This window comes from Gastrolobium bilobum, unplaced genomic scaffold (genome assembly GCF_033153095.1).
Source record: "Gastrolobium bilobum isolate Gb01-03AN ecotype WA unplaced genomic scaffold, APGP_CSIRO_Gbil_v1 utg6714, whole genome shotgun sequence".
Taxonomy (NCBI): Eukaryota; Viridiplantae; Streptophyta; class Magnoliopsida; order Fabales; family Fabaceae; genus Gastrolobium; species Gastrolobium bilobum.
In genome coordinates this window covers 11895-83983 of record NW_026899435.1, presented here as the reverse complement: position 1 = coordinate 83983, position 72089 = coordinate 11895, and the positions used below count along the sequence as shown (strand labels likewise).

General features: G+C 38.0%; 4 protein-coding genes across 5 annotated transcripts in view; 2 read left to right on the top strand and 2 right to left on the bottom strand.

The window, feature by feature from the left end:
• Positions 1 to 1161, top strand: part of LOC133290439 (disease resistance protein At4g27190-like) — a 6395-nt gene extending 5234 nt beyond the window's left edge. The window contains exons 5-7 of the mRNA XM_061488516.1: positions 123 to 737; positions 872 to 878; positions 1088 to 1161. Coding sequence (XP_061344500.1) covers positions 123 to 737; positions 872 to 878; positions 1088 to 1161 — 696 coding nt within the window. The remainder of the gene's footprint in view (positions 1 to 122; positions 738 to 871; positions 879 to 1087) is intronic.
• Positions 1162 to 18714: 17553 nt separating this feature from the next.
• On the bottom strand, positions 18715 to 21923 carry LOC133290437 (uncharacterized). The gene is made up of 2 exons (XM_061488515.1): positions 21275 to 21923; positions 18715 to 20321 (listed from the first exon to the last, which is right to left on the bottom strand). Exons 1-2 carry the CDS (start codon positions 21921 to 21923, stop codon positions 18715 to 18717), a joined length of 2256 nt encoding a protein of 751 aa, XP_061344499.1.
• Positions 21924 to 48815: 26892 nt separating this feature from the next.
• LOC133290436 (uncharacterized) lies at positions 48816 to 49634 on the bottom strand. Its single transcript, XM_061488514.1, has one exon. It carries the CDS (start codon positions 49632 to 49634, stop codon positions 48816 to 48818), a length of 819 nt encoding a protein of 272 aa, XP_061344498.1.
• Positions 49635 to 53077: 3443 nt separating this feature from the next.
• On the top strand, positions 53078 to 58563 carry LOC133290435 (uncharacterized). 2 transcript variants are annotated; one of them, XM_061488512.1, is made up of 9 exons: positions 53078 to 53567; positions 53947 to 54010; positions 54212 to 54290; positions 54422 to 54467; positions 54557 to 54655; positions 55804 to 55872; positions 55970 to 56300; positions 56446 to 56591; positions 56683 to 58563. In XM_061488512.1, the coding sequence occupies exons 1-9, from the start codon at positions 53187 to 53189 to the stop codon at positions 58066 to 58068; spliced, it is 2601 nt and encodes an 866-aa protein (XP_061344496.1). In that variant the 5' UTR covers positions 53078 to 53186; the 3' UTR covers positions 58069 to 58563. The 2 variants fall into 2 exon arrangements, with proteins under 2 accessions (XP_061344496.1, XP_061344497.1); XM_061488513.1 differs by lacking the exons at positions 53947 to 54010; positions 54212 to 54290 and having other exon boundaries at positions 53281 to 53567.
• Positions 58564 to 72089: the final 13526 nt, after the last annotated feature.

Here is a 72089-nt window from a genome sequence, read left to right as displayed (position 1 = left end):
AACACAATTAACTATCACTAATACAATTTGATAGGTATTATAGTTCATGTTATACTTCCTACTTAGTTAGTTGTATAGCCATCTAGCTTGCATCCATTGAACTTACCTTTCGTTCCATGCAGTTGTCATTGGACAAATTGAAGGTACTTCATGTGATAAATCAGGTTGATGTTGAGAATCTCTGGCACTGTAGTTGTCCTTCCAATTCATTCTGTAATTTGGAAAACCTGACTTTGAGTGACAACAATAAATTATTGAAGGTCATATCCTCAAGCATGATCATAAGATACAACAACCTGAAATTGCTGACTGTGAACAGATGTGAATTACTGAAGGAGATTTTTAACCTTAAAGATGACAAACTAGATCATGATATCACAGAAATGCTTCCTCAGCTAAGGGAATTAGCATTGAGTAACCTAAGCGGTTTGACACGTGTCTGGAACAAGGAACCCCAAGTTCCATTCTTCCTAAACTTGGTATCACTTCACATTGTCCATTGTGGTAACCTTAAAAGTCTATTCTCACTCTCTGCTGCTAAAAATCTTGTGCAACTCAAATTACTCAAGTTGTATAATTGTGAGAAAATAGATGAGGTAATATCTGCCGATGAAGATGAAAGAGTGTCGGTCATTTTTCCTGAAGTAGAATGCCTCATACTCAAGGATCTTCCAAACTTAGCAAGTTTTTGTCTGCGTAATGGAACTATTCACTGGCCTAAATTACATACAGTGAGAGTAAGTAATATACCATGTATGGGGACATTTTATGGAGGTCTTATCAACACACCATTGCTGAGAACAATTTATATAACATTTATTAAGAAATGTTGGCATGGAAGTTTGAATGAGACCATATCATACTTGTACAGAATGCAGGTATGCAAACTTTAATTTTTTTATAAAGAAATTGAAAACTTATGATAGTTAGTGATACAACATATCTATTGAACATATATTCTGAATTTAAATTATTAGATGACGCAATAGTTTTCTTTTGACATTATATTAACATTTTTAAATTTAAAAAAATAAAAGTCCTGCTTAATCTTTAGAATTTAGTACTATTCTTTTTGTTCACTTTCTAGCCTTTTGGGATTATGAAAAGTTTTTCATGTCATTGACTGTTGTGAAGGACATTAAAATCAAGTTAAAATTATAAAATTGACGGAATAATAAAGAGCAAAAATTCAAAATGGTTCACCCATGCGTTGGTGCTACTTGTGTAAGCAAAAACAAAATTACAATAAACGCATGGAAGTATTGTTGATTGAATGTTCTGTTCTTTAGGTGCTTTTGTTTGTAAATCTTGTACCAAAATTTTCTTATATATTGCAATGTTTTTCTGTATGTATTGATTAAAAATCAAATGAAAAGCATCAAGTCAAGGAAGAAGGGACTCTGCCATCTTACCTGACGGAAAAAGACAGAGAATGACCAATGAACAAAATCTTATCCAGCTACTGTTATGAGGTGTTTGTTCAAGGTAGCCTCAAGTCTCTAACTTTCCAACATACAAGGGTATTTTTATTTTGCTTAATACTTTAGACATTATTTGTACTAGAAATATGCATCTTAAGCAAGAAGAATTTTTTTTAATCGCACAGTCATATGACAACCATGCTTTATGATACTGAATGTTGGATGATAAAAAGTCAACCAAAGCATAATTGTTACATTGATAAGAGTGATGTGCTAAATGAGTGGCTATACAATAAAAAGTTAAGATTATGAATGAATCTAATTAGTCAAAAAAAATAAAAAAAATTAAGTGGTTTGTATTATTGACGAAAATATGATAGATTCATGTCAAAGATGATTTGGACATGTAAGAAAAAGATTAATAGAAACCTTCGTCAGAAAAATTGATTAGATAACAAATGAATAGAATGTTAAGGAGATGATTTTACAAAAATTGTGGATAACAAACGATGATATCTTTATGCTTTTACAAATGATATGTGTGTATATTATGGTTTGTGTTTTTGAAATTGGTTCACAGCGTCAAACTTATTAATTATTTATAGCAAGGGAGTTTGACATTGTTATTATTTATATTTTCAGGTGGGGAGCTTGACACTATGGTCACACTATATTTATAAGCGGGGAACTTAAGAATGACATGTTATAATTCTATTTAAGTATGCGCCACTTTAATACTTATATTATTTGTTAAAGTTTGGATATTTGAACTATATAGGTTAACTTCAGTTGCGGAGCTGGACTCAAATTTAAGCCCGGGCCAAAAAATCATACGTATATTTTCTTTTTAATTTTAGTTAGTTCACATCATAATATATTTAAATTGGGGAATAATCCGTTTACAAATTTTTTTTATAATTTTTTTGCAAATTATACTATATATTTCGGGAAGTACATAATGTATTTCCAAGAGTACATAGGGTAGTTTGTAAATTAAAAATTTATAAATATAACTCTCTCAATTTAAATTATATTAAATACATAGTACTTGAGCAGTCAGTACCAAGAAGAATTATAATTTTACTAAAAATATTTTTTGTTTTTATACAAGTGGAAATCGAATACATAACCTAATACAACTTATCCAAATCTCTTACCAAAAATATTTTAAGTTTTAGATAGGGCCAAATTACAAATTGTAACTCGGGCCAAATTATAATTTTAACCAGGGCCAAATTATAACTAATTATATAATTATATGTAATAAGAATAATTTGTTAAAATTTAGCCCGGATCAAGGTCACACCTAGTATGTACATGGCTCCGCCACTAGTTAACTTGTTTGAATTGAAAGATTATTTTACGGTTGTGTAGTTTGATTTAAGGGAAAAGTATTTCTTCGGTCATCAGAGATAAAGTTATCTCCAGTGAGCTCAAAACGATATTGTTTTGGAGTTATAAGATTAAAAAAATTATAATGATAAAGACTAATATAACCCTGCAATATATTATAATTATAAAAATACCTTAATTTTCGTCACAAAATGATGTTATTTTAGGCTCACCGGAGATAACTTATTATTTTAATCAACATATTATTTTACTATTATATTTATTTTTTACATATATAAAATGATTTGGGATTTGAGGAGTTCTTACCTTTTGTTGAGATATATATATCATTGAACTCTTGAGATATATAGTGTTCAAGACCTTATAAACTCCACATTAGTTGCACATACAACTAATGTGGGACTATATATCTCAACACATTTATTGTTTGAATTAAATATTAATTGTATATGTTATCAAGTCTCGCTTGTTACAACTTTTATTATTCGCTCACAGTTAATTGCAACTCACCCAAGATTACCAAAGAAAAAAAAAACTGCAATTGACTTCAATCATGATTATATTTTTTTAAAGGTAAAGTCAAAGAATTTGTTTCCACTCCTTCTGTGTGATTAGAGTTGACAAAATGAATTGAACTCAACAAGTCAAGCCGCTGCCCGTCATAATTTGACAGGTTGGTCAACTCGTTAACCTAATACAACCAACGCTACACGTATGGAGTTAAAAAGGATAAGGGTCGAGCTGAATCCGATCAAGCAGCGTATCACCTTTTTATAATAAAAAAAAAAAGAGTTAAATTGTAGATTATTGTTTGCTTCTCTGTTGGTGAATATTAAAAAGTTATACCATTGAAAAGAGAGTTCATTTCGTTGGAGCAATGAAATAAAAATGTAGGGTACAAGGACATTTGTTAAATTTATAGCTCAACGCCATTAGAGGCACACATTATAATATACATCAGAGATTACCTTGATCTGATTATAACTTTTGCTCCCTTTATATTTCATTTGGCTTTCAATTATGTACGACTTCAATAATTTTGCATCCAATAATTATTGAGGAAAATTATAATGAATAAAACTTATAAAAGGACGTTACCCAATCATATATATATATTTTATTTAATTTCTGATTTTCTTCATACTCCGCGGATTGCAACAGTCTTTGGTCATTATCAGGTTGGTATTTTGTTATTTTACTATGGAACAACAACAAATATTAAAATCTTATCTTTTTGTTAGCAATCTATTCTGTTTTACTATTTTATTATTTAACACTATTTTTAATTATTTTGATTATTATTTAAACTCTTTTTAACCATAAAAACATAGTGTCTTGGAAACTTCTCAAATCATTCATAGATTTACTCATTGTTGTCCTCAACAATGAATTGAATTAAAAACATGGAATAATGTAAGCATGCTTAATATAAGACTAGGCAATATATCAATTTATGAATGATCAGACTTAGGTTCAAAATAATAGGATTTTTAGGAACAAATAATTAACTAAGCAGCTTTGAAAGTAAGCAAGTTATAAAATCAAAGTATGAGTTCAGTCAATCAAGCATAAAAATTGAGTTTTAACACATCCCTCACTAGATATATCAAGTCACTCGTCACTTATCTGTCTAAGGGTAAGTGTTTCACTCAAATTTTCACTGTATCAATATTTTCATAAGCTTGATAGTATTCTCACTTTTCACAGTTAATTTACATGCACCAAAGATCAAGAGGTCTTTATTCAGATTGTAATGGGGCTGGGCTGAAGGTAAGATAAATAAGGAAAAACTAGTTAAAACAATGAAATAAAAAAAGATCATGATAAAGTGTAAACACTCAAACAATAATTCTTTTTCTCCTTTCTTTCCTCCTTTTTCTTTTTCAACACTTTTATTTCTTTTTTCGTATTCTTCTTTTTCAACCTCCAATACTTTTCTTTTTTTCATTTTCATTTTCTTTCAACATTTTTATTTACATAGAAACAATAAATATTTTTATTTTTCACCATTTTCCAACCTTTGCTTTTGCTTCATTCACCTAACCTCCTTTTTCACCACTTTGAATTACATGATAAAGTACTCATGTTTACACCTTACCATGAAATTTTTATATTTTTCTTATTTAAGGTAGATGTGTACATGGAGTGGCTAATTAAAATAACAGGTATTAAGAACAGAAAAGGCTTAGGCTCAAAGGGCTAAACAAAGGATATCATAATGGTTGGCTTTTTGGCTAACTAGCTAAAACAATAAAATTCCTCAATCATTTCAAACATGCATGCAAACAACCATTTTAAGGAGGAACAAAGCAAGTTCTGGTAATATTTTCAACAGTGAAATGCACACTGAAAAGAAATTTCTGTTTAGGCTCAAACCTCACGGTTATATGTGTGCAATTCAGTAATATATGCTCTTTCTCAATCACTCATACTGTAATTTTATTATTCTTACTGACTCTTAGACTAACTCAATCAATGCTTATTTCTAAAATAAAACATATTATAAGTCATCACATCATAAATTAATTTTTACTGACTAATTCTTACTTAACATGATTCAATAATTCAGACAGAGAAAAGAAATAAAATAAAATAAAGAGGAATAAGGAAAAGAGTTTTCCCTGTTTTTCTAAAAAAAATTGTGGTTCTACTCATCACAGGGATCATAGTTGTACCAACTGCTACTACTGCTACTATATATATGGTGCGGTGCATCCCTATTCCCAGATTTAGGAATTTGTTGTCCTCAGCAATTAATAAATCAAAAAGAAAGAACTGCACACATCAACTCAACAAAAATATCATCAGATATAGTCAGTAGTAGCAATCATGCTCACAACAGAGTGAGAAAAATAAAATATGTACATCACCAGAGTCATCACTAATCAAAACAGATAAACAAAAGAAAAATAAAACTAAAATGGTCCTAAAAAGAAAATCTGCTGGCATCATAAAATAAATTAAAATAACTAATTTAAAAGCGATAAATTCTTAGGTTTCCTCCTAAGAGCGCTTGTTTAACGTTATTAGCTTGACGTTACATCTTCATTAGTCATGGCGGCTTGTAGCCGAAATTCAAAGATGATGCCATTCCTTTTATTTTAAATATTGCTTTGTCGTAATAGTACTCTCGTGCATATGGGCGAGAAGGTTTGGCCTCAAGAACTCTAATTATAACACCTCGTATTTCTAAAACGTATATTTATATATTAAATGTGGATTAAAGGGGCAGGATTAGTGAAAATCTTGAAATTAAGGTCAAAATACAAAGGAAGGGTAAAACGATAATTAGCCAAACACGTAACCCTAGGAAAATAAAATTGAGTAGGAGGTCTTAGATGATAAAAAAAACTTTGGAAATGGATTCAGAATGAAAAATTGAGTGGTTAGGCAAGTTTCTGAAAATTCGGTGAATAGTATTTTTATCGGATAAAAATATCGCGGTACAGTTGCACTGTAAAGCGTGTCGATTGAATTTTGAGCTCTAGGTTTGAATATAAGTTATAAATGGTACATAGGACTAGGAATATGATTTCTGATGAAAAAAGATGGAAATTAGTGAGTTCGGGGAAGCGTGCCCACGACTCGCATAATAGCTTAAAACTGCGATTTCTCCGAACGATCGAAAAGCTCTGGATTCATCTGATCAAGGGAAATTAAAGTACAATGGTTAATGTTAAAAATTAGAGTTTCTAAATAGTTTATGAAATTGTGAACGTTTAGCGGAATAGGAGAAAAATTCGAATTAGTTTGAAATCGCGTGAGGTGGCGGTGGGACCCACCTCACTTAAGTGGACTTGCCACCTTGGAAAACACAAAATTCTGGTCATTCTCTCTCCTCCCTCCCACACAACCCACGGCCTCCATGAATGGAGAAGGAAGCTTTGCTTCAAATTTTGTTTCACTCATAACTCCCTCTATACTCACTCAAATCAAGTAAAGTTTGTGAGCAAAGTTGTTGGAAATCATCATCCGAACACATCCCACCGATTAGTTTTCCTTGAAACCCTCTCATTTGAGAGAAAATTGCCAAAACCAGCCACGAAAATTGGAGGAAAATGAAGGTTTTTGGAGTTGTTTGTTCAAGTCATTGCTTGGGGATCACTTGGAGGGGTCTTAGGCCAAGCTTGTGAGTATATTTCAACACTTTTTATGGCTTGATTCATGAATCTATATTTTGAAAACCTAGAGCTAAATTGTGTGATTGATGTAGTTAGAGAGCTCAAATGGAAATTGTGTATTAGATAATTGTGACTTAGAATGATGTTTTAGAGTGATAAATGTCATAAAAATTATTGATGAAATTGGGATTTTAACTTAGTAATTTTTTGTTAAGGTTTCATGACTTTGTGATTTTGATTGGTTGAATGATTGTGTAATCGAGTTGTGAAATGGTTGTATGAGTTAATAATAGGATTGTATGATGTGTGAGAATGTTGAATTGGATTGAATAACCCTTGGTGTAAGGCTATGAGCATTTCGGCCATGTAGGGTAATAGGGAAGTTGATGTTGTAAAATTATGTGGTTGATGTGTTGTGTGGTTAAATGGTATTTGGATGGGTTGTATGTTGAGTGAATGCATTGGAAGTTAATGAAAAATAATTGGATTGTGTGTGATGTGCATTTGGACCTAGAGTGAAATAATTGGGGAAAATGATGTTATGATGGTGTAGGATGGAAAATGAGACCTAAAATGGTGTTGTGCTAGCCTTAGGATGCTAAATAAAAATAAAAAGAAAATTTAGGAAAATATTTTGGGATTTAAGCCTATGTTGGCCGAACTTACCATGTGTAGGGGAGGATTTTTGATGTTTTGTAATCTTGGTGGATTTCACCTTGTATTGATGATCCTTGTGTGATCATTGTAGGTTGCCTCCCCGGAATTGAACTCAGAACCGTGAGCTTGGTGGGTTTCCTTTGGTCCCAGACCAAAGGGAATTTGGCATTTCTGTTTGTACCAAGCTCGGGAACGTGTTAAATTGGAGCTGTAAGAAGGAGATTATTCATGTAATCCCTTGGTACTGGAGTTTGATACCTGTGTGTGCTCCACCATGTCCATTGAGGGTAGTGGTTGGAGGTGTATGTGGATAATGTAGTATAACATGTTCATGCATTTTTGTATGTTAGTGGTACATTGGATGTACCGAGTTTCTGGCCAGTAGACAGTTTCCTTCGGGCGTTACGGACTTCCACTGGATAGGTCTCCATAGCGAGTTCCAGTTGACCTGGGGTCGTGGTGTGTCATCCGTAGAGGAGCACACTAGGAAGTCTCGGGTGTATATGGATGGAGGGTGCCTTGGTTGATGTTCTGGGAACACTCCTTGGTTTGAAACCCGTAGGCTATGTGCCGAGGCCACTAGGCTGGACGTTGCGTGGTATTGGCATTGACCATTCCAGCTTCGTCATATTTTGTTTCCCTATGCTGCCCTACTTCACTAAATCCCTTGCTTTATCCCGTTTTAAATGTTATATTATGTTGTTGATATACATCGAAGTGAGCCATTGGACGGAGTATTCTCCAAAACCTCTGGATTACTGAGATATATCCGTATATCTCATCCCGCTTTGGGGACTTTATTTCAGGTAGTGCCAGTGGTGTCGGAGCGGCGGACAAGAGGCCCGTGGGATGAGCTCGTGGATTTATGTTGGATTTTGCATTTTGAGGTCATTGGGCATAGGCTAGACTTAGGACATGAACATCGTATTGAGTTAGAGTTATGCATTGTATCATTGATGTTCATGCCATGTTTTGTCTAAGTTTAGCTTATGTTTACCACGTTTTATTTTGGAGGATTTATGTTGTAATATTTGTAATTAAAGTTGTAATTTGTAATATGTCCATTGGAAATGATGTAATTTGTATCATGGAGACTTGATGTAACATGGAAGTATATGTATATGATGAAAGGGAAATAGGCCTATTCTAGGATTGATTTATGTTTTATGTACAAGATGCATGCAAATGAATATGGTGATTGAAATTAGTTTAACTTGGAGAAAGTAAGCATGGATTATGATTATGGATCAAAGTTGATATAAATTGTGAAGGGTTATAAGAGCACTAAGGCATTGCTGGTCCTTGTGTGCCACCCATGATTATTAGGTACACAATTGAGGTTAGATAACACACCTTCAAAGGTGGGATTTATTGGAAAAACAAAAGAAACTCTGGCGAAAATTTTAGAAATTGGCAGAATTTGGGTGAACTTTGGGAGAGCATATCTCCCTCCACAGAAGTCCAATGGGGACGTTCCATACGCCGTTTTAAATCTTGAGATGTCCTCTACCTTGTGCTAAAATTTGATAATTTTCTGGGTTGCAAGATGCCCTGTTGAGGTCATAGAAACTGGACTGAACAAAACGCCCCTGTACAGGGGGCTGTTTCTGGTTGTTTTTGGAAATTTTATTCCCGCTTCATTTCTTGGTCAAAAGAGGTGCATGATATGTCAAATTGAAGCTTGAGGTATCTAGTTTACTGTATAAACATTTGAGAGGAATTGGTTAATTGGAGTTTTCATAATCACTGAGAGAGTAAGGACTGTTCGGAGCCCTGTTTGGGGTTGGCTGGCAGATTTGCTTGTCCAACTTCAAACGGTGATATCCGGAGCAAACGAGAACTTTATGACTCGTGTGATAGCTTGTTAGAAAGATAATTAAGTCTAGAATAACATAATAAAATATGAGTAGCGCGCGGCATGCGGTTTATCCGCAGTGATTAAATTACCGAATCATGTTCGGATAGGTAGAAAACGTAAAAGTGAGATTTTAGCTAAGTGGATTTATGGGAACCCCTTAGTGACTTGAGAGGAGTAGTATATGATATTTAGACAGTTTAAATAATTATTCCGCAAGGATTTTACAGTTACGGTCACAAATTTTATTTATTACACTTTATTATTGTTTTAATGCTCGCGTAATAAAAAGAAAAAAAGTTTACTCGCATTTTTATAAATGAACTGCTGTGATTGTAACTGCGCTTAATAACATAATCAATGTTAACAATACCGGTGTACAACGGGATGTTATGCTAAACTTAGTCTTGATGTGCTTTCCCTTGCTCTTAGGCTTTGCCATCTTCACCTCCGGCTTGCAACTCTCATCTGGCTTATGATCTTTCTTTTCTTCCTCTTTAGCCTTCTTTTCCTCAATAAAGAAACAAAAATAAAATAAAAACTAAAATAAAATAAAATACGCAAAATAAAAATAAGAGAAACAAAAATAAAAATAAAAATAAAGAAACTAAAAACTAACAAAAATAAAACTAAAAACAAAACGAAATAAAAAAATTGATCCAATCTATACTTTTATAGATATAATTTTAATGTTGATTAAATCAGTCCCCGGCAACAGCGTCAAAAACTTGTTCCGAACTCGGCAAATGCACCGGTCGTACAAGTAATAAAGTGATAAGAAAAGTTGTCGACCCCACGAGGACTAATGACCAAGCAATAATTTGTCTATTCAACTAAAGTTGGATCAATCGTAAAGGATTTCTTGAGAAAGTTGTGATTAAATTAAAAGCAGAGTTTGTAAACTATTTTTAGTTTTTTTATATTCTAGAAAATAATTTCAGAATTTATAAACTAGAAATTTGGTTTAAGTTTTAATAAAAAAGCGTAGCTAGGATTCAACTTCCCAATAGTTTCTTAACAGAGTTTACCTGTTCTTACGATTATATTCAGGATCAAGTTATTAACAGCTCTTTCTATGATTGATTAAATCTTAATCCTTTGGTAATCCAATCATTTATTCTAATCCAAAGCCTAATCCCTTAGTACTTTTTCATAGAATAAGCATTAACGCAAGAACCTACGGTTATAGAATTCATAAGTCTATCTCTAGATCATACAAATTCCAGCAATCAACCAATCGGAATCGATACACCAACATCCCTATTGTCATACACGACTCTAATGCTCATTCAAGACTGGCCAGATCATAAATAAGACTAAGAATAAATTGCAGATTGATTGCATAACTTAAATCAAGAATATAAATCATAATAAAAGCAAAAAGCGTTCAAGAACCCGTTGGTTCCGTCTCGCCCTAACTACTAACAGGAATTTAGCTATGCATAATTATAAAAACAGAATTAAAAGATACTAGAAAAGAAATAGGGTTCATGATAAAACTTGATTAATGGTGAATATCAGTGATGCAGATTTGATTTCTTCCTCCTCCTCTGCACCCCTCCAGTGTTACTCGTGCTTTCCTTCGTCTCTGAGTTCCCTTATTTTCTCTGCGTTCCAGAATTTTCTCTCTCGGCTTCACTCGCGTTGTATTTAAAGAGTAAAATTTGGGCTTCTGATTTATGGACTCGCTTGCTGAGGAGCTCGCTGAAGCGAGCTACTCAGCGAGCATTTTCTTGCTTGTCGCTTACTCACTCGCTTGATCGAGGAGTATAGCGAGCCATATAGTTTTGCTCACTCACTTGCTCGCTTCAGCAAGCAGTGAAGCGAGCGTTACCCAATTATATATATATTTTTTATTTAATTTCTGATTTTCTTCATACTCCGTAGATTGCAACAGTCTTTGGTCATTATCAGGTTGGTATTTTGTTATTTTAGTATGGAACAACCTGAAACAACAACAAATATTAGAATCTTATCTTTTTGTTGGCAATCTATTCTGTTTTACTATAAATTTTATTATTTAACTGATAGGCCCAAGCACAGGAGGTTAGCTGGAGCACCTTCCTGGGCCAAGGACTTCATCAGTAGTTAGTGGGCTGGAGTATCCTGTTGAGCCCAAGCTGTAGTTAGTTAGCTGGGGAGGGAAGTGGGACAGATTACGTGGCTTACATTTAGTTTGTTATTAGGTTGATGTGGCAATGATCCACTGATATAAAGGCAACTATTGCATGAAATAGATAGACATCAGAATATATGAAAATTACTCTTGTTTTCTTTTCCCTGTTTCTTCCTTGTTCCTTCTTGTTCTTCGATTGATCCACAAGGTTAGGGTTCGCGTCCCTTTCATTGGTGCTTTCATCGATTCTCGAGCATTCCACAATGCGGGTTCAAGATTTGGCGGAGGAGGTTGGTGCTTTTCAGTTGCGCATCGATCGGAGTTTGGAGGAATTGCAAACTCGCTTCGAACAACGTTTCATTGAGCATCAGAATCAGTTTACTAGTTTCAATACTCAACTGCAACAAATACATGCAGTAATTGTGGGTAATAATCATGGTCACGGTGATACTGGTCATGTTAGTGGTGTGCATTCGTCCAATCATACAGAGACGATGGGTGTTCCACATAATCGTTTCGATCCAAACGATCCACGAGTGTTAATGAAGTCAATTCGTATGGAGCTTCCAGTTTTTAATGGTACAGATCCAAATAGTTGGATTTTTCATACGGAGCTGTATTTTGGGTTACAACAGGCAAGGAAGCACGGACACTTGTAAAAACAGGAAGAGTCGGGTCCGACACGCTCCGACACGGTGTCGGACACGCGGTTGACTTTTTCCGACACGTTGACCATTCCGACACGCGAATTTGACCATGTCCGACACGGTCAAATGACATTTTCGTAATTTTTTTTTAAAAAAATTTATTAATTTTTTTTTAATTTTTTTTTAAATTTTTTTTTTCTTTTTTTAAAAAGTTAAAATATATTAATAAAGCTTCCACCTGATCATATCAATTTTATCTTTTTGTCTTTTTTCCCCTTAAGTGGATAAGAGATAATCTCAACATTATTGTTGTCAATTCCTATCATGCTCTTGTTGTATTTTCTTCTCTCTGATCTCTCACTCTAATATGATTTGATCTCTCTATCTGATATTATATATCTCTCATCCCAGTTCTTATTTTTTTTTATTAAAGCTTCCATCTTTATAACGTGTTGATGCATATTATTAATTTAGTTTCATTTTTTTGTTAAATTATTAAATATTAAATGAATATACACTATATAAATTAAAAATATTATTTAATATTAAAACGTGTCCCAACGTGTCGAAATCCATAATTTTTTAGGATTGACGTGTCGGAGTGTCGTGTCGTGTCGTGTCACGTGTCGCGTGTCGTATCGGTGCTACATAGACAACAGGTACCTGAAAATCTTAAGGTTCGATTGGCGGGAATGAAAATGGAGGGTTTGGCGGGACCCTGGTTCCAATGGTTGTTCAATGGAGGTTCTATTCAGTCTTGGGAGGAATTGAAATTGGCTGTGAAACACCGATTTGGAGGGACAGCATATCAGGATCTGAGGGGAGTACTCTCCAAGTTGACACAGGATGGTCCACTCAGCGATTATATCAGGAACTTTGAAGCCTTAATTAATCAGGTCACTGATTTCTCTGATGAGGTACTAATGTGTTTTTTTATTTCCGGTTTAATCCCTGATTTACGAAGGGCCATTCAACTCCACACTCCTACCTCACTCCATCAGGCCATGCAATTGGCTATCACATATGATGCACATTTTGTGGAGTTACATTCTTCCTTCACATCATCCAATACCAAAAGAATTTTCGCTAAGAATTCTTATACGGTGGAACAATCCCAATCTCAACCTCTCACTACAATTGTTCAGCCTCCAAAACTAGTTGTTCCTTCTTTACCTTCTACTGTACCTTACCAGAAATTGTCTCATGAAGAGCTGCAGAAGAAGATAGACATGGGAATTTGCTATACCTGTGATGAAAAGTGGAATTCTCGACACCGATGTAAGGGAAAATTGTTTTTGATGATTGGTGAATCTGAGGAGAAATCCTTGGATGGTGATGAACAGATTGTCTGGCAACCACCATTGTCTATTGAGGAGCCTCCATTAGTTCATGCGGCTGCTTTACATTCATTAGAAGGTGATAGCAATCCAAGAGCCATACAGTTCAAGGTGGAATTTAAGGGAAGGTCAGTGTCTATTCTTGTAGATTCCGGTAATTCTCACAATTTTATTCAAAAAAATCTGGTGGATGTGGTTGGACTGTCCACTGTCAAGGTTCCCAAAATGAGAGTATTTTTGGGGAATGGAGAATTTCTGATTTGTGATAGGAAATGTTTGGGAGTACCATTGAACATTCAAGGATTCACTTTCTCAGTGGATTTTTGGGTGATTGAATTAAACAGTTTGGGCATTATTCTTGGAATCACTTGGTTAAGTGAATTGGGAAGAGTATTACATGATTACGTTGATATGTCTATGGAATTCATGACCCAGACTGGCAGGGTCGTTTTACAAGGTGAAAAGTTTGACAAAGCAGTGGTCGATAATGATCATAGCTGTTTCCATTTGGATGGCAACCTGGTTCAGGATGAGATACCCGAATTGTTGGAAATGAAATCCAAGGTTCCAGTAGCTATATGGGATCTGCTGTTACAGTTCAAGACAGTATTCCAGCTACCAACAGGGCTACCACCTCCTAGAAAGTATGATCATGCTATTCATTTAACTGAAGGAGCCAAACCAGTGAATGTCAAACCATATAGATATGCTCATCACCAAAAGGAGGAGATTGAAAAACAGGTTATTGATTTGTTGGCTTTGGGGTTTATTAAGGAAAGTAGGAGTCCATTTTCCTCACCTGTGTTATTGGTGAAGAAACATGATAATACTTGGAGGATGTGTATAGATTATAGGGCTCTAAATAGCATCACAATCAGAGACCGTTTTCCAATTCCCACCATTGATGAGTTATTAGATGAACTTAAGGGAGCAAGAATTTTTTCCAAGCTTGACTTGAGGAGTGGATACCATCAAATTCTTTTGGCACCTGAAGATTCTGCCAAAACTGCTTTCCGGACTCATGAGGGGCACTATGAGTTTTTAGTTATGCCATTTGGTTTGACTAATGCCCCTTCCACTTTCCAAGCTGCCATGAACAACATGTTCAAACCTTTCCTTCAAAAATTCATTATAGTTTTTTTTGATGATATCCTAATATACAGTGAATCCATGGGGGATCATTATCAGCATCTTACTGTTGCTTTGAGCTGTTTGCAGGATAACCAATTTAAGCTCAAACTTAGTAAGTGTAGCTTTGCCTTGCTTGAAATTGATTACCTTGGTCATTTGGTTTCTGGAGAAGGAGTCAAGGTGGACCCAAAGAAAATTTCTGCTATGTTAAATTGGCCACAACCGAAAGGTGTTAAACAATTAAGGGGATTTATTGGGCTCACTAGATATTATAGAAGATTTGTGAGGCAGTATGCTGTTATAGCTGCTCCTTTGACTGATTTGCTGAAGGATAATTCTTTTGTATGGAGTGAAGCAGCTGAGCAAGCCTTCGTGCAGTTGAAAAAGGCTATGTCGTCCACACCAGTCCTAGTTTTGCCTGATTTTTCTAAACCTTTCATTGTGGAAACTGATGCTTCTTCTATTGGTATAGGTGCAGTGCTTCAACAAAACAGCCATCCGATTGCTTATTTCAGCAAGAAATTGGGCCCTAGAATGAGGGTTGCATCCACTTATGTGCGAGAATTGTTTGCAGTCACAGAGGCAGTCAAGAAGTGGAGACACTATTTGTTGGGGTCTAAATTCATTATTCGCACGGATCATAGAAGTTTAAAGGAGTTGTTATCTCAAACTGTCCAAACTGTAGAGCAGCAAAAGTATGCCTGTAAACTAATGGGGTATGATTTCTCAATTGAGTATAAACCAGGTTCAGCAAATATAGTGGCTGATTCTTTATCCAGGTGTTATGAGGAGGAGCAATCTGGTATACTCTTATCCTTAATTTCTGAATCTAAGTTCCATTTGCTGGAAGAGATTAAGGCTGAGAATCAATTGGATCCTGAGTTGCTTGATATTCATTCCAAATTGCATGGTAATGAATTAACTGGTACTGAGGTAGTTGACAGAGATGGCATTCTGTATCATAGGAATCGATTCCTATTGGGAACTACTTCTGGTTTAAGAAGGAAGGTCATTCAGGAGGCACATTCTACTCCATTGGGTGGGCATGCAGGGATTACACGAACCCTGTTGAGGCTGTCTGCTTCTTTCTATTGGTCTGGAATTAGGAAAGATGTCACTGAGTATGTGAAGCAATGTGCTACTTGTCAAGTGATTAAAACAGCTACTGCTCCACCTAATGGGCTTTTACAACCTTTGCCTATACCTGAGGGGGTCTTTGAAGATCTATGTATGGATTTCATAACCGGATTACCATTATCTAAAGGATTTACTGTCATCCTAGTGGTTGTTGATCGATTGACAAAATATGCTCATTTTGGAGCATTGGCCCACCCTTATACAGCAGCAAAAGTGGCTGTTGTGTTTTGTGATATGGTTGTCAAGTTACATGGTTTCCCTAAGACCATAGTGTCAGATCGAGACTCCATCTTCCTAAGTAAATTCTGGTCCCATATGTTTAAGTGCAGTGGAACTACCTTGCGCACAAGTACAGCTTACCATCCCCAATCTGATGGGCAATCAGAGGTAACTAATCGTTACTTGGAGCAATACATACGCGCATTTTGTCATGATGAGAACCATAAATGGGCTGAATTCTTGGGATGGGCAGAATTCCATTACAATACAGCTCATCATTCTTCCATTGGCATGACCCCATTTCAAGCCTTGTATGGCAAGATTCCACTGATGATTCCTCCTTACTCCAAGGGATCTGTCCGCGTGGAAGCAGTGGATGTCACATTGACTCATAGAGATTCTCTCTTGCGACAACTGAAGGATCACTTAACAGCTTCCCAAAATAGAATGAAAGTTCAAGCTGACAAACACAGGAAGGATGCTTCTTTTTCTGTTGGTGACATGGTATTAGTTAAGCTTCAACCTTATAGGCAACTCACAGTGGCCAATAGGAAGAATCAGAAGCTAGCCAAGCGATATTTTGGCCCTTTTCCTATCTCACGAGTATTGAGTCCTGTAGCATATCAAGTTGAACTTCCAGCAGGCTGTCGAATTCATCCTTCTTTTCACATCTCAGTGCTCAAACTATATCGTGGAGATGCCACTGCTGTTGCTCTGTCATTGCCCGAAGAGACTCGAGAAAACCAACCTGTCCAATTTCCTTTAACAGCTTTAATGTCTCGTATCATTTCAGATTCACATGGAACTCAAAGGCAATGGTTGATCCAGTGGTCACACTCCCTTCCAGAGGATGCTACATGGGAGAATGAAATCGAATTGCAGTTGCACTACCCAGAATTTCGATTACCATCAATGAACCTTGAGGACAAGGTTCTCTTTGAAGGAGGGGGCATTGATAGGCCCAAGCACAGGAGGTTAGCTGGAGCACCTTCCTGGGCCAAGGACTTCATCAGTAGTTAGTGGGCTGGAGTATCCTGTTGAGCCCAAGCTGTAGTTAGTTAGCTGGGGAGGGAAGTGGGACAGATTACGTGGCTTACATTTAGTTTGTTATTAGGTTGATGTGGCAATGATCCACTGATATAAAGGCAACTATTGCATGAAATAGATAGACATCAGAATATATGAAAATTACTCTTGTTTTCTTTTCCCTGTTTCTTCCTTGTTCCTTCTTGTTCTTCGATTGATCCACAAGGTTAGGGTTCGCGTCCCTTTCATTAACACTATATTTTTAATTATTTTGATTATTATCTGAACTCTTTTTTACCATAAAAACATAGTGTCTTGGAAACTTATCAATTCTTATGAGGATTCACATCCACCTTCAAAAGCATCAGCGTCTTCGACAAATGAAGAAGTTGGTTTCACAAGTAGCATGTCCGAGTACTTGATAAATTCTATCCCATGCTGGCAGTTCGAAGATTTAGATGTGGTGTTTGGAATGAATATGACGAACGAAGTAACACAATAAGGAATGAATGAAATAATGATAGGGAGGCAATTGTTGACGGTTACTTACAGATAATGGGTAATGGTAAACAACAAAAACGGGGACAGACGATGGGAAACGATGGTTAAAGGAAAGGGCTTGGTGTTGGAATATGTATAAGGATATTTTTGTTAAATATATTTAATTGTTATGATTTGATAGTGAAAGGGGTTACTTGTTTGAATTGAAAGCATAAGGTGGTTTACCAAAAAAAAAAAAAAAACATAAGGTGGTTTTTTTGGAAATCACCCAAGGTAGAGGGTGGTTCAATGTAATTTGCCTTCAATTTTATGAATCTAATTTTAGTATATTCATATATTGGGCTTATCATGCTAATTGATGGTCCAAATTAAGCTAAGTTTTAACATATGCGTGGAGCTAGCGTGTATTGCAGCGGTACATTGATTATATACTTATATAGCATGAAGGATTCATATTGGTGGATAGGCGTAATACCTTCGTTCAAATTGGCAATAGTTGATAAGAGCATAATCCATTTGATTACAAGGATCGAGTCCATCACATTGTTATATATTTCTCAAAAACCACGCTAAGAAAACAATGAATTAGGGTGCTCTTATATTAGATAATGGGTAATTAGATCGTCAACCTTCATAATTCTTAAGCCAACTTTTATGATCTGGTCGTTGCTTGCTATTATATTTCTCCTTCTCGGGGACATTATATCATGCATTTTTCAATATTAAAAAAGATTGTATCACATATTATTGTAAACTAAAAAATTTCAAACCACAAATATTTTTCCGGCCCCGGTTTTATTTGCTGCCTAGAAAGGAAATTAGCCTTTGGCGACTACTTCTACCGCTATCCAAAAAATGTGCAAATATTAAGATTAAAAAATTAAAAAGAAAGATATAATATTAACAAGAAAGAAGACAAAATTTATTTGTATAATAATGTGTATTGAGTATAACCCAAATTCATTTATTTGAATAAAAAACACACAAACATTCATTTATTAATTGAAACAAACACAAATGCAAAACAGTACCAAAGTAACCTCATACAAAAACCTACAAGTAACACTTTAACTTTTTTCATATTTCCCAACTACACGAAGCACTCAATGTTATTCCCGCTATTTATATATGGATGATGTCAGATGTATATTATAATAAACAAGAAAAGAGAAACTAAGGAACAATTGGTTGATTCAGCTACTTTTGTTCATGTCTTCTTCACCCACAATCAATTTGGCCCTTGCATGGCCTTCCTTGATTTGAAACTGCTTCGCAAGGCCTAAATGAGTCATCAATAACCAAACAAGCGAAATGAATTCTCCACCTTTACCAAGTTGCTGAACATGGGTAATTGGTCTGCAATTAGATGCTGCATATGATAACAACTCCACCCATACTTGTGCTATGATTTTCCATCTCTTCTTCTCATTTAACTTTTTGATCTCATTGGCAAGTCTACATGCATCGAACAACACAGATTTGCTCCTATCTCCCTTGACAGAAGATGGTTCTTGATCAGTACACACATCAATAAGTTTGCGGCATGCCCTTTTCTTCTGATCATTCATTTCCTTCTTTTCTTGATCTTCTCGTATTTTCTGATCCCTCTTGCTAAAGAACTTATTAGCCTCAGCCCATGTGTCTTGGAACCTTATCTGCCCAATTCCCCCGATAGCAGACATCATGTTGGGTTGCATGATCAAAAGGTATAACATGTAATCTGAAAGAAGCTTACTGAAATCCCGAAAAAGCTCATCCTCTTTATCAGTGTTACCCCTTCCTTCCTCAACATCTTCATCTTGAGCATTTTTGTGATCATCATAGAACAGGAGGTCAGTGGCAATGTGCCACTGAATAAGACTTTGATCAAAAGTGACTATGTTGGCATCTACATAAGGCATCAATTTGTCAATATCATGTCGCCGTATTTCACCTTCTTGAATAACCCAAGAACCTCTAGAAGAGCATATTCTCTGTATAGTTTCCACATCATCTACGTCCCCAGATTTTCTCTTCAGCTCCTCGAAGATAAAACTCCAAAGACCTTGACGCAATTTTTTCTTTTTCTCATATTTCAATTGTTCTACAAACTCTGTGGCTCCAATGTATTCAAAATATCTATCCCACCAACGCTCCTTTTTATATAAGCAATAATAAATCAAATTGTAGGCAGCAATTGATTCAGACCATCTCCGACACAATACATTCCTAGACAAGATTTCCTCTTTCCACTTTAGTCTATTGAACTTGAGGAAACCTCTTGAAATAGAAACTATGAATATTTTAATGCCTCTAAGACGATCCTTTTTGCTAGGATCAAATGCAAAAGTGTCATCAGAAAAAATGAGCATCAACAAAGACACGGTATCCAAAGCCACAGCACCATACAACAACGTGTAGGTGACTACGACATCGAACTCATTGCAACCATGCTTTTGGTCAAAAACAAAGAGCACTAAGGCTGCCACAGTGCAACTAACCGCCACAAATCGGAAAATATATCCTACCGTGGTGCGCACCACTGATGACTTGGTATAGAAAGATTCATACATGAAGTTGAGTTCAACCTCTATCACTCTCAAAGCATCCTCTGCATTTTGCTTGAGGAAATATTCGCGGCTCTCGCTACGCTCATAGAAGCTGTAGATCATGTCAACGATGAGCCCCTTGAAGGTATCGAACAAGCCATGAGCTTTCCTCACCACCTCCACGTCATCTAGAGTTTCTTTCTCGTGTTTGCCTTCGGATTCATTCTTATTCTTTTGTGGCTTTTCTACTTCAGCTTTGGTTGAGTTAGCACCTAATATAGATATATAAATATAAAATATAAAAAAAAAAAAATCAATAATATGCCTTTACCTAGTTCTCTAAGTTTTTGGATTGAATCAGTTACACCACGTGATGTTAGAGACTTTATGACCAAGTGATCTAGACTTGAATCATGGCATCTCTCATTTTATTAATTAATAAATAAATTTTATAAAAAAATTTAAAACTGGTAGACACAATATTAAAAAAGGCTGGCTCAATTATCGACGGAACTTATCGATGTAAAAAATTTTGTCGAAATTATGGACGGAATTTTTGATCGAAAACATATTCCATAATGAATAGAGATGAAAATAAATTCCGTCGAAAATAGAGATGAAATTCGTTTTGATCATTATCATCAGTTGAATTTTTTGACGAAAAAAGATTATTTCGATATATTTTGATGGAACTCTGTTTGATTACTGTTTTTAAAAATAATTTTTTAGTTTTCAGAACAACAAACAAAAAAACTCATTTAGTAAGGCCTCTTTTGTAAAAAAAGTTTTAAAAACTGTAATTATTTTTTGTTTTTAGAATCAAATTTAAAGAACATGTGAGAGTTGTTTTTATTTTCTGTTTTGGTTTTTAACTTTCAAAACACAAAAAATCACAGAAAATAACTATTTCCATAATTATTCTACAAAATAGTTTTAAGGAAAAAAAAATCAAAACACAATTAAACAGGCCGTTAGGAAATTCGACGTCTTACAGTCCATCAATAATTTCATCGAAAATTTCATCTTCAACAAAATTTTCACCGTTTTGACGGAAAATTTGCATCAGAAAAATGGCTTTTTTTAGTAGTGATAAGTGGGATTGTTTATTATTTGACTTTTCTGTGATAGGTGTTACTAAAATGTAAAATAAAATACAAAGACCATTAATATACTTTCAATTTAAAAATATTTAATTTTTTGAGTTAAATTGGTTGCAAGAGATCACCTGGTTCTAGTTCTGGCTCTGGCATGGTTGTAATTGAGGTGGGAAGACCAGCATCTTTCCTAGACTTGTATTCCTCCATGAGTTTTGCATAATTGGGACCTGGATCTGGGTCACGAACACATGATTTTCTGAAGTTACTATTGCTTGCAAGTTGAAGAGACCGAGTCCTCTCCGCGTACTTAATGATCCCAGCAAGGAAAACGAGTGTTGTTGGGAGCCACATAGTGTTTGCAGGAAGTGTCAAGAGGAAGACGTAACCAGTTAAACCCAATTGAACGAAGAGACCAAGCATGTGCCTGAGCCAGAGTTCATTGTCTTCAAGAGAGAAAGCAGTGATGGTGTCAGGGCCACCCAAGTGCAAAAGAAGAAAGGGTGCCCAAAACGCAAGCAAGAAGTCATTGACGTTGGAAATGGAGGTGTCTTGGTCTCCATATTTGTTGGAGATAAGTCCAATACAGAAGTTGGCAACGTAATCAGCAATAAGGTAAGTAGACCATAGCGACAAGACCACTATGCTATTTCTTGTGCGTTTTCTGAATGGTGCCAAGAAAATAAGAACTACCTGAAGGGAGAGACTAGTGAGGATAGCACCCCTGATATTCCACTTGGTCCATACGTTTTTCGCGAATTTTGGGATTGGGTTAACCATTTTCTCTTCTATGCTCTCTCTGTATCTCTAGTTCTGTTTCTTAACTTGGTCCATTTGTTGGATTTATAGTTGTTCAAATTAATAAGAAAGTGCATGTTCTTGTAGTTAACGCACCAATAGTTGTCGGCAGATAAATCGTACGACGACCTCAAACGTTCTAAACATGACATTGTACTTGGTTAAACACCACAAGATTGCTCATTTCTTTTTCTTTTCTTAAAGAAAGATTCACTACAAAAGAGTTGTGCATAAGAACCTGCAGTTTCTTTTTGTTTTTGCTGGCAGATTGTTCTTCATTCCTTTTCTTCTTTATTCCCTGATCAGGGTTGGTGCGGTTGTGATATGATCTTCCTCCATATCACCAAAGACATGAAACTTAATGGTTAACTCTGGTGGTATCAGTTTTGTTCTGTTCCAATTCATTTCACATATCTTTTTGTAAAGGGTTGGCTATATCGACATTAAGTTCCTATTTACCCAAGTTCAAGTTAATGGTTAACTCTGATGATAACCATGTCTCTGCTTTGTCTCTTTTGCTTTTCCCTTTATAGTCCTTTTGTTCGTCAGGGAATTAATGCATCTATTTTGCTTTGGCTGAGGAAGTTACCTTGAATATTAACTTTGTTCCTTAAAAAAAAAAAACTAATCTTTCACTGCACGCACGAAGGAAACTTTCAAAGTAAAAAACAAAAAAAAAAATTCTCAATTACTGATTCTATAAATATCCTGTAGATATTCTAATCGGTTCATCTCTTCGCAACTAGTTCGATTCAGGGATATTGGTATTAAGGCTTTAAGCCCCTTTCAAAGATGATACTAGGGAAAATCGAATATATGTTATCTGTAAGAACCCGCACCGTTAATTAAGAAAGTTAATTAATTAATTATGTGAAATTAGGAAATAATTTCATAATTGACCCTAATAATTATTATGAGGCTTAAATAATGATGGTAAGTGAGTAATAATGCTGAAAGTCACTTTTCTGACGAAAAGTGCAAATACCGGTTCTGCTACTCGGTATAACTGCGTACCGATGAAATATCCCGGAAAATTATGAAAAGTGGGTATATGTCACTAGAATAATATATAGGACTTGTAAAATGAGTTTCAAGTCAAAATAATGAGAACCGGTTCCAAAACTGATACTGGCTATGAAAAAGCGCGTACCGGAAAGGTGCTGCGAAAAATAAAATAAAAATATGCTAAATCTTGTAAAAATGAGTAGGTTTAGATTCCAAAGTGTGGGATTAAATTGCTAAGCGTAGCAATTAGCGCTAATACAGTGCGATTAAGTTTAAATCGGCTATAAATATGACTTTTGCACAAAACCCTAGGCACTCTTTTGTTGCTCTACGTGGATGGGAACTGACCAGCACTCTCACACTGTTTCATTGCCTTCTCTTCTTCTTGGTGTGAGCCTAGAGGTCATTTCTTCCACTTAATCTTCTCCTAAACACCTTGTGTGAGTGAGTGATACCTTTGGGAGTGTGGAAGGCTTTGTTTCTGGGTTGGTGTCTGTTTTGTTGGAGTTTTGGGTGCTGGACTTTCTGGTTGAGTGTTGTGAGCTCTTGTGTTGGCACTTTGAGCTCCAAGAAAGTCATCTTGTGTACAAAGAACCAACCTTTGATCACCATTTTTGTGTACTTTGTGAAGTCAGACTTGAGGAGCTGTTGGTGAGCTCCAAGAGCACCTTCTTGCTCTGTTTTGAGCTTGGGTAAGTGTCACCCACCTTGATCATGAGTTTTAATGGTTAAAAGTGGAACCTTGATGCATATAATGAATTAAAGATCATAACTTAAGGTTGGGTAATGTTAAACACACCTTAAATCGCATGTTTGAGCTTCTATATGCATGAAATGAACCACCTTTGGATTGATATCTCGCGAAAATGCAGAATCTGAGTTCTGTCGCGAAATATCCGGATATTGGGTTAGAAATATCCAGATATTGATATCCGGATATGGATATCCGGATATAAATATCCGGATATTTCCAGACAAATATCCAGATATTGATATCTGGATATGTCTTCGACGAATATCCGGATATTCTGGGTTTTCGAAGAACAGTAGCTGCACTATTCATACAGAATGTTGTTATGGGTTTGTGGACCCTAGTTTGATGAAGTAGGACTTCTGTAATGATTAATCTAAGTCAGAATCAAGTGATTAAGGACTTGTGGCTTTGTGAGAAGCCTTAAGACGTGAAAAGTAAAGGAAAGACGTTGTCTCTATGTCATATGCGTGTATGCTGTATATTGATATGATTCTTGGTCCAAAACAGATTGTGATTCTGCTGTGTTTGGGCTTTGAGATTTGGTTGGACTCTTGGCATTGGATAGTTAGCTTGCAAGGTAAGCTTTCGTGTCCTCGGTTTAGCCATTGTATGGTTCCACCATACCCCATAGGGGAATGGTTTATATGCATGCTGTGTTTACATGATTTTATACTGGAAATGCTTTTGAGCTGATATGTGAGATGGCTTATAATATGTATGTGTTGTTCCACTTTTGAGCTGAGCTAGATCGGCCAACGTGGCAATGCTGGACGCCGCTCGTGAAGCGAACCAGAAAGCCACGGAGGATGCTCTTAAGGCGAACTGGCTGGCGAACATGACCATGATGCGGGTCATGTTGGAGGAGATGAGAGCTGGTCCTACTGTTGGTCAGTTTCCACTGCCACCACCTCCGCCACCTCCACCTAGTCTGTAGGACGAGAGCCAGAGCCAGGTTGAGGGCACTGGTCACTTGACTGGGGTGATGGAATCCTTTGTGGAGCCTGCTGAAGATAGAGATGTGATTGATCACCAGCTTAATGCTTTCCGCAAGCATAAGCCACCTTCGTTTGATGGGTCTTATGATCCTATTGTTGCGGCGAGATGGCTTCAGGCGTTGGACAAGATCTTTCGGGTCGTGCAGTGTACTGATCCGCAGAAGCTGATGTTTTCTACCTATATCCTGAAGGGCGATGCCCTTGAGTGGTGGGTGAACACCTCTCACGCTTTTGAGATGCAGGGTCATGTCATGACTTGCTATTCTTCGAAGATTGCTTTCTGGGTCGGTATTTCCCTTATGATGCCCAGGAGAGGAAGCAGGGGGAGTTTGACAGGTTGGTACAGGGCTCGTTGTCTGTTGATGAGTACTTGGCCAAGTTCAATGAGCTGGTTAAGTTCACTCACTTTCGGATGGAGAGGCCTACTCCGATCTTCCGCAGGGGGCTTAATGAGGATATTGCTAGTTACATCACTGGTTCTGCTTCGAGAGACTTCGGGACACTGGTGCAGCAGTGTCGGGACATCAAGGACTTCTACAACTCGAGTAAGGCCAAGAGGGCCAAGATTGCTGAGACGAAGGGAACTAGTAGTTCCACTTCCTGGAAGGACAGGAAGTTTGCTGGAAAGGGAAAAGGGAAGCAGTTTGCGGCTAGGCAGTCACCTGGTCAGTTCAAGAGGACTTCTTCGCAGCAGAGTGGTTTTACTAGGCCTCCTTCCACTCCTAGGTGTTCGGGGTGCGGAAAGGAGCGTGTAGGACGTTATGCTTCGGGGAGACTCCTGTGAGGCCGTGGAGAGTTATTGATAGAGATGAAAGAAAACTGAGAAATAAGTCAATTTCGATGATCGAGATTCAATGGGAAGGCAGGACGCCTGAGGATGCTACTTGGGAGCGTGAGGATGAGATCCTCCGGCTATATCCTGAGTTTGTTTCCAGGTATGATCCTAATTTTGCGGACAAAATTCTAAAAAAGTTGGGTGAGTATAATAACCCTCACATGTAGTGTTGGATTTAATTATGAATTAATGATTTTAATCATGATATTGAAGAATAATTATAAAGAAAGTAGAAGAAAAAGAAATAAAGCCACCTTTGATGAAAAAGGAGTCAAAATGACAGTTAAGGGGTAAAAATACGGGTAAATAAAGTTACCCTAAAGTGAAAAGTAAAATTATAAATATTACCATAAAAATATTGTAAACCAATGTGTAAAGTTAGAATGAGAGTTAAGTGAGTGGGATAGATAAACTTATACCCACTTGGATTTTTTAAACTCATTTAAAAGGAAAGTAACACGTTCTCTCTCCTATTTCACTTTCATTATCGTCGACTCCCTGTTTCTCTCATCCGAAGGTGTCTATTTGAATTCTCTTCATCTTGTGCTTCCAAAAATCCTTATGAAACAAGACGATCCACCCATTAATCTTCATCTTCTTCATATTCCTATCATCCTCCTCCATTAATGAGTTGTTGTGAGAGAAAATGGAACTCATTTGGTGAAGTCATTTTCAGATTTGTGCTTATGGGAGGTGCATTTCTTGGATTGGAAGCTTGGTTGTCTTCTATTTAGTGATTTGTGGCTCCAAAGGTAAAAACCTCAACTCCTTCTTGTGATTTTGGACAAAATGCATGAGTTTAGGGTTGTATAAATGGGGTTTTGATGGTATGGATAGTTAGAGAGTGATTTGAATATAGCTACCTTTGTTAAATATGCTTAGGATTGCTTCTTGATGAAAGACAGAAAAATAAATCGTCATTTCGCTCGCTATAGAAAATCATGATTTTTGGCTATATGTTAATTTCGAAAATTAAATGGTATGAGTAGTTGGAGGGTGATTTATAGGTGAGTCCCTTTGTTAAATATGTTTGGGATTGGTTCCCGTAAAAGGAAAAATTATGAAATCGTCATTTAGGACACTTTGATAAATTAGACAAATAAATCAAGTGAAGGTTTCTTGTATGTGTAGTCTAAAAATTTAACGTGGTAGACTGGTATATAGGAATACTGATTGTCTTCACATCTTGGAACTAGGTTGTGACTTTGTAAAAGATCGTGACGCTGTGTGTAACGCCCGGCCGCTTCAAGAATCAACGATTATCCCCACATACTAACACGAAACTTTTCAGTGGGCTTTTTCCTCACTCGCACACTTCCCGAAAAAACTTCCCAGTAGATCACCCATCTCATAATTGCTCCAAGTCAAGCACGCTTAACTATGGAGTTCTTCCATTCCGGGCTACCGAAAAGTAGATGCATCTTGTTAGTATAGGTAGTACCAATTAATTCTTATAAAGCTATCCAAAACTGTGCAGTCTCACACCTGCACAGTCTTTGGAATCCCTCTCTTTCGGGTGTCGCTTCGATTCATTCGTGCATGTAACCCCCCGCTGGAAGCCTGTCAGGAGCCGCTCCTTGCCCATGCCTCTTTGTACCGACGATCACTCCCCCCCCCCCCTCGTCAGCGCTCGGGATGTTACATGCCCACCAGCTTCCGCCTGGTTCGTCCTCGAACCACACCGTACTGGATGAGAGGCCCTGCTCTGATACCACTTGTAACGTTCGGCCGCATCAAGAATCAACGACTATCCCCACATACTAACACGAGACTTTTCAGTGTGCTTTTTCCTCACTCGTACACTTCCCGGGAAAACTTCCCAGGAGGTCACTCATCCCAGAATTGCTGCAAGTCAACACGCTTAACTATGGAGTTCTTCCGTTCCGGACTACCGAAAAGCAAATGCATCTTGTTAGTATAGGTAGTACCAATTAATTCTTATAAAGCTATCCCAAACTGTGTAGTCTCACACCTGCACAGTCTTTGGAATCCCTCTCTTTCGGGTGTCGCTTCGATTCATTCGTGCATGTAACCCCCCGCTGGAAGCCTGTCAGGAGCCTCTCCTTGTCCATGCATCTTTGCATCAGCGATCACTCCCCTCCCTCGTCAGCGCTCAGGATGTTACACTGTGGACACGAGAATTAGTGGAGGACACTGCTTGCCAGGTAAGCTTTCGGTCCTTGGGGTTAATCCTCTATTTGTTCCACCAGAATCCGAGGGAGGATGGTAGTTTGATATGGTATGTGAAAATGATATTATATGTTGCATGTATATGTATGTATGCTTGTGTGCCACACAAGACGGTGTTTCCTTGTGTGAGGCATAAGACGGTGTTTCCTTATGCATAGTATGAGACGGTGTTTCCTCATACGGTATGTTGCAAGATGTTGTTTCCTTGCGTAATGCATACTTGTTATATTCTCTGGCCAGTAGGATTACATTATTGCACACTGTATTGTCATACATATTCTGATGCATGCATGGATTTGTTTATACTGTGTTTATACCAAAATTAATTAGTAATGTTTTGGACCATCCAAGCCATTACATGATCCATGCGCCCTTTTCCTTTTTAGGTGGGCTTCCAAACTTCTTCTTGGGCTAACAACCATTATTAGGCCCAATACCTTTAATGCTAGATCATCACGACAATAAGGTGTTAGTGTGTGACCCATTAGGTCCAACATAGCCATTGACATAAATGGGCTCGGGCCCAACAAGCCCACAACTCATTTAATGACAACACAGAGCACTAGCAATGCTTTGTTATCCCAGAACTAGTTAGATTAATGACTTGATCATCCTATTATACATATTTGGTTACCGTATATATTTCCTTTCGTCTCGGTTAAATTCTCATTAAACCTAGGGTAAGGAAATGTATCAGCCCTTGCGGTTTAGGGTAAGCTTTATTCGAAATAGGGAATCTTCAATTTACTGACTCTAAAGGCAGATCATCTCATGATCTCTTTTACTATGCATAGATTCCCGAGTCCCAGTAAATATCATCCTGATTTCTCCAGTTTACAGATAACCTAATCTCTCACAGAGATTTGACGAATTCCTTCAGCTTATCACCCTAGCCCTGTGCTCTTTCAGGACAAGCCTAATAGTGTACCTATGAGTCTCCATGTTTCAGGCAGACGAGGTATACAATCAAAGCATGCCTTCTAGAACACAGTCTAGGTAATAACTTCTGATCTAAGTAAAGACATGCCCAAATATAAAGAGACTACTCTAATGATACTATCTGTGAGATTTCCTCACAGAGTCTCTTTGTGGGTCTGTTCAGTGCGAGCTATACCCTTATAGGTTCACCCACGACTTTAGCTAAGACATCTCCATATCTGTAGCACATGAGGTCTTTACCTTGTATCCAAATACAAGTAGATAAGTCGTGCTAGTCTTACCCGAGATCAATGATCCCCATTCTCAGTGTCTCTAGACTAGGAACATAAAATTAGGAATAAACGTGTGGTATCCTTGAATCCTCATGATCGTGATCTCATCACAGATACTCAAGAGATACATGTTCTATTCCAAGGGGTTTATCCAGTTACTCATATAAAATATTAACAATAATATTGAGACAAAATATGAAACAGGATAAAGAGTGCTTTTATTTATTTGCGACAATATAAAAGGTCCATATATGTCCTAATCTAATCAAAAGATTATCTCTAGGACATCCATATACTAACAAGCTCTCACTTGGCCTAGAGCCAATCTAACCTAAGTCGTATACCTAAAGCCTCATAATGACTATCATGTTTTCTTTGAGAAACAGCCTTGGTCAGAGAATCGGCTAGGTTATTATCTGTGGGAACATAATCCACCTTTACATCCTTCCTATCAATGATTACTCTAATCAGGTGATATCTGCGGAGCACGTGTTTAGATCTTTGATGAGACCTAGGTTCCTTTGACTGCGCAATGGCTCCAGTGCTTTCGCAAAGCAACTGTATGAGCTCATCTACGCTCGGAACCACCCTTAGTTCAGATATGAACTTCTTGATCCAAGTGGCCTGATGGGACGTAAATTCGTTCCCATCTAAGCCCATTTTGATGGCAAAATACCATACGTTCACTCATCTGATGAGCAACTTCAGCATGAAAATCACTTGTTTTACATATTTGTGACAAAAACACAGTGGGGGAACGGATGGTAACGTATTCCTTTAAAGTATATTAAAAGGGGAACGGACTAAGACGCATTTAATGCACCTGCTCCATTCATTTAATGCTTCTGTACACTTTGCAGGTAACGTGGAGTTAAAGACTTCTAAAAAGCAAGGCGGTGCACCAACTGAGCAGCTAGAAACGTGAAGAACAGGGAATCAAGAGTTCTCATTGGCTGAAAACAGAAGCAAAACATGGGAAGGCCTGCAAACAACGGCTAATCATCACCAAACCATGTTCCATTCAGCAATTCACGCAAGCTTCACACTCTGTTGCCACCGTCCCGTCCCCTCATTCAAGAAACTAACTCCAAGGGAATTACAGTCTTTCCATTCCTCTTCCAAGCTATAAATTGGACCTCCCTCACACAAAAACATCATCGAATCCTGGAGGGTTTGCAGTCCGAAAGGAAGAGATCACTTAGTAGTAATTAGTAACTTAGTTTAATTTTCAGTTGTAATTATAGTTAAGTGACAACCCCTCTTCCCTTTTCTGTAAACAACCATCAAGACTCCTCACGAGCAATTACCCATCTTTCTCCATTTTCTGTTTCTTTTTGTAAACTGTCTTTTAAATTAATATAAGTGTTTTTCTCTTCGTTCCAATCGTTATCTCTTGATTGAGTCTCGGGTCTATGTTATATCAGTTGAGAATAATTATGTTTAAACTATCAGCCATGAGCTGAACTATCTGTGGAACGGGTAAACTGTGAAACTCTTAAAAAACTGTTTTCAAAGCTCTTGACCGAAGCTTTTTGTATTTCTTTGGCTGAGTAAGCTATATTCATTGTGCGCCAATGGAAATTGGGTACATACTGAGAAAGGAACTTCCATAAGGAAGGAATTTCAGACAGCTTAGCCATTGGGGGAAGGTAGATGTCATGGCAAAAACACTACTGGTCAACTTAGGGATAAGGGGCCAACTCGTCCATTTTAAGGTTCTGAACTAAGTACCTGTTGGAGTCAAGGGAGCCATAAGAATATGGAAACTTGTGAGCCATCTAGACCATAAGCTGAGGAATCAGAGTTGGTAGGCAAAGAAACTAGGACAAAGCCAAAAGGTGCTAAGTCTTGAGCAGAGAAAACAGCCCCTTTAAGAGTGAAGCAGTGAATCCGTTCCTTCTGTTAAACTGTTTTAACCACCACCCTGTTGTCTCTTGATTATAGTTATTTCTGTTTTAGTAATTTTATTTTATTTTATTTAGTACTTATAAAACTCTAATGATTGTTATCTCACCTTCTTCTAAATAGGAAGGATCACATACATAACGCAGCGAGCAACTGTTTGCCATCAGGTTGAACCTACTTTCCTGAGGAACGTTGTCAAGACAGTAGGGAATGTTTGACCAGACAGTTCATTTACTAACTTTTCTTCTCATTTTCACTCTTTAAAAAGAGTGATAAAACAATAATTAGCACTCTATCCTCGTGGGAACGATAATTTGGGCATTAATACTCCCTTTATTACTTGATGCGTGCACTTGCGCACTTGGGTTGGAACTGAGGGACGAATCTGTGTCTGCAAGAACAGAAGAACGTCCCCAATCAGAACTTATATTTTTCCACCATCAGCAAACCACCAACAAGTTTTTGGTGCCGTTTTCGGGGATAAAAACACTAACTGTTGTTCTCATCATTGTTTTCTAACACATATACTGTATATCTGACTTTACTTTTATATTTTTTTCGTTATCACTGAATTTGCTGTGCATATATATGCCATGTGCTATTGGTTTATGAGTGAAGAGTTCGAAACAGACTCTAACCACTCCATCGAAGTACCTGAGTTTCTCTTTGATCCTGAGCCAGAACGCACACTCCATAGGAGAAGAAGGAACCTCAGAGAAAGATTTCCTGAAAACATGGCTGATCACAATAATAACAATGAAGAGGTTCCCCCTGAACAGAACTTCAGAACTTTGGCTGCTCTTTTCAGGAACAGACCAGATAGGGGAGTAATCCTTCCCCCTGTAGCACCAAATTTTGAACTAAAACCTATAATGTTCCACATGATTAGGGAAGCAGGGGTCTTCAATGGACTCCCTGCAGAAGATCCTTACACACACCTCACAACATTCCAAGATATTTGTGATAATTTTAAAGCTGAGGGTGTAACAGAGGAGAGCATGAGAATGAGGTTGTTCCCTCACTCCTTGGGTTTAAAAGCTAAAACATGGATGAAAACTCTCACCCCGGGATCAATCCATACATGGGAAGAACTCTCTAACAAGTTCATAGAGAGATTTCTCCCAATGTCTCGACAAGCTGATGTTAGAGCTGAAATCTCTAACTTCAGAATGTTTCATGGAGAAAATCTCTATGAAGCATGGGAGAGATACAAGGACATCATAAGAAAATGTCCAGAGTTTGGGAGTTCTACAATCTTTCTATAAAGGACTTGACCATACTTCTCAATCTAACCTAGATTTTGCTGCCAGAGGATATTTCTTTACAGGAACACTTGAATCAAGATACAAAATCATAGAAAAGACTGTTGAAAGATGTCTCCAATGGCCAATAGACAGAGTGAGCCCAGTGAAGAAGCCAGGCATGCTAGAACTGGATAAACAAATAGCCATGGAAGCCCAGCTGGCATCACTCATGAATGAAGTGAAGAACCTGAAAGCTGACCAAGCAACACCAAGGATGGAAGTCTTACAACTCACAGCAACTGAAACAGAACCATTCTCAGCCTGTGGTGACCTTCATGACTCAACAGACTGCCCATCCACTGCATTGGTGTGTTATGCAGAAAATTTTGGCTATAGGAACTTCACTAGAGACAATCAAAAAGCAGGACGAAATACACATTCAAGCCCTGGAGGAACTATCATTAAGGATCAGAACCACAACACCCAATGGAGGCCACCCATTAACAGGGGACCATTCAACAACAATCAGCAGTAGTATCAGCAAGGTAGCAGCAGTGGAATGTTTGAACAAAGAAGAAACAACTACGTTTCGTTCCACAGAGATGACCAACGCATCAACACCCTGCAAAATTATGTCAAGGAATATGTCACCAAGAATGATGCAGTGATCAGGAACATTGAGTCCCATCTGGGACAGATTGCTGCCAACCTTCAAACCAGAACACCAGGATCACTACCAAGGGACACTGAGGTCCCCTCAACCAATTCTGAAATCCCTTGAGAGGTAAGTACCATGTCTAGCTAAAGACATTAAACTAAGCGCTAACTGAGAGGCAACCCCTTAGATACATTTGCTCTCTGATAAAGAGCATAGTTTTGGGGTGGTTATCCATAACCACATAGCTCCCAAAAAAGAGGGAACGTCTAATGTTCCTCTCCAAAAAGTCCAAATAAAATACGTTCTAGGAACCCTTGGGACAGGAGACCTCCACAATGAAAAGGAGAAACCCTCCTATTTATCTTAGCTTAGTTGTTTTTCAATTCTGTTTTAATTTCTTTTTCTTTCTGTTCCCTTGTAATTAATCTTTTTGAAATAGAAAATACCTTTTTTGATCAAACTGTTTGGTATATACATGCATTTCAGTTGTAGTATTAAGACTGCCCAATTCTTTTGGATTAACTAACATACATGAAACACAAAGTCACTGACTAATCATGCTTGTTCTTTCTCTGAGTACTTGAAAATAGAAACAGTGCAGGGAATTCAATCCTCAGATTTTTGAAAGAAGCTGATCTGTGTGAACTCAAACTGGTAAGGAACGGAAAAATGCCAAACACCTACTTTTGAGAGCATTCCTGAGGTGTAATCACAATGAAACTTCTCAGCTTGCCTTAATGCTGTAAGTACTGCTGCAGACAGATGAATTCTGCTGTCAAGGATCAAAACAGAATCACACACTCACCTCCATCATACACAATATGGTCAATCAAAAAGAACAAGGAGCGTAATCAACAATGAACAAGAAGAAAAAAAAGGAACAATCATTCAAAAGAATTCAAGAAAAATCAGAAAACCTTCCTCCAAAGGGGGAAAAAGGTTCAAGAAAAGGTGTTCCCTCAAAAACAGAAAAAGTCCAATTTCAAAGACACGAAAGCTAAATGTTCCTTGGTCTCACAAATCAGACCACCACTTCTTCCACATTTCCATATACTTACCCATCAAAGAATCCTTGGAACGGAAGACAGCTGTACTTCATAGGAACGCAGCAGAAAGGCAAGTTCTGAAGAATTACATCCAGGAATGGACAGAGCAAACACCAAGCCATGAGTGACAGTGAGACAAAAGATCAGCAACCTTCTCTTATCTGGGGGCAGAATCCTCATACTGTTTACTATGAAGAATAGTTCATTTTCTGAAAAGTTCATGATTGCTCGCTGGCTCAAGTTCCTTTCTGTTATGCTATTCTTTTAAATTGGTCAGACCAATACAATATTTCTGAGTTGTTTGAGGACAACCAACAGTTTAGTTTTGGGGTGTTTGATGGGACGTAAATTCGTTCCCATCTAAGCCCATTTTGATGACAAAATACCATACGTTCCCTCATCTGATGCGCAACTTCAGCATGAAAATCACTTGTTTTACATATTTGTGACAAAAACACAGTGGGGGAACGGATGGTAACGTATTCCTTTAAAATATATTAAAAGGGGAACGGACTGAGACGCATTTAATGCACCTGCTCCATTCATTTAATGCTTCTGTACACTTTGCAGGTAACGTGGAGTAAAAGACTTCTAAAAAGCAAGGCGGTGCACCAACTGAGCAGCTAGAAACGTGAAGAGCAGGGAATCAAGAGTTCTCATTGACTGAAAACAGAAGAAAAACATAGGAAGGCCTGCAAACAACGGCTAATCATCACCAAACCCTGTTCCATTCAGCAATTCACGCAAGCTTCACACTCTGCTGCCACCGTCCCGTCCCCTCATTCAAGCAACTAGCTCCAAGGGAATTACAGTCTTGCCATTCCTCTTCCAAGCTATAAATAGGACTTGTGGTACGTGCATGAATTGTGAAGAATGAAAATATGGAATTGACAAGTTGTAAGTCTTGTGATAAATTTGGATGTGTGAAAGTTAAATTTGATATATATTTGGATAACAGATATGAATCAAGAGACACAGTAATTCCTGACCAGAGTTCTAAGAATTTGACATAGTTACTTGTGTTTCAAGTAAGCGTGTTATAGAAGCTTCAAGAGGTAAGTTCTTGGTTTGGGAGAATTTTTCTCTGTGTTGTTCCACCAGAGTCTAAAAGGATCGTGGTTGTAATATTTGTGTGTTTGTCTATCGGATTATATTACATACTTAGTATAGTTGCATTCGTATAAGTGATGATGTGTGATTGGATATCTGAGATAACATTATAAATTAATAGGTTTATATGATGTATGATATACTATATGTATCTAACCTTACATGCAGGAAATGAATTCACGGCTGAAGACTACTCCATAAATATACTATATTATAACGTTATGGGGATATATTTCAGGTGTGCCAGCAGCAGCAGCAGGAGAGCCCTCTTAGGGCAAGAGGCCTGTGCAGGGTGGCTAGACAATCAGCTAGAGTAGAGACATAGTAGTTTTGAATTATTGTATATTTGTGTTTTGAGGCATGAATAGTAATTATGCATTTGTATAATTGTTATTGTTTTGAGAGGCATGTGTATCCTTAAGTTATGATGTGATATAATATCTCTATATAGATTATGAGTGTATTGGCACAGAGCCATTTTTAGTCCACTAAGTAAGATAATTTGATATATGAATAGATGGTCTGGACTTTTCTGTATTTTAGGGATTATATAAGATTAGGGATTTGATTTCGGTAGGTCCAGTTTATAGCTATTATGTTGTCCGTTAAACACTATTTGGTATGGTACAAGATATCGTATATGAATAGTATTTTGACTGTCAAAGACCGTTGTCAGAAATAATTAGGAATTATATGCAGGTAGGGGACTGTACAGATAATAATAATAATAATTATAATAACAATAATTTGGAAAATGAAATATGCATGGCAATTCATAAAGATAATTAAAAAGAAAAGTTAAGTCACTTAGTTACGCAGATAATGGTGATACTTTTATAGGTTAAGTCTTCTGCTTAAGCATTTATTTATACGACATTTCTGTACCACATGCATGTTAACTAACCGGTTGCGAATGGGGTGTTACATCTATCTTCAACACGAATATTTTCTTCACCACGAACTCAGTTGGTTCTGTTAGGTGGATTTGGTCGTATGTTCAAGTCATTTAATATCCGGGTTGTTGCTCGATCTGGGTTTCCCATTTAGAGTAGACGGGCCTCAAAATCCCGAATTCTCTAAGCATCTTGCTGCCTCTGTAGTTTGTTATGATTCTCCATCTTCTCCATCTGCTGAGTAGTGCACTTACAGCGGTTTGAGTTATACGTTGTTCTATGTTTTGATCTGTTCTAGGCTATTGTGGCTTGTATCATGTCTGGTCATGCATCCTAATTCGTAGCAGGGGTGGATGCTGATTTCAAGACGGCTTCGCTTACATGCACCACATCATAATCAATCACCAACTCGTTATTCAGATTTGGCTGGTTGGCTGGTCGTTCTTCTAATACTGGATTTGACTTTTGCGGTAGTCCAGGTGGTGGAAATGGTGACAGTTGATGGCTGCTTCTGGTATTCACCATATTGATCGTGGGAATAAGGATTTACAGGTTCCCACATACGGCGCCTACGTTTTGTCTAGGTGACAGAAGTGTCTAACCAATGGCTAGTGGATCAATATTAGATCAGGTACTCTCTAATGTATCTATGAACAAGATATACTGAGATAGCAGATCACAACACAAAACTGATAACAGCGTTAGCCAATGGGGTGGTGTGTGCGCACAGTGACAGCATAAGAATAATTGAGAGAGACTAGATCATACATGTAAGTTTTATCTCCTATTTATAAAGTTTATCTGTGTAGGTATAATAATCCTGGGCATTTAGTAGTCTATGGCCCCGATCAGCCATTGTATTAGTGCCATGTGGTTGCCCTTTGTTGGGCCTTCAGATATATGAACTTTATATAGATCCATAACAATCTCCCTTATATTTCATCCGAATCCAATCTTTAATACTGTTAAGAACTAAATTAAATTCCTTATTTTGTCCCTCTTTGATTCCCAAGGTTAAATTCTGCATAATATTCAATGCTAAAAGCCTCCAGCATATTTTTTTTTCTTTTTATACCAAAAGCCTCAGGCATTTGGGGGGTGTTTGGTTCAGGGTTTTTAAATATATGTCCATGCATCTGACTTTGGGAAAGTACCATGTCCCAGTTTGGTATACAGAAACCAAATATTTCCCCTGCTTTCGTAGTTGCATAGCGTTTCAGAAACTCACCTAAATAAAGAAGTGTTGTCACTGTTGAGAAAGACAACATGGAGGTGGTATTTCGTATTTCGCTAGGTAAATGGCAAGTAGGGCAACCAACATCAAACGAAAATGCCCTCATGTTAGCTTGCTTCTCTTCATTGTCTCCACCATCTGAAGCTTTAACTGGCACAAATTTTAGCAGTAGTTTCACCATTGGCCTGCAATTTCTCTTTACTTTGCTCTGTGTAGAAGACCCATGTCTAACTTTCATACGATTTTTATGAAGGAGCCAACCCATTTCTTGTATGAAATACAAAGCTCGAGTCTTTTCTTCCATTAGTTTGGTTTTTATCTGGATGTCATCAGTAGTCTCGGCTGCCTCAATGACATTCTCCAGCCTACAAATCTGAACAAATTTCTTGCTCTGCATTTATTTTTTTTAAACAAATTGTTCCGGGTGTTTCATCAAATTTTCCTATTTACAGATATTTGTCTCCCAAAAAATTAGTTTCACACCCACAACCACAATGGTAACTCACTTTCAAAAAGTAAAAAAAGAAAAAAAAAAAGAAAAAAAAAGATATTTTAGTATTTTTAATCAATTTTCCCATCAATATTCTTCTTTCAACCAAACATACAGTCAATAAATTTAACCCAATTTTTCCGGTAATATTTTGGCGTACCAAATAACTTTTTTTAAATTTTTCTACCAAAATCATTTTCCCACCATATTCCTACTAATTCTATTTTTCTGGTAAAAAAATTTTTCTCCTGAATCAAACGCCCCCTTGTAGTGAACTAGATGAAAGTGCAGGGTGTGCCAGTAAGTTACAATAAGATACATTTAGTTACCTGTGTTTCAATAATCTGAAAAGTAGCAATAACTTTTTTTTTTAGCATAAACCTCGCTCACACACAGGTGCAAGGTCTATAATCACATACAAGGGCAGTTCTTGCTTGAATGCTTTCCTCACAAAAATCTCTAGCATCTTCTTATTAATTTTTGGTCCAAAATCAATCACCCTTCCCGTCAAAAGTTCTAAAAGCATAATAGCAAAGGAATACACACCACATTTCTGAGTGAACTTGCCACTAGCCATGTGCACCTCATGTGTCGTGTTGCAGTTAGATTCAGTTACAACCTTTAAACCCATTGGAGAGGTTACATTAGATTTGTTTCCATTATGTCGTTTTGTGCCAATGTGCAGACCTAGAGGAACCCAAATCAAGACGAGTTAGAAATGGATATATTTGTGACCGCTCAAACAGATTGCATCATTAGAAATGGAAATCAGGAGAGGAAAAAACAAAAGCAAGTTCAGGGAAAAGTCAGGTATTTATGGAATCAATCAAGGATAAAATGGGTAATTTAATATAATTTTTTTTTGTAGGGGTTTAATATAATTTTTAATCGTGTTAGAGATTGAATTTGGATGGAAAATTTATAAGAGTTAAGTGATTAAAAAAATAAAGATAGGGTGATAAATGATAGAAATTGTTCTGTCCTTGGGACAGAGATGTCCAGTCCAATAAGCTGGTATGTTTCTCTTGGATCTAGTGCCCTCTCCAAGGTATCTATAGAGGAGATACCATTGAGTCAAGCAGATCAATTTGCACAGAATATTATAACGGCGTTAGCCAATGGGGTGTGTGTATGCGCACAGTGACAGCATAACAGTAAGAGAGAGCGTATCGTACCTTTAGGGTTTACCTTGTATTTATAGAGGTTACCTGTGGGTAGTATGGATGGGTCTTTGGTGCCTCTGGTAAGGGCTCAGGCCTGCTTGCTATGCTGTCGTATTAGGATTAGTATCCTTGGTGGATACCTATCCATGATTATTATTGATTCATATCTTGGATTGCCCCTTGTTGGGCTTACCACTTGATGGGCCCTTTATATGGGTCCATAACAGTTGCCCCTCAGCCAGGCTACCTGGACATCCGGGTTGCCGGGGTGAACTTATGTGCATGTTTCTTCGGGTTCGTGTTCCTGAACGTGTTCGCGTTCTTTCCGACTTTCAAACTTTTGCAATGTTTCTCGTTTTTTCGAGTTTTTTCCATGTGAGGTATCTCTTGCCCCTTATCTTGACGGGCTGAGCATCAACCCGACGAGATATTGCTCGTATCCCTTTTTTCTGGATTGGGGGTAGTCTCGAGCAGTTGGGATTCAACTGGCGAGTTGTCCCTCCACGTAAGCATTCATGCGTATTCCGAGTTGTGGCTTGTGCCAAGGACGATTTCTCCTCGTTCCTTATATCGGCAGGTTAAGCATCAACCGTGTTCGTACTCCGGATTAGGGATGTGCTTAAGTTGTTGGAATCCAATTGACAGGTTGCCCCCAAGCAGCATACCTAAAATGGAGTATGATTGTATGCCTTTGGTTACTTGGTCGACGGGTTTTGCATGAACCCGACGGGATAGTTTGCGTAGTGACCGGGTAACAGATGCGCTTTAGTAGTCATGGTTCAGCTGGCGAGTTTCCCCCAACCGTCAGGTGTCGAACTCGGTTAATGGTTGCATATGTATATATCCTGTTTTATTTGTTGGTTTATGAGTTGTACTCATTTCGTTCGACAGCCATGCTTATATCCTGTTTTATTTGTTGGTTAATGGTGTCGAACTCGGTTAATGGTTGCATATGTCGAACTCGGTTAACAGCCCGCGTGCTTTAGCGTGCCGCAGCCGTTCTATGCCGTTTTCGCGTTTCGTGCGCATTTATTGCAGCATCGTTTCAGTTGTCTAATCATTACTTTTGGACTGAATTGGTAGTATTGACCCTCCCTCTTGGCTTTCTGCGTGCTGTGGTTTCTGCCCATGATGATTGCGATTACATCCCACGATTGTTGCAGTTATTACTTACTCGTGCAAAGACCTTAGTGACCCTAACCTTTGCCATTCGCAACCCTTCAGGATCACCAGCCATGCTTATATAAATCTTCATCGCACATTATGTGCTTTTGTTTCCCTTCTGAGCATTGTGCATGTGTGTTTCTTAGAGTGTCAGCATCAACCGTATTTCTCCATCTCCTGCTACTTCACCTCTTTCGCCAGGTATTTCACTTATCTTCTATCTTCTATTTTCTCTGTTTTGAGGTGCCTGCATTTGGCCTTTGTTCGGTAGCATGCTTTTGCAATTTTGAGTTATTTGTCCTGCATATGTTGAATTTCTGTTAGTTTCTCCATAGTTTTCACTTGCCAGAGCTTGTGCATTACTTCTTGTCTTTCTGGTGTTTATCACATTCATCACTTTGTCTCTTTCGCCCCCCAGTGCTATCCTAGCATTTTTCAGTTTTTGACCAAATGAGGGGGAAAAACCCTCCTTCTTCAGCTTTGTGTTGTAAGGGGGAGACGGAGGAGGATTCTGAGTTTTTGAAAAAGATTCCACCTGGTGCCCATTTCTGGCTCTGGGGGATTCCAAGGACCGAGGAAGAGGAACGGGAAGCCATGCTTCGTGGTTGTCATGTTGGTAGATCTCGGAGAAGGGCCGGGATATCCAATAGGGAGTTAGGGCATCCCCGAGGTAGAACTTCATCTAACCGGGCTAGGGGTCGTCTCACCGGAAACAGACGTGTGTCACGTCCGTTTCCTCAACCCGGGGCTGAGCTTTCTCGCCAGCCCATGATTCCTCTGAGTTCGCTGTCCAACATCCGAGCTCTCCCGCATTCTTCCCCTATCCCCAAGAGTGTCCCCGGTTACTCCTGTGTCTACTTGAGTTCTAAGCTTGTCGAGCAAGGATGTGACTCGTTGGCCGAGTCCACATTGGCTAGTTGCCGACATAGAGATATTATGGAATCTACTTCGGCATCTGGTGAAGCAAATGATCCCGTTATGATCTCTGACGTTTCGACTTTGTCATCTTATAGTGATTCATCTGATAGAAATTTTGATTCAGGTATTCCCATTCTCGTCAGATTCAGCTTTTTTCTTGTTTTAGGTATTTATGGCATCTTCCCCTCAAGAAGCTGTAGATGAGTCGGGTTCGAATGAGTCGTGTTTTAAGTCACCTCCTGCCCCTCTAGTATCCCAGTTTCCCTGGGTGACCTTTGAGGTTTTGAACACCACATCCGAGATGAGCTCGGATGATGTTGTCGGCCTTCCCGTTGGACAATTGGATAATTACGATATAGTCCCTCCCCAAGAAGATGAGCCGGTTTGCTCTGGGGGAGCAGAAGAAAACCCTTGTTTCTTTTTCTTTTATCGTGATGCCGTGACTCAACTTGGAATTCGGTTTCCTTTGACCGAGTTCCAAATCGATATTCTTAATCATCTCCATATATCACCCACCATGGCTGGGGTTTTGTTAAGGCATTTGAGCATTTTTGTGCATATCTTGCTCTTCAGCCCTCCATTCGCGTATTTTCTATTTTTTTCAAGTTGTTTCTTGTCGAATTGGTCGTGAACCACCGGAGAGAAAGGGTTGGGTTACCATCCGGGGTGTTCCGGGTCGTAGACTTTTTCGGGTTTATACTGAGTCCTTTAAAAATTTTAAAGACCAGTTCTTTAAAGTTGCTGCACACCCCAGTAAAGAGGTATGGTTTCTTCATAACCATGGTACCGAGGGTGTGGAGGGAAAGTTTCCCTTATGTTGGTCATCTGACCATTTCCAATTTCCTCCTTCAAGTTATCGTTTCAACGAGTCGGAGTTAAGTTCTGCCGACATCAATAGTGCCACTGCCATTGGTATATACCTGCAGTCACTCAAACATGCCAGTGTTGCATCCCTCATTTATAAGTCGCGAGAAGAGCTTGATACCGAATTAAGTATGTTTATTTCTACATTTATAATGCTTGTATATTTCATTTTATGACTCGATTGTCGCTTTGTTTTGTAGTTCCGGATATGGAAGGCCAACAACCAGGCGAGCAGCAAGGTGAAAAGGACGACCAGCCTAGCTGGCTCTCGGTTTTAAACCGGGGTACCAAGGGAGCTGTTACTGACCCGACAGGCAAGAAAAGAAAAGCCCATGATGAAAGATCGAAGAAAATTCCTTCCCTTACTGCCGAGAAGAACAAAGGAGTCCCTGGTGACAAATCCAAAGGGAATCCTGAGAAGCATGCTCCTGTTTCTTCCAAGGGCGTGTCGAAGTCGGCTATACCCCCGCCATCCTCCAGGATTTCCAAGCATTCATTATGGAAATCTGGGATAACAGGTGCTCTCTGGGATGTCGTTTGCCCCCCTGAGATTTTCTTTAATACCTCCCATTTTACCTCAACGCAAGTGAGGGAATCGGAGGATATGGAGTTGGGTTGTATGAAAATGTCCACCATGGTTAAGCCACTCCTGTCTTTGAAGGATAATTATCTTCGCACCCTAAATGACTTGAATACATGCCAGGGTGAAAAAGCCAAGGCCATTGCTGACTTATCGCAGGTGAAGGAAGAAAAGGACCAAGTTGTTCTGACATTGGCGGAGACTAAAAATAGTTTCACCGACCTTCAAAGGGAGCATAACGAACTTCAATCCTTACCTGCCTTTAATCATAAGTCGCTGACTGGTTTCAAAATTATGTTCGAAAAGGTGGAGGCGGAGTTGAAGGAGGCTAAGTCCACCACCGAAAACTATCGAGTTGAACTCGTGAAATCAGTGGTGGGTTCTTTCAACAATGCTCTGAATCAACTGAAGGTTGTCAACCCAGAATTAACATTTAATACAACCAGAATTCATCCCAAGGCATATGTCAGCAAGGGCTTGATTGTAGGTCCCCCTCCAGAATCTCCACCTTGTGATTCTGTTACTCGGACAGAAGGCGGGGAAGAGACCATGGTAGAGGGCGGTGAAGAAGTTAGCACGCAACCTACTCCTCCTGCTGCATGAAAGGCCGGGATGTCGGTCTGTCTTTGTAATTTCTATTTGGGGCTTGCGATCCCCATTTTGACGTATTTGGAATATTGCCGGTTTTACTCCGATTTTTAATTGCGTTCTTTTTGTCATTTTATCGCCTTCGTATTTTCTGCTTTACGATTTGACGTCTTGCATTTTTACATCCCGAATTCACCATATATGCATATCTAGGTATTTGGATTTGCATAATCCGGCATGTTTTCCTGGAGCCGTGTTCACTTTTGCTAAAAGTTTGGCTCATCTTTGCCTTTCTTACAAGTGGGCTTCTGGCATTAGTATCTAAGTTTATAACTTAATCAAAATTCTCATACTGCACCTTGTCCGAGTTTCCCCTCAACATTGTATTTGAGTTGCAACGTGAGTTGATTTTACTTTTTCAAACCGGTCTTTTCTGAGTTTTGCATTAATCTGTATCCGAGTTTGACCATACACTTGGTAATTTGTCAACTTAGAATTTCACTAAACCCGTGCATCTTACGAGTTTTATATTATTGAGTTATATTCGAGTGTTTGCCACCATCCACTGGTGAATTCGTTCAACTCAATTATATTTACTAAACTCGTGCATCTTACGAGTTTCATATTCTTGACCTGGTCGAGGTCAAAGCATTGTACGGATTCCGCTTTATGTCATTTTCCATGATGCATGTTTGTGTTGACGTTACCGTTGTGGTAAGCCTGTATTAATAATGGATCTTGTCTCTATTGACTTAACCATTTGCTATAAGTTGAATGTTGTAATTCAACTTTTATCTAAGATAAAGACAACATTGTCACCTGTCCCTTTTGGTTTCTAGACCAAAATAAGGACCATTTTGACTTGATCAGAGTCACTATGACAAATTGTACTTGTATCTCAGATTTCGTATTGATGCATCGAAAATAGACAAGGACAAATCTTTTGAAAAAGAAAAATTTCCTCATTTATTGATATCAAATCGTTTGCTACATGAATTTGCTGGCATATTCGGCTTTAGTCAAATCCCTAATAGAGGAAAAAACGTCATCTAGGAAACTTTAAACAAATTGAAATATTGAAATATTGGAAAGGCGGACTTCGGATTTAGCTGTGATATATCTTCAGCTTATCCGTATTCCAAGTCCGCTTTATTTCTTTTCCTTCCACTGTTTCTAGGCTCCTTTTCCAAGCTTTTCTCTAACTCGGTATGGTCCTTCCCAGTTTACAGCTAACTTTTCATCTCTGGCATTTTTATTTCCAATATCCTCTCTCCTGAGTACCAAATCATTTTTCTTGAAAATTCTTGGCCTTACTTTCTTGTTGTATCTGACTGCCATATGTCGCTTAACCATCATATCGCGGCAGTGAGCTGTAACCCGAGCTTCATCAGCAAGGTCTAACTCGGCAGTGAGTAGCTTACTGTTCTGCTGCTCGCCTTGCTCACTACTATTCATCTTCCTCCAAGAAGGTTCTCCGATTTCCACCGGGATCATGGCTTCACAACCATATGTTAGTCGAATAGGGGTTTCCCCTGTTGTAGTTTGGGTGCTCGTTCTGTATCCCCAAAGAACAAAGTAGAGTTGCTGAACCCAGCTTTCTTCGGCATCGAACATTCGTTTTTTAAGACCATTCACGATTACCTTGTTTGCTGCTTCAGCTTGTCCATTTGACTGTGGGTGTTCCACAGATGCAAAGCGATGTTTGACTTGCAAGTCTTTCATCAATTGTTGGAACCTTTTATCAGCAAATTATGTTCCATTGTCAGTAACCACCTCGCCCGGTATCCCGAATCTGGAGACTATGTTCCGTTCAAAGAACCTTTGTACTCTAGCTGAGGTGATTGTGGTGACTGGTTCTGCTTCTATCCACTTTGTGAAATAATCCACAACTACAATCAACCACTTTAACTGCCTTTCTGTAGCTTTGAAGGGTCCCAACAAGTCCATTCCCCATTTGAAAAAGGGCCATAGTGCCGAGATATACCTCAGTTCTTCAGGTGGTGATAGAATTAACTTGGCATGCTTCTGGTAGCTATCACATTTCTTCACATGGTCTTTAGAGTCTGCCTCCATGGTCGGCCAATAATAATCAGCTCGGAGGGCCTTTCGGGCCAAAGCTTTGCCTCCCTGTTGATGGTCGTTGATTTCTTCATGTATCTTGGCCAGAACATATTCTGCTTCATCCGAGTTTAAGCATTTCAACATGGGTACGTGCAACCCCTTTCTAAACAGCTGATCCTTCACAACTGTGTATTGTGTCGCATCTCGGACCAACTTTCTGGATTCAGTCGATCTTCTGGCAATATTCCTTTCTCAAGGTATGCCACTATGGGTTGTCTCCAGTCACTTGCCGAGGTAATAACCATCACGCAACTCGGCACTGTTATGCTTTGTTGTACCACAGTTCTGTGGTTGCCTAGGTTTTTGGTTCTTGCCAATTTAAACAAGATATCAACTCGGCAATTTTTCCCTCGAGGAATACGAGTGACCTGTACTTTATCGAAGTCGGCCATTATTTCTTGAACCTTACTCAGGTACTTCATCAGTAAAGGACCTTTGGCCTGGTACTTTCCTTCTATAGCGAAGTTACCAACTGTGAGTCACTAAAGATTTTCACCCTCTTAGCTCCGTGTTCTTTAGCCTGCATCAACCCGGCTATCAGAGCTTCTTATTCTGCTTTATTATTCGAAGTCGGGAATCCCAAATTCAAAGAGTGCTATATTGTTACTCCTTTCGGGCTTTCAAGTATGATTCCTGCTCCACTTCCTTTATCATTAGAGGATCCATCTACGTAGACCTTCCATGCTTCCCCAGATTCGCTATGTTCCGGGTTCATTGGTGTTAGCTCCATTATGAAGTCGGCCAGAGCTTGTGACTTGATGGCCTTCCGACTTTCGTAAGCTATGTCATACTCACTGAGCTCAATTGCTCAGTTAGTCATTCGTGAGTCACTAAAGATTTTCACCCTCTTAGCTCCGTGTTTTTTAGCCTACATCAACCCGGCTATCAGAGCTTCGTATTCTGCTTTATTATTTGATGTCGGGAATCCCAAATTCAAAGAGTGCTCTATTGTTACTCCTTCTGGGCTTTCAAGTATGATTCCTGCTCCACTTCCTTTATCATTGGAGGATCGATCTACGTAGTGTAACATCCCGAGCGCTGACGAGGGCGGGGAGTGATCGCCGGTGCAAAGAGGCACGGACAAGGAACGGCTCCTGACAGGCTTCCAGCGGGGGTTACTTGCACGAACGAATCGAATCGACACCCGTAAGAGAGAGATTCCAAAGACTGTGCATGTATGAGACTGCACAATTTGGGATAGCTTATAAGAATTAATTGGTACTACCTATACTAACAAGATGCATCTGCTTTTCGGTAGCCCAGAACGGAAGAACTCCATAGTTAAGCGTGCTTGACTTGGAGCAATTCTGGGATGGGTGACCTTTTGGGAAGTTTTACCGGGAAGTGTGCGAGTGAGGAAAAAGCACACTGAAAAGTCTCGTGTTAGTATGTGGGGATAGTCATTGATTCTTGAAGCGGTCGGGCGTTACAAGTGGTATCAGAGCAGGGCCTCTCTTTCAGTACGGTGTGGTTCGAGGACGAACCAGGAAGAAGCTGGTGGGCATGTAACATCCCGAGCGCTGACGAGGGCAGGGAGTGATCGCTGGTGCAAAGAGGCACGGACAAGGAGCGGCTCCTGACAGGCTTCCAGCGGGGGTTACTTGCACTCGGTAGCCCAGAACGGAAGAACTCCATTGTTAAGCGTGCTTGACTTGGAGCAATTCTGGGATGGGTGACCTCTTGGGAAGTTTTCCCGGGAAGTGTGCGAGTGAGGAAAAAGCACACTGAAAAGTCTCGCGTTAGTATGTGGGGATAGTCATTGATTCTTGAAGCGGCCGGGCGTTACACGTAGACCTTCCATGCATCCCCAGATTCGCTATGTTCCAGGTTCATTGGTGTTAGCTCCATTATGAAGTCGGCCAGAGCTTGTGACTTGATGGCCTTCCGACTTTCGTAAGCTATGTTATACTCACTGAGCTCAATTGCCCAGTTAGTCATTTGTGAGTCACTAAAGATTTTCACCCTCTTAGCTCCGTGTTCTTTAGCCTGCATCAACCCGGCTATCAGAGCTTGTATTCTGCTTTATTATTCGAAGTCAGGAATCCCAAATTCAAAGAGTGCTCTATTGTTACTCCTTCCGGGCTTTCAAGTATGATTCCTGCTCCACTTCCTTTATCATTGGAGGATCCATCTACGTAGACCTTCCATGCATCCCCAGATTCGCTATGTTTCGGGTTCATTGGTGTTAGCTCCATTATGAAGTCGGCCAGAGCTTGTGACTTGATGGCCTTCCGACTTTCGTAAACTATGTCATACTCACTGAGCTCAATTGCCCAGTTAGTCATTCATCTCGCCAGGTCCAGCTTGTGCAACACATGTCGTATAGGCTGATTGGTCCTGACTATTATTTGATATCCCTGAAAATATGGCTGCAATCTTCTTGCCATGATCAGTAAAGCAAAAGCCACCTTTTCTAGCTTTTGATATCTGACCTCTGCACCTTGCAAAGCTCTACTGATAAAGCAAATTGGCTCCTGGCCTTTATTAGTTTTCTTGATCAGGACTGCACTTATTGCCTCTTCCCCCACAGTCAGATACAGGATCAGAATGTCTCCTGGTTCTGGCTTTGAGAGCACTGATGGAGTGCAAGACATCTTTTAACTTTGTCGAACGCGGATTGACACTCCGGGTTCCAGCCTTCTATTGCTTCCTTCTTTAATAATTTAAAGAATGAGAGTGCATTCTCAGCAGACTTTGGTAAAAATGAGGTTAATGCAGCTAATCGGCTGGTTAACTACTGAACCTCCTTCTTATTCTGTGGCACCTTCATATCAAGTATCGCTTTGCACTTATCAGGGTTTGCTTCAATCCCTCTATGGGTTAACATGAAACCCAAAAACTTTCCAGTTGGGACTTCGAACGCACACTTTACCGGGTTTAGACGGGTTCGATATTTCCTGAGTTTTTGAAAAGTTTGTTCGAGATCCTGGACATGGTTTGTCATATCAAATGACTTGACGATCATATCGTCAATGTATACTACCACATTTTTTTCCCAACTGATCCTCAAACACCATATTCATCATCCTTTGATAAGTTGCCCCTGAGTTTTTAAGCTCCAAATGGCATCACATTATAGCAGTAGTTGGCCTTTTCAGCAATAAAGGCGGTTTTTTCTTGATCTCCTGGATACATTGGAATCTGGTTGTAACCAGAATATGCATCCATGAAAGACAGCAATTGAAATCCAGCCGAGTTATCTACCAGCTAGTCTATGTTGGGCATAGGGTAGGAGTCTTTTGGGCAGACCTTGTTCAAGCCCGTATAATCAGTACAGACTCTCAACTTCCTGTTGGGTTTTTTCACCATCACCACGTTTGCCAGCCATGTTGTATACTGTATTTCCCGAATGAACCCCGCATCCAGTAATTCCTTCACATGTTCTTCCAGGACTTGTTTCCTTTCCGGTCCTAGCTTCCTTTTCTTTTGAGAAACCAGTGTGGATCCGGGGTAAACTGCCAACTTGTGGCAGTAGAAGGCAGGGTCTATCCCTGGGATCTCTGATGATTTCCAAGCAAATACATCCGTGTTGTTTTTTAGAAACCCGGCTAACTCTTACTTGATCCGAGGATCTATAGTCTTACCAATTTGGGTAAATTGACCAGGTTCTTTCTCCAATGCTAGATCTTTTAATTCTCCATCGGGCTTAAGTCTCGAGATTACTTCTTCTCTTATGTCTAGTTCAACCATGTTGACCGACCTCTTTGAGTGTTGAGGAATTGTGTTCTTGCCGAGTTTATCCCTTGGGTGAATCCGAGGTGGACTCGAATGTCCGCCTTCATTTTCTTTGACGGTGTTGAAATAGCATCCCCTGGACTCCTTTTGATCGCCACAAACAGTAATTATTTCATTCTTACTGCTCACCATTTTTATTTTCTGGTGCTTTGTAGAAACCTGCATGTCCCACTAGTGTATGGTTGGTCTTCCCAGAATTATATTATATTCGGATAGGAAATCAGCCACTATGAATCTGACCCGTTCTGATTTGAATGCTTCTTTTGTTCCCAAGGTCAACCTGAGGTCTATGTAGCCTTTAGGAGGTGTATGCTCTCCATTAAAAGCTATCAAAGTCATTTTGCAGGGTTTGAGGTCCTCCTTATCCAGGTTCATCTTTTTGAAAGCGTCCCAGAGTATGATGTCGGCACTACTCCCTGCATCCACGAAAATATTCTTAACCCGGCAATTTACCAAGGTTCCAACAATGACTAACCCATCTACATCTCCCGGCAACACAACATGCATATCATCTTTTGTGAAGTACAAAAAGGGAGAGTCTGGTTTGCTCAGGTCTTCCTTGAATTTAGGACGGTCTCGGATAGAGAGTACTTCTTTCAAATACTTTCTTCTGGCACTTACTGTGTCTCCTCCTCCTCCTCCTCCTCCCAGGGCTCCACTAATTACATTGCAATCAAATTCTGCTTCCGAGAACTCATCATGGTTAGAATCATTATTCTGATTCCGTTCCTCCTTGTTTTTCTTTTCAGGGACCGAGCTTTTACTTCTATTTTTGTTTCCCGACTTTCTTTTGTTATTTTTGGAACCCTGGGTTTTGATCACGTATTGGCGTAACCTTCCATCTCGAACAAATTTCTCCACAACATCTCGGAGATCCCAACATTGGTCAGTAGTATGACCCGGTCCGTCATGAAATGCACAGTATTTGGACTTGTCCAAACCTCCTCTGTCGAATATGGGCCGGGGTCTTTCTACCTTCTTCATTTCCATCATTGCCACTTCCCTCCAGATTTGAGAGCGTGGCGCATTCAGCGGTGTGTACTTCTCATATCTTCCAACTCGATCCCGGCCATCCGGGACTCGGACCCTTGATTCCTTTTTCTCGTTGTCAACCCGTTCTTTTCCTTTCGGGGCCGGGCTTCTCCTTCTTAGGCTAATTCTTTTGCCCTCGTCAGATTGCGCATTGGCAATTTCCATTTGCTCAAGTTCAAGGTATTTTTTCGAACGAGTTCTGAATTCCTCCAACGTTTCATCGGGTCCTTATAGACCGACTTGGCTTGTCTGGATGTACCGTCCAAACCAGCCACAATGAGATGTACGTGGACATTCTCTTGTAAACCCGGCACCTGCAACGCAGCATCTTTGAAACGGTTGAGGTATCTCTGGAGGGTTTCTCCAAGTTGATGATGTATCTTTCCAAGCGAGAACTCGGACTTCGGGTGTTTCTTACTAGTTGCAAAGTTTAAGAGAAACTTTTCCCCAAATTCCTCAAAAGACCTAATGGAGTTGGCAGGTAAGGTAGATAACCATGTCTGCGCAGCCCCAGTCAGGGTTATGGCAAATATCCGAGATATAAGAGGCTCGTCTATTCCTCGGATGTACATGTCCGTGGCGAAAGCATCGATATGGACCTGTGGGTCTTGACTTCCATTATATTTCGGCAGTCGTGCTAAATCAAAGTCTTCTGGTAAGGGTGCATTCAAAATCTCCCCAGTGAAGGGGCTGTTGTTATACTTCCCCCTGCTGTATTTTCTTCTGTAGGCACCGGATTCCACCTGCCCTCTAACTATCTGTTCATCACGGCGAGGACGGGTTCCATCCTGATGTCTCTGCCCATTTGCCTCTGTTGAAGCATTTTGAATCATGGGCTGCAGAGGAGCGTTTTGTCCCCCCAGAACCTGGTTTTTCGGGTTCGGATTTGTCGTGTTCGCCGGATAAGGCCTTTCACGATTTTCCACCTCTATAACCCGATTCTGATGAACCGAGTTCCGATTTCCTTCCCGGCCATTGGCATCCTGGCCTTCGTTTCTTCCAGTTAAAGCCATTAAGCGCTGTTCCAGGTCTCGCATTTCCCTAGTACTTTCCTCTCGTATTGTTTGGAATCTTGTTGCTGCTGGAGGTTATTGCGATTTTCCAATTCTTCTATTCGCTGCATAATGGAAGCGAATGCATTTTGAGCCAGCCGAGTATCTGGATCGGCTGACTGGGCAATACGCGCAGCAAGATCCCCGGGGTGCTGGGGAGGGTTAGTCCTTACTGGAGCCATGATTGGATCAGGACCCCTATCACGACGTGCTGGAGTGGAAGCGGTGTTTGAGACATCTTCGCTGACATGGACGTGATCATAATCCACATCAGTTCCTAGCTGGTGTTGAGGCTCATTTGCCTCTTCCAGAACTGGATCCAGCGGTTGGTTTTGGTTTTAGGGTGGCCGCTGGCTACTGCTCCTTGTTTGGATTTCCATCCTTCGTCAGGTTAGTGGGAACTTCAAATTCAGAGAAGAATTTCTCACAGACGGCGCCAATGTTTTGTCCTTGGGACAGAGATGTCCAGCCCAATAAGCTGGTATGTTTCTCTTGGATCTAGTGCCCTCTCCAAGGTATCTATAGAGAAGATACCCTTGAGTCAAGCAGATCACTGTGCACAGAATACTATAACGGCGTTAGCCAATGGGGTGTGTGCGCACAGTGACAGCATAATAGTAAGAGAGAGCGTACCGTACCTTTAGGGTTTACCTTGTATTTATAGAAGTTACTTGTGGGTAGTATAGGTGGGCCTTTGGTGTCTCTGGTAAGGGCCCAGGCCTACTTGTTATGCCGTCGTATTAGGATTAGTATCCTTGGTGGATACCTATCCATAATTATTATTGATTCATATATTGGATTGCCCCTTGTTGGGCTTACCACTTGATGGACCCCTTATATGGGTCCATAACAGAAATCATAGCAGATTTTTAAAGTTTTCCATATTTGAAATTACTTTAAAAAATTTTAGGATTAAAATTAGTTTCCTAAAATTAAAATAAATTTTTTATGAAGGTTAAGTGTTACGATATTTAACAAAAATAAAAATTATATTATAAAAAAGAATTTTGGAGCCTTTTTCTCTCTTTAAGCACAATTTCTTATTCTAATAAGTGGCAATTTTCAACACAATGCTTTGATACAACATAAATATGATAAGAAAAATTTATGATTAATTTGATCCATTATCAAATTCATGTCGTGTCGTATCAAAACATTATGTTAAGAATTTGAAATTTTTAACTCAATTTCTAATAAGTGTTGTCATATTTATTAAAGGATTTGGAATTTAGGTTGTCATGCCAGATAAGAAGACATAGTGCATCATCCATTAAAAGTAAAGGAGCATGATATTTCCATCCACTTTATGAGAGTCATCGGAGGCTAGCTGATGGTGAAAGGAAAAAGTGCTTAAACTCAGTTATGGTTGATCGGTATATAAAACCATCACATATTTGATAGAAATACGTGATGGTTTTATACCACCACTTACATGTTAATTTTTTTTAGGGAAGAATTCCTTTTATAAATTTTTACAAATTACGTTATATATTTCCGAGAATATATGTACATAATATAACTTAATGTACTTCCAAAAATATATAGTATTGTAAGAATTTATAAACAAAAAATTTATAAATATAATACTTTTTTTTCTTTTATTTTCAAAATAAATTAAACCGAAATATGCATGGGGACGGGTGTGGATAAATATTATAACTCAATACCTCATGTTAGTTATTATAAACCTGCTCAAGATTCACAAATATTAAACAGAAGGCAGCAAGGAAAAGACCAGAATACCTCTCTATATCAATTACATAGACTTTAATCATTACTATTTACATAATCATGTCCTTTTTAAACACAATGTTTTTGGTCAAGGTTTTCAATAAAAAAGAAAAGAAAAAAAGAGAGAGTGAGGAACGTGGGTCTACGCGCCACAAGTGAGACGAAGATCCGGTTGAAAGTAAAAAATAGCGAGGATGACGTAACACTCGGGCAGCAGGAAAACGTACACGTAAGCGCTTTGGGGGCAGCAGGCAGCACAAGGCGCCGTTTTACAAACTCTCAGACAGAGAAATGAAATAATTAATTAATGAAAAATACATCTATTATGTAACATGATGTAAGCTTATTTTCCTACCCAAACAAATAGAACGTAGAGTCCATAATTTTTTATTTTCTCTTTACTCAACTCATTCTCTCTCTCTTCTTTTATGTTAGTATAGGACCAAATAGTATTTTTTAGGTAACATTATATAAGTATAACCCTATCACAACACACACCCGAGCCTCGGGTTCGTATGTTCGGCGCCTAGGTTCGGAACCGAGCCTCTGAAAGAATCCAAACCTGCCCCCTCGAAAAACAACGGATAGAAGGGAAAATACAGCATGAGAGAGAAAATAGCAAATTTCTAGAGAGAGAAAATAAAGTAAAACTGAATTTTAGTGAGAGAGAGAGAGTGGTGGATTTCTAGAGAGAGAGAGAGTGGTGGATTTCTAGAGAGAGAAAGGGATGGCGATGGTTCAGATCGCCAGGAGGAAGAAGGGACGGCCGTCGAAGGCGGATCTGGCCCGCCGCTCCGGCGAGTCTTCGACAGTCACAGCACAGCCAGATCTCCGGCGAAGCCTCCGTCGCCGGAACGTGAGGTACAACATCATCCAATACGACGATGATTACCTCAACGACGACGAGGACGAGAGGAGGCGCGAGAAGAAGAAGCTCAAGCTGATGGTGAAGCTGAACCATGGCGAAGAAGAAGAAGAAGAACAAGAAGAAGGCGATTCGGCACCGAATTGCACTCGCGCAGAAGAAAATGACGACGACGATGAAATTGAAGTTGGGGAAGAGAACGAGGATGGAGAAGAAGAGCACAGAGAAGACGAAGACGATGTGGTAATGGATTCTGCAAAAGCAAAGAGTGTGTTAGTGTCACTGAGATTCTTGTTTGGTGTGATAACCGATTGGTCCATAACACACTCTCTCTCTTCTTTCTCTTTTTGTTTTCTCTCTCTAGGATTCTCTATCCGTGTCGGGATTGAGAGAGAAAAGAACTAGCAAGTCAACTGTCAAAAAAGAACTAACACATATAATCTCTCTCTCTCTCTCTCTCTCTCTCTATATATATATATATATATATTGACACCTGTGATACTGTCTTTCTCTGTCTTTATGTTGTCTCCATTGCACTCTATTATATATAATATATAACTCAGTCATTGGCCTTTGGACGGTATTAAGTGTGTGTGTGTGTGTGTTTTTCTTATGATGATAGGTAAAGGGCAGAAAAGTTGATTCGAAAGAGCTCCAATCTGTTTCTGTTTGTGTTTCTGTTTCAGGTTTGTATGATTTTAATGGGGTACTTGTTGCGGTTGTGGATGTGATTGTTGTTATTGTTGTGGGTGCAAATTTTATTTTTTATTTTTTTTAATTTGGAAAGGAAAAAAAAGTGATGAGTACTAACGGTTCTGTTTCTGCATCGTCCTTTGGTGTGTTTCTATCAATTTGATTTGCTTTTTTCTTCTTCTTCTTTCTGTTAGGATTTCCAGCGAATCCCCCATCTGGGATTCCGTTGCCTGATAAGAGGACCCTGGAAATTATCCTTGACAAGCTTCAGAAGTATGGGTTTTCTCAATGTTTTTTGGTTTTTGTATTTATGGATGATTTGAATGATTGCATAGTGGTGCATGTTTTTGGGTGCTGTTTTTGTTTTTCTGACTTGGCACTGCTGTGGGTCTGAATGATGGCAGGAAGGACACGTATGGTGTGTTTTCAGAGCCAGTTGATCCGGAAGAGGTGTGTGGAATTTTCTTCCTGTGAGTTGGTAATCTTGCTTTTGGAAGACACCCCTGAGTTGGAAGTTCAAATTCTGTTTTGACATGCAGCTTCCTGATTATCACGATGTGATTGAGCATCCCATGGACTTTGCCACCGTGAGGAAGAAGTTGGCAAATGGATCTTATCCTACCTTAGAACAATTTGAGGTGTGCAAACTTGTCTCGACTGTTCATGATTCGAGGAATTTTCTCTTTTGTTCGAGATTTTGATTGTTTTGCATTGTGGTATAACGAGTGTTGGAACTTGTCATAGCTTGGACTGGTTGGACTTGAGAGTTGAGACTCAAATTTAGGCATAACTTGTTCTGTCTTTTCTTTTGTGGATTCGGCAAGGATGGCTGTTGCCAAAGATGTATCAGTAAAAAAATGTGGGTTGTTAGCAACAGTCGGTTACATATAGTTTATACTTAGTATGTAAACTAAACATTTGGAATGGCTAATTTCTTAATTTATTCAGCGTATTGTCAAAATTTGAGCATTTTTTTTCTGTAATGTTACTTACAGATGGTCATTGATCATTTTATACTATTCAGAGCATATTTTAGTTTCATATTGGTCGATGCATCATCTCTTGTTCGTTGTGTTGTCATGAAAATGGAGTCTGTCAGGATTTTGCTAATATGTGTTGAAAATTTGGAATATCTGTACTCAGAAGTCTAAAAAGCATACAATTTCTTGCTTATGGTTTTGTTTCTTGCTTCCTGTTCTTCATGGGTGTAACTGAAGTGTTAATGCCTGAATTGCTATGGTAGACTAGATCTTAGGTTCAAAATCTCGATTTTGTAGGACTCTAGAGGCGGTGTCTTTGTGGTATACCATATGGCAATCCATATTTTCTGTTAGATTTACAAAATTCTGTAGTTGAAGATTTCCCTGAGAAAACAGTTTTTTCATACTGGTTTTAGCTAGGCATTGGGGGAGCACTGATATGTGTTGGTTTCTATTTAGTTGCTGTTTGGCACTCATAGGTGGACCTATTTTTCAGAAGAAAAAGAGAGGTGGAGGAAGAACAAATTGTTTTCTTTTTATTTTTCTCTCTCCAATTAGTGTGGCTTTCCTTGGTACTGACAATTCTAAATTGCTTTTTAACCAATTTCAACTGTGATGCATGGTATTCAAGAAGTGTGAGAATGAACTAGCTTCTCTACTTGTAAATCCTGAATTTTGTTTTCTCCATAATCTAAACCTTTTTGTTAATAGTGCATTTATTTTGTCTCCCTGATTGAGTAAAAATTGCAAGACAAATTTTTTTTACTATGATTACACTGACTTGTGAATTGAATTGTTGAATGCAGAGTGATATATTTTTAATTTGTTCAAATGCAATGCAATACAATGCACCGGAGACTATATACCACAAACAGGTATAAAGCACAATGCATCCCTTTGTTCCCCTACCAACGAATGTGGCGTCATTAACCATTTTGTTGTGCTACTATTGGACCCTTATATTTGTTACAGGCACGATCAATACAAGAACTTGGGCGGAAAAAGTTTGAAAAGTTAAGAATTGACTTTGAACACTCTCAGATAGAGCTGAAATGTGAACAAAAAACACGGTCTAATTCTTTGGTTAAGAAGCAAGCAAAGAAGCCACTGGGTCGTCCCTCACAGGAACCTGTTGGCTCTGATTTCTTCTCAGGGGAAACTCTTGCTACTATTGGAGATGTACAGCCTTCCCATCAAATGCAAGGTGGTACCTGTGAGAGGCCTGGCTATATTGATGGCATTGTGAAGGGGAATGCTTTCTTGGTTGATGCCAATCAAGAGAAAGCTGAAGATATTTTGTCAGGTATCTCAGAGAAGTGATCACGCTATAATCTTCTCTCGTGTTACATTGTGCCTTCATTATTCACTTTTATACACATTCTCAAAGTAAGATACTAATGTCAAAGATCTAGTCATTCCATTTTGATTGTTTTGCTTTATTGTTTCAGGGAAGGGTCTGCTCTCTAAGTTGGGAAGGAAGTCATTTGTGCTTGATGAGAATCATCGTGCATCATATAATACGTCTAATCAACCATTTACTAGATCAGATTTAATATTTATGACCTTTGAGAGTGAAATTAAGCAGCTGGTTACTGTATGTATCAAAAGGAGTGAATTGTCATTCTCGAATAGTTGGCTTTTACTCATATTGCTAAAACATTATGATTTGTATTTTTTGGATACAGGTTGGACTTCGGGCAGAATATTCTTACGCTAGGAGTTTGGCTCGTTTTAGTGCATCTCTAGGACCTATTGCTTGGAAAATTGCTTCCAACATGATTCAGCAGGCACTGCCAGCTGGCTGTAAATTTGGCCGTGGTTGGGTTGGAGAGTATGAATCGCTTCCAGCACCAGTATTAATGCTCAATGATCTTGTCCAAAAAGAAACTAGTTTAGCTACAAATTTGCATTGTACTACTGAATTACTGAAGGGTGACAAAATTTTTGAGAATGTGAAACCCACCATTGAACTTCCCGTTAATGGACGGAGGCTTGAGGGAAAACATCCTTTGTATTGTCCTGCAAGTGGGCCTGCATCCGAAAGAAAACCTCCTTTGTTTGGTTCTGCTGGAGCAAGTCCCAATGGTCCTGTCAACTTCCAAAATCAGAAGCAGAAAGTCCAATCCAGGAAATCTGGCAAGTCTCAGAATAAGGATTGGAAACAAGGGGAGTTGAATTCCTTACCCTCAAGTAATCAGAATAATTCCAATCTGGTTGCAGAGTTCACAAGTAATGCTCCTAGAGCAGTGTCTAAGCCGAGAGAGATGGTGCCAAAGAACATGAATGCTTTGCCATCTACATCTTTCAAGCAGCCAGATACTAATGGAGATGTTAGTGGAGAGTTGCCCAGTGGAAAAGTCACGGATACAAGTTTGAATAGACGGGTGACTGGTCCATCATCTGAAAGTACATCAAACGAAACAGGCAGAGCAGCTCCTTTTGTTGTCCATGGGCTGGAGCAGGGTCTCCATCACCCAGTTCAGTTGATGAGAATGTTCACTGAAAAGGCTCAAAAGCAACATAATTCTAATCATTCCACAGTTGATATTCCACCAGTGACACTGTCAGGTCCATCTGGACAGAGGGATGACTCGGGTAATGCTTCAGCAGCAGCTACCCGTGCATGGATGTCTGTAGAGGCAGGAGGGTTTAAACAAGGATCTGACAATTCTAGTTCACCCAAAAATCAAATTTCTGCAGATTCTATGCACAACCCAACGAGAGAGTTCCATCAGCATATTTCACAAATTCGGGGGGAGTTCCCTTCTAGTGGAATGTCTTTCCAATCTGATAAGAACAATTTTCAATTTCATGCACTTGTACCTCAACCTATTCACACAGGTGCTATTTCACAGGTTCCTAACCGACCGATGGTTTCCCCTCAATTAGCATCTGCTGACCAATCTAGATTTCAAATGCAGTCCCCTTGGCGAGGTCTGAGTCCTCATAGCCAACCAAGGCAGAAACAGGAAACCCTTCCGCCTGACTTGAATATTGGTTTTCAATCTCCGGGGTCACCTGCAAAACAATCTTCTGGTGTGCAGCAACCAGACCTGGCTTTGCAACTGTGACATTGCATTGCTATCTTGGGGTGGATGTTTCCACAGGAATTGGACTGGTTGTGGAATTTGCAGCTCTTGTCATCGAATGCTGAATTTTGATCCAAAAAGGCTTGCTTAAATGGGAACGAGCCAGAAGTCTACCTGGATTGGGATTTGGCACAAAGTAGTCCTGGCTCCTGAGTCAAAACGAGTTTGCAAGAGCAGAAGACTTGGTGGATTTGACAGAAAATAACTTAACATCTTCTCCGGATAAGGACTACTGACATATTGCAGAACGTCTGTTTTAACCTATAGTTGAAGCCATAGAAAAGTCTGCGGGTCATTTGATTATGATCAGGAAAAATATATTGTTGATGTCTGTACATTGTTTGCCATTTGATGAAGTTGGGTTGGCTAAATATTTAGTTCAGTTAATGACTACTTATGTATCTGAATTGGTAGTAGGGCATCACTTCTTTATTCTGCGATTATTTTGTACATGAGGTTTACATGTTACTAATTAAAAACCGCTGCTTCGTTTTCATTATTTGACTTGATTGGGTTGCTCCAACAAACAAATTCTAAATAAATTCTGATTTGAAGTATACCAACATGTCTTGTGTGTTTTTTATGTTCCTTTTCTAAACCGACACTGAAAATCTGGGCATATTTGTTAGTCGTGATTGTGATTTTCAAACAAGAGGGTTAAGCGTCAATGGGACTGGTTTACCGTGTGGACTTTTTGCTCCTACAAAGCTAATGCTAGGGAATTAGCTTGTACTTGGTGCATGTTTGGGGAAGTTCTTTGTTAATTTTGTACAATAATTTTCTTCTCCTCAGAAACTCTCATAAAGTTATAAGATGAAAACCTTTTTTTGACTCTAAAATAAGTTAATGTAAACACGTATCTAGTGGGCTATTTTCACCCTCAAAAAAACAAACCACAATGATAAGAATGATGTGCTTTAATTATCTCTCTCTCTTTTTAATGGATCAATGGGTCTTAACTTCTGCTGTTGCTGCACCGGTTTTTTTGGTCCAGCAGTCACAGAAAAAGTGAGTTCCATCAATCTTTAAAAAATTTGGATCAGCTGGCATATTTTCCATCAATCTTTAAAAAATTTGGATCAGCTGGCATATTCAGACTTTTTAAGTGTAGTTACAAAAAATTTCTTTTGCAATAACAGCAAAAGTATAAAAGTCTTTTTTAATTTATTGAATTGGTATATGGTTTCAATTCTCAGCATCAAACCAGGTATAAAATAAACAAATATAGAACGTGAGTTCTAATATCTTAATTTCACATCATAGAATTTATTTCCTCCAATCTCTAGCGAGTTTTCTAGAAGAAAAAATAAATACTTTTTCAATGTACTTTCACTATCTTTTATTTATACTCTATATTTTAAATCCACTGCATCAAGTGTTGTGGTCCACAATTTCAAACATTGGACATAACTGAAATCAGTAAGAAACTATTTATAGACAAAATGAGACAAGAAATTAGGAGCCACACTATATCTAAAACAAAATTTTATTTTGCAAAAAAGATGGGAATTCTAAGTAATCAAGTAGAGAAGAGAAGTTGAACAAAAAATTCTTTCTCTAATCTCCTTTAAAGAGTATACTCTACTACAAATAGTAACTTGCATAAAATCAAACAACATACATAAGACATGGTTCTAACTTGGAAAGGCTTAAAGGCTCTTAATAATGCCAAAACCATTCCTTATATCAGCTTTTCGAAATCTTGCTCTTGGATTTTTTTGCTTGGTACTTCTTCCGATCTCTGAGAATACAAACATCACCATCACATATAAACTTTTTGGATTCTGATGATTCAGAGAAGCAGCAAAAGAAAGATAAAGCCATGAACTGATCAAGCTTCAAGCCCCAAGATAGAAACAAGGTTGCTTGCTTCATTTGCATTCCTGTGGTAAATATATATATATATGATATGAACACACACGTAGTGGGGGGCGAGTAGCATGTTAAAACATTAAAATAATGGTCAAAGATTGAACTATCTGTCAGTGTCAGCAATCAAAACACGTCTTGCATTGTTGACAACTTCTCAATGACGAGAGTAGTTGTCACGAAACATGTTGGAGTGGAATGGTAGATGAGGCTTTTTGACCTTAGTAGTCTCATTTTCCTAAGGTTTTATCTAAATAATTTTCTGGTAAAAAGTATTATCTAAATAATGCATAACGACGCGGTATCGTAGCTAGGGATCACTTTAAGACGTGATACTTTAGCAACTGCGTCCTCCTAACCACTGAAACGTGATACCCTGTTAGCTGCATCCTAGTGTATGTCCGATCCGATTGAAGGCAACGCGGTACTCTGTATGCCGCGTCCCATGGCCATGCCTTAGTTACTTTATCGTTACATCCATTTATTAATTAAAGCATCTAGTAAACGTGTTCCTTATTTCTACCTCCTAAGATGAGTTAATGTGGGAAGTTGCTTACCTCATGGAAGGAACCTTCCACAACTTTTTTTCTTCCATTTATTATATATTTTTTATCTTCAATGTAACATTTTCATGTACATTACAATGCGGCTAACAAACTCTTTTAATAATTATTTTTTAAATATTGCGCCTGTCATGTTTATTATTATTATTTTTTAAATGATCCAATCTCTTTTTGTTTTTTTTTAAAAAAAAACTTTGCTTAAGATAAGAAAAATATGCAAAAAATTAATTTTGCTTCAAAGTTTTGTTAAATATTGCGCCCGTCATGTTTATTATTATTATTTTTTAAATGATCCAATCTCTTTTTCTTTATTTAAAAAAAAAAAACTTTGCTTAAGATAAGAAAAATATGAAAAAATTAATTTTGCTTCAAAGTTTTCAAAAATTAATTTAACAAAAGTTTACAAAAAATACTAATAAATGATGGATAATGCAATTTAATTCTTTTAGTTGAGTCAACTTTTATTATTACGTAATATTAAAGAGAAATGTCAATATATTAGTAAGAATTAAACAAACTGTAATTTTATAAGAGAATCAAAGTTTAAATTTTAAAAAATAATTATTAAAAGATTTTTTTAGCCTCATTATAATGTACATGAAAATGTTACATTGAAGATAAAACATATATAATAAATGGGAAAAAAAAAAGTTGTGGAAGGTTCCTTCCATAAGGTCAATTATTTCAGTGAAATTTTATGAAAATGAGACTACTAAGATCAAAAAGCCGGTAGATGAAGCCAAAAATGGAGAGTTCTCAAGAAATATGAGCCAATCACCAAAAGGGTTACGTAGACACTCATCTGGTAATCATGTTACTGAGTTTCATAAAACCTCAAAAGAAACTAATTTGGTTGTGAAAAAAAGAAAAGAAAATAATTTGGTATCACGTCGTCTACATTTTAAACATTAGTACGTACAACTGCTATTATAAAAAGTCTGTAGTCATTAGTCAACACTACACTTTTTTCTGCTCAATAATTTATTTCCTTTCTTTTTTTATTATTTCCTAACATTTATGTTTTTCTTTCATTTTTTTTAACTGGAAATGTTAACAAACTATGAATCTGTTATTTTTTTTTATTCTTTTAATGAAAAGGGATGACTGAGCTACAACGGTCTACTAATTGTGTTTATTTAGAGTTATTTTTTTGGGGGTAAACATTTAGAGTTATTTTATTTGTAATAGGTTGATGATATCTAAACTTATATAAAATTATATTAAAAAGTTTTAACAATTTTTTTTTTATAAAAAGCATATTAAAGAGATCGTAATGGTAAAGTTGTTGTTTGTAATTGAAATGTTAGTGTTTGAATTCTATTTGCAATTAATCGGGATTTAATAGCGAGTGATTTTATTTTTAAAAAATTATTCTAATTAAAAAGTGTGATTAAGCCGTAACGACTTGTTAATATTATGCACCGGCCAGAAAATTGAAAAGCTAGTACCAAAAATTAGCCAATAATGGAGAGAGTCAGTGTCAAAATCAGCATCTATGAAGGAAGCAAACAATTTACAGTCACTGAAGATCAAAACAAGCTTTTGATTTTGGAAATTAGTTAGTTCCAAGGCACTTACTGGTTCCAATGTGGCTATGCCACTGATATTATTATGACTTTTATATAGGATCATTTTAGTTGTGATAACTTAATTATTCAAACTTACATAAATTTATTATTCTTTTGTTATGAATTTTGTGCGGATTATAAGAAATAAACATATTAAAATTAATTTCTTTTGATTCAAAAGGAGTGATTGAGCCGAGATGATTTAGGATCCAAACTTATTTGTATTATCCTAAATATTATACTAATTTAAGAAACATAAAAAAATTTCAAAATTAATTTAATTTAAGTAAAAAGGGATGACTAATTGGTGACAACTTGTTAAACCCAAAATTTTTACTTAGGTGGTGTTTGGTTCAATATTTTCAAATAGTTTCCAGTACATATGACTTTGGAAAAGTACGACGTCCATGTTTGGTAGACAATTTTGAAAAATTTCCTCAGCTGTTCTATCATAGTATTTGAGAAGTGGTCGTAAAATGCAAGCACAAGTCACTGTTCTGAAAGACAATTGGAGGTGGTATTGTGTAGCTAGCAGGCTAAATGGCAAGAAGGGTAACCAAAAGCAGACCAAAATACCCTCATCTAAAGAGCAATGACCACTTGTATTAATATTAAAAAATTATGGGTTACTTTTGTAATTTTATACTATTTACCCATCAATATTTTATTCTCAACCAAACATAGATTTCAAAAACTTTAATCAATTTGTCTGGTAATATTTGGCTCAACCAAACAACTTTTTTTTTTAACTTTCTTATCTAACTCCCTGCAGATCCTTGGTAATTACATTTTCCTGGTAAAATTTTTTTTACCTGAATCAAACGCCCCCTAAGAGTAATAACAATGTGATGAGTTGAAGTTTCTAAATTTAATAAAATATATTTTTCTAAATTTTAAAAACAATTGTTTTCAAAAATAAAAGTGATTAGTCTACAAATATTTTTCTAAGAATAACAGTTTTGAATTATCTATTGCTTCAGAAAATACGTATCGGGAATTTCACGGGTAATTAAAGATATTTATAATTTAATTTTTTTCCATAAATAATCATTTTATTATTTTTTTGACAAAAAAATAATGTTAATATCTATTAATACTTTGCGTAATAACTTAAGGCAATCAATTTTAAATGGGTGTATCTGAAATGCAATGCGATTAAGTTTCGTTTTTTTATTTTTATTTTTATTTTGTGTAATCAAACTCTTGAATCTTGATCTTAGATTTTTAAATACCAACTTGCAAAATGAAAAAGGAAAATCAGCTTTTCACAATTTGAGTAAAATCGAATGTAACTCCAATCTTTTATTTATTTTTCATTTGGCATATTATATTTACATTTTTTGGCTTCCCTTTTGCCTAGACATGTTATGTTGTGTAAGAGTGTTGTTGGTTGTGGTGAAATTGGATCAAGACCACCATTGAGTTACGATTTTGCATTCTTAAAACTTCAAGAATAAGGGTAAGTTTCTAAAATCCATGTCCCTGAGGAATTGTTAGGATTAACTTGATGATTTATGTATTATGTATTATATGTTTTGTTGATTGGATTTCCACCTTGTGAATAGATTAGGTTAGTAATGACATTGATTCACTTGGAGAAGAAAAGTGTTAGAGTATATTGCTTCAATAGATAAACTCTTGGACATTGGGATTAGTTCCTTTGATGTTTCTCCATACTCCATTGGAGTAATGGTTTGTAGGGGTGTGCAAAAAATATTGGTTCACTTGCCCAGCCTTTGATCTGACATTGACCCAACCCATAAATACCTATTTTTTAAACTGATTTTAAATACTGATTCACTTTTATTTGGGTCAATTTTTGACCTGGCCTATTTTAATAATCGACCCATTGACTCAAAACTTGACCCATACCCATTATATGAAGAAAAAAAATGAAAAATCACAATTGCAATATTTTCGTTTTTAAGGTTCTCTCTTCTCTCTGTGGGCGATAAGATAATTTGGAGATTTAGGATTTTCTATCAAATAGACATAATTGACCCTCTACCATTATGTCATTGACTGTAATATTAAGTCTTTGATTTCAGTTTGTTTGTGGTCCTTGGCTAGAAAACTATAGTTGCTGTATGATGCCATCTTTATAGTAGTTTACGAGTCATAGTGTCAAACTATAATAGTCATTAACTGAGTAAAACTGAATTTCTCCTTGCTATTATACTATTGCTAAAAGCCTAGAACCTCTCTCACATCTTCAATGTAATTATTTTGTAATATATGTTGTCATTTTCTTTATGAAACAATAATTAAAAATGTTGGAATTGTTTTTCCTTTCCATTTTCTTCCCTTTGTTTTTCTTGCCTTTATAACCTATTTACAGTTTTTGAGTATAAGATTATATTGTACTGGTATCTGTGTAAGATGATGAGTAGGTTCTGAAGTGCATGAACCTTGGTTTATGAATTTTGACTTGTCTTCCTTGTATCATTTTCTCGTTGTAACAACTTCATGGCACCTTTTAATGCAGTTGAATAATTTCTAAGAAGTATTCCACTCAGTGCTTTCCTTTTGGTGCTTACCAAATGGGTGAGGAAGAGAAATCCATTAGGAATGAAAACCCTTCTTCACCTGTAACAACTGTAAGCTGAGAACAGTGATGTATAAAAAAATTACAGTTGTTTATTTATTCAACAAATATCAAATTTATTATATAATTTATATTTTTTAAAACAAATAAATAATTAAATTACATGAGTTTAAAAATTAAATCAATAACTATAAAAAAAATCAGATCAAAAACAAGTTTTGAAACCAAGTCAAAAGTGGGTCAGGTCGAATTTGACCCGATTTTGAAACCAGGTCAGACCCACTTTAGAAACCAAGTCAGGTCGCATCTGACCCAGTTATGAACCAGTTCAAAAAAATTCAAAGCGGGTCAGACCTGACCTGAATCAAATTAAATTGGGTCAGGTAAAATACCTGACCTATAAAACCAAGTCGAGTCAGGTCGGGACAAAAACCCGACCCGACCTGACCCATGCACAACCCTAATGGTTTGTATGAATTTATGTGCATTGTTGTATTAAAATAAGAAAAGGGTTTTATTAATTCCATGTTAAAGGAGATAAGTTATCTCATGTCCTAGAGACAAACTTGTGGGCTCCACCACTTGAAAAATAAAAAGAAAAGAAAAGAAAAAGGTGGCACAATTATCGAAGGGTGTGTAGGAGATAAACTTATCACATGTAGCATGAGAATAGTTTTTCCCAATAAGAAATAATGCATGATATGAAAAATATGCTTTTGTGTGAATTCATGATTGGGACGGTTCCCTGGCCAGATGAATATGTATGTATGGACTTCCCTTGAAACTAGTTTCGTGGAGAAATTCCTTGTGGTTGAAACCTGAGAGGAGGAGCTCGTAGGGACTCTTCTTAAAAGTACTATACGAGCACTCCCTTTTTGGCAAGTTGGCCAATGGAGTGGCTCTAGTGCTATTGATGCTTGTATGTTTGAAAAATGACATGCTATACTTTTTTTAATACCTATAAATCACGAAAGTGAACTTAAGGGTGGAGGAGTCTCCAAGGACCCTTAGTTTACTGAAATTGTTATCTTACCCCGTTTGAGGGATTATATTTCAGGTACCTAAGGTGAAAGAATTGAGACTTCCCTTGGCAAAAGGTCAATTTAGGGCATAATAGTCCTTGTCTTTTTGATTTGACCCTTTTGATGTAGGAACATGTTAGGACTATTCTTTTGAAGATGTATATTTGGATATTTGTATGAGGAGTTGTATATTTGGTCATATGTGTGTCTATATTAAAAGGAAAGCCAAGTATGAGACAGAATTGACTTTTGGTGATATTAATGTCAACTGAAAATTGTAATGTAATTGAAGGGCTAATGTGTTGTTTTCTAAATTTAAGCACCATGAGATTTAGAAAGAGATGAACATATGTGTATTTGATGTATATATTGACTTGGAATGAAAGTTATACGATCATAGAATGGTTGGAAAATGTATGTACTTGAGGTTGATTAATTGTAAGCATTATTGGAATGGCCATTAGGTACTTAGACTTATGTCTATGTTCCCAAAGAGAGGTCCAATACCTCAAAAGAACCTTTCGATTTTGTGCCAAGTGTGCTACAGAGCGCTAGAGCTCGCTAAAATGTGCTTTGGACATTTCTCATTGGTTGAGTGCACTACTGCACATTGGAGAGCACTACAATACGCTTGTAAATAGAAAAAAGACTTACTCGAGCATGCTACAGTGTGCTTGAGAGCACTAAAACGTGCTCTGAGGCAGTAAGCAACCATTTGAGGGCGTTATACCGCACTGCAACACGCTATTTGTGTGAAAAATACTTGTTGAGGGCGCTGTAGTGCACATAGCACGCTAGTCAGAGGCAAAACCTTGTGCTATAGCCAGTGCTTTAAAACCTCGCTCCTACCCCTGGTTCGGCCTGGGTCAATCTTGACCCCCTCTCTTTGAGAATTGGGGTCAATAGTTAGACACTGCATGCACGTTGACCCCTCTGACCCCCAAAATCTGGCCAAGTCTTGTTGATTCTAGAGTCAGAAAGGGTCACTGAATTTTACAAAAAAAATAAATAATAATTCACACGAAACGACGTCATTTTGTTAAGAAAAAAAATCACTGCTAACCTAAATTTCATACATCTTCACCTCGGTGGTTCCTCCTCCTCTCCTCCATTCCATTGTTGTGGTTCCTCCTTCTCTCCTCCTCCCCTCCGCGGCTTCGCCTCTTCGACATTCCCTCTCCTTCGCCCCGCCGCCTCTCCTCCGATGCGGTGGTTCTTCTCTTCACTAATTCACTCTTTTTCTTGGTTTGTTTCTCTGCTCTAAGCATATCTGGTATTATTGTATTATTGATCAATGGGGTTTAAAGCTTTCTCTGACCTTGATGTATTTACTCTCATATCAAGAAGACAATAGATAAAAAATAATGCAAACTAAGACTTTTAAAGTGTATCGCAACAATAGTGATTGGAAAATTGACAAGGAGGGCTTGAGTTTGATGATATAACTTGTCATTAACTTCATTGGAATATGTGTTTTATACTTTGATATTTTGATACTTTGTTTAGCTTGTGTAATATTGACTTGATGATGTAATTGGTTGAATTATGTTAAGTATACTTTGAATCTTTGATAATTGGTGGTTTGATTTCTTTGAATTTATCATATAGGATATATATTTATATTTTTTAATATATAAAATTGGACCAGCGAAGTGACCTTGTGACCTCTTGGTTGAACCCGTGACGCTGTGACCCCTAACCTTGGGAGTCAATGGCTAGAACTAGTTTTTAAACACTGGCTATAGCGCACTAGCATATGCTACAACACACTAAAATGTACTATAACGCACTATTGGGCGCTAAAGCACGTTGAGCCATCATTCTTAACTTATCTTTTACCCTTTTTGGCTTGGGAAAAATGTTTGTCATTTTAGTTAAAACTAATGTTTTTAATTGAAAATTTAAATTTAATAAAAAAAGCATTCACTTTCGCCCCATGATTTTCATTATGTATATCTTTCTCTCACTTAAAAGGACAAACAACAAACCCTTTTGGCTTATGCGGGCTACTTGTTTTAGAGTTATACACTAATGTAGGACACTTTTAGTCAAAGTAAGGTTAATAACTAAGGAAGTAGATGTGAATGAACTCAAAATGAATTTATTTGAAAAAAGAAAAAGTTTATTCATAATTTTACTTTAATTACTTAAATTTTAGCTTCGCTTAATACCATAATTAAGTTAATACATCGGGTGCAAACAGGGTGCTACACTAGTCAACTCATTAAGATCCACCTTTAACCTGCCAAAAATGAGATGGAGCGAGTTAACCCTTTATTTATGAAGAAAATGGGCATAAAAAATTTAGCTGAGTTACGTAAGTAGCGCGCTTGGCCAGAAACAATTTTATGAATTAGCGTTCTTGGACCAGGCAAAATCAAATTGGCGCGCTAAAGCGTGCTTGAGCAGAACAAATTAGGCATATTTATGCGCTTTAGTGCACTGGAGCACATTCGTCAAGATTAAAATTCTCGTCTTAGTCCACTGATGAGTGCTTTAGTGTATTCTTCCAGTAACCTAAGTGGTTGATTCACTCTTTCTTGCTTACTCCAAGTCCTTCTAGATTCATCTTTGCTCTTATTCAACTCACTTTACATACAAAAATAACAAAGATTAATCAAATATGTCAGAGGAACATATATGGTTAATGCTTCCTAGCCCAATAATTCAAAAGTTTTCATGCTTTAGGCTTGATTTGAGAGTTAGTTATTGTGATTTTGGTCTTATAAAATATAATAAACTATGAGTTTACCAGTCTCCCCTATTGGCAAGTGGTTGGGATTTCATCTCTGAATTTAACCCTATTAGATTTTTTTTTCGTCTCTAACCCATACTTTTCTAATAGAGACTAGCGGGTTAGATTACTCACCCTTCAGATATTTCTCACCACATAAATCACTTAATGTTGCTTTTTTTTTTTAGCATAAACATTCAATCTGGACGAGCAAAAAGTTCATTCCTTTGCAATTTCATAAACAATAATACTTAAATACAAAATTCAGTCCCTCAATCTGTCCCAATTAGGGAAGAATTATTTTTCGTCCATATTAGAGTCAGATTATTTTTTGTCTCTATTAGAGACGAATTTTAGGAATGATAAATATTTCATCCCTAATTTTGTCCCAAGTTGGGATAGACAATATTATGTCCCTATTAAGGATGAAATTTAGGACAGATTGTAGAAATTGAAAACATTTCACCCTAAGTTCGTCCCAAATAAGGATGAAATATTTGTCATCTCAAAACTCGTCCTACTAGAGGCAGATCTAATTCCATCGCTAATTCTATCCCAAATAGGTACGTATTGTTTCCTCCTTCTCTACATATGTCCCAATTAGTGATGAAATATTTTCCTTCGCTAAAATTTGTCCCCAATTCATACAATTTTAGTAATGGAATGGGTTGAAAATATTAAATCGTCCAACTTTGAGGCGAGTTTAACCACAAAATTAAAATATTAAAAACAAAAATAAACAAGCATATTCAATGCTAATCTTTTATTTCTAATATCTAACATCCAACTATTTCTTAAGCTTGATACAAGCATCAAGGACAAAAGAATGATTTAAGGCAATGATTTCATTTAACATATCAACACAAACTATGATTTAAGATTTATTAATAATTCTGGTGATATTATATAATAAAAGAATGGCATCAAGCATTTGAATATTTGCAAATAAACACATCATTGCATCATGTTAATACAATTTCATAAGAATATAAATTGATTTTACACATGCAATCTTTCACATCCAAAAATAGACTTAAGTCTCTTTTCTTTATTTGTGTTAATATATTTTTCTGTCAAATCAAAAGGGAACAAAAAATAACCTCCCTAATAAAACATCAACATTGTAGCCCTAAAATAAAATATTTTGTCTTGCATAATAGCGATTAACATAGACTAACCAAGCCACCATGCGACATTTATTATTATTATTTTTTTAAAAATGAACCACGAGTTGACCCGCCCTATCACTAATTGTAACGCCCAGCCACTTCAAGAATCAACGTCTATCCCCACATACTAACACGAGACTTTTTAGTGCGCTTTTTTCTCACTCGCACATTTTCCGGGAAAACTTCCCAGGAGGTCACCCATCCCCGCTTAACTATGGAGTTCTTTCGTTCCGGGCTACTGATAAACAGATGCATCTTGTTAGTATAGGTAGTAACAATTAATTCTTATAAGCTATTCCAAACTGTGCAGTCTTATACCTGCACAGTCTTTGGAATCCCTCTCTTTCGGGTGTCGATTCGATTCATTCGTGCATGTAACCCCCCGCTGAAAGCCTGTCAGGAGCCGCTCCTTGTCCATGCCCTTTCGCACCGGCGATCACTCCCCGTCCTCGTCAGCGCTCGGGTTGTTACATGCCCACTAGTTTCCGCCTGGTTTGTCCTCGAACCACAACGTACTGGAAGAGAGGCCCTGCTCTGATACCACTTGTAACGCCCGGCCGCTTCAAGAATCAATGACTATCCCCACATACTAACACGAGACTTTTCAGTGCGCTTTTTCCTCACTCGCACACTTCCCGGGAAAACTTCCCAAGAGGTCACCCATCCCCGCATTGCTCCAAGTCAAACACGTTTAACTATGGAGTTCTTCCGTTTTGGGCTACCGAAAAGCATATGCATCTTGTTAGTATAGGTAGTACCAATTAATTCTTATAAGCTATTCTAAACTGTGCAGTCTCATACCTGCACAGTTGATATGCATTCAGCATATAAGGAAATCTAAGCCAAAAAGAGAAAGAATGTTAATTAAATCTTAAGCAAAAAGGGCAATAATTACTGTTGATCTATCAAAATCTTAATTGATTTTATGTTGATTTTGTAGGAAAAACAGACAAACTGGAGCTAAAAAGGAAAAAAGCTAAACTGAAAGCCCACGCTCACAGCGTGGGTATGACGCTCACAGCGTGAAGGGAGCTCTTTCACACAGAGGCATCCACGCTACTAGCGTGGGATTCACGCTAGTAGCGCCAGAGATCAAAAACAAGCAGAAGCTACCACGCTACTAGCGTGGCATTGACGCTAGTAGCGCCAGACTCTCAATGAGTCCACGCTTGCAGCGTGGAAACCACGCTAGTTGCGTGGAGCTCCAGGATTCTGAAGAAAAACTCCCACGCTCATAGCGTGGGAACCACGCTAGTGGCGTGGGAGGTGCGTCAATCAGCATTAAATCTGTTTTAAATCAGAGACAGATCACACTGAGATTACGACAAGGATTCAATCAAGATTCTACACCAGGTCAAAGGCTCTATAAATAGAGACTCAGACCTCAAGAGAAAAAGGAACTTTTGCACAGAGAGGAAGACGGAGGCAGAACGCAGAGCAAGCTTCTTCTCCAATTTCTCTGGTTTTATTATTTTATTTTATGAATTCTTTTCAATTCTTAGAATTGTCAGACATGAATATGTCTGGCTAGTTTTTTAAATATTGTGGTAAGGGTCACAACCCTTGATGTGAACCCCTTGTAGTTTGGTTAAATTTATATTTAATTATTTTTAATTGCATTTATTTTATCCTGTTCTTCATCTTTTAATTCTTTTAGAATTGATCACTCTATTAGGATTGCGAGGGTTAGGGTTTTCAATAGGAATATTGGGATTCTAGTTCCTGACAAGGGTAAAATAACAGTTCATGTACGCACTAGGGATAGGCTACATGAACTGCAAACGTGAAAAATTCATTGGGTTAAAGGATTAACTTGAAAAAGGATTTATAAGGGATTAGGATTCTAATAGGGTTAATAAAGTTAAGATCACTAAGGGATTAGGGCTTAACTAATTAATTATTAGATGGTGAATTGTTTGATCAATTGGGTAATTAAATATAAACATTAATCAATATTACAAGGTGGGGATCAGAAAGGTTTTGGAGTCCTTTACTGCAATATCTTTTTATATATTGTTCTCAATCTCAACCTTTTACTTTAAGGTGTCAAACTTCTTTTGAATTGTTTACGAAATATTGAATAGCTCACAATTGTCACAACACAATTACTCTCAAAAATCTCTTTTGTTAATCCAATAAGAAAAGAATAGTTAAAGTAAATTTGGTGCCTCAATCCTCGTGGGACGATATTCTTACTCACTTTTTATTACTTGGTACGATCGGTGCACTTGTCGATTTCACGCAACAACAGTCTTTGGAATCCCTCTCTTTCGGGTATCGATTCGATTCATTCGTGCATGTAACCCCCCGCTGGAAGCCTGTCAGGAGCCGCTCATTGTGCATGCCCTTTCGCACCGGCGATCACTCCCCGCCCTCGTCAGCGCTCGGGTTGTTACATGCCCACCAGCTTTCGTCTGGTTCATCCTCGAACCACACCGTACTAGAAGAGAGGCCCTCCTCCGATACCACTTGTAACGCCCGACCGCTTCAAGAATCAACGACTATCCCAACATACTAACACGAAACTTTTCAG

Coding starts and splice junctions, on each gene's coding strand:
- LOC133290437 (XM_061488515.1), bottom strand. CDS start 21,923: ATGGTTAACCCAATCCCAAAATTCGCGAAAAACGTATGGACCAAGTGG. Junction 20,322..21,274: donor AGAGCCAGAACTAGAACCAG/GTGATCTCTTGC, acceptor TATCTATATTAG/GTGCTAACTCAACCAAAGCT.
- LOC133290436 (XM_061488514.1), bottom strand. CDS start 49,634: ATGGAAATGAAGAAGGTAGAAAGACCCCGGCCCATATTCGACAGAGGA.
- LOC133290435 (XM_061488512.1), top strand. CDS start 53,187: ATGGCGATGGTTCAGATCGCCAGGAGGAAGAAGGGACGGCCGTCGAAG. Junction 54,468..54,556: donor AGCCAGTTGATCCGGAAGAG/GTGTGTGGAATT, acceptor TTTGACATGCAG/CTTCCTGATTATCACGATGT. Junction 55,873..55,969: donor AGACTATATACCACAAACAG/GTATAAAGCACA, acceptor TATTTGTTACAG/GCACGATCAATACAAGAACT.